Here is a 72089-nt window from a genome sequence, read left to right on the forward strand (position 1 = left end):
ACTAATCTTTTGCCTGTAGCTTAGTGGATACTCGGATTTGCTCTTTGTTTCCTTGTTGTATGTCCGTGATTCAGACTGATCAATACAGTCAGAGAAAATCAATGAGAAATTAGCAGAATAACTTCTGGAGATTAATTTGGAATGACATAACACTTATCGGGCAGCGAGATAAACTGGATGCTGGCTGGAAAGATAATAATGAGAAGATCACTTGCGAAGTTTTTGGGGGAGGAAATAATCCAGCGACAGAGGCAGACATCGTCGTCCTCCTGCGGAAACCAAGCAGAAGAAATTTTCTCAGTCTTGGGCTGGATGACATCGGGTTAACCCAGCAACGAAAATTTTGCAGGATGGTAAGGTCGCTCGGTGGATTATACAGAACAGAACACCTCTTCCCCACAACGCTCGCTTCCGAACAGAACGGGAAAGTAGTATGGATCTTCAAAAAAAAAAAAAATACATCACCGAACAGAACGGCGACGATACTTTATCCGAGTAGAGTCAGAATAATTCTCGGAAAAGTGATGGCCAAGAGGCAGGAGGTTCCCAGGACGGAGGTGGCGACGGAAGTGCTGACGGTGGGTCTGCTGGAGAGACTTTTCCGGTGCCCCAGTCTTTGCACCGGTGACGAATACCGACGAAAGCAGAGACTTCGTCAGTGGAAGCAAAAACAAGAATATCATGGACTCACTGGTGGTTGCCTCGAGCATTCTTGCATGGTGGCAATTACTAATAGAAAAAAAACAAGGGCATGGTAAATAAAAAAAATAAAAAAAAAAGGTTTGGAATTTTAAAATACCATAGTTACTAGTCCTGAAAATCAATGTTGATACCGTATTGATTTCCATGATTCTATGGATGATAACTTCAACTAAAAGAGAGAAGGAAGAAAGAAGAAGGGAGAAGAAAAAGTGAGGATAGAAATATGGTACACGTCCAAAGAGATGATAGGAAATTAGGGTTTTGGACTTAGCCAAACCCTCCCCCATAAGTCATATTTATAGGTATCAAAAGTATCAATATTACAAGTATACCCCTAATAAGAGAGAATAAGACATAGAAAATGTAAACTAATTACATTAGTGTCATCCTAATAACATCATATATTCCAACACTACCTTTGTCCCAATTACACTCAAACTCTAATACTTAAAGATAAGTCCTAGCATAATTAAATAACTCAACATAAATAGAAGACTAACATAACTAAAACACCTTTAAACTGAAAATCTTCTATGAGACCTCTTTCCATAATAATTTTAGCTCTATCAGACTTCTTATTGTGAAAGTCATATAAGACCCTTCCATATTTGCTCTTCAACATTTTTGGAGATATTATATCAGAATTACTAAAGGTCAGTTTTGCTAAAAATCTATTTATTTTCCTATTTTCTCTCCTATTATCTCTCCAAGCATTGAGGTGAATTGAGTTTTCTTTGCTCCTAGAGTCCAAGATTTTAGCCAAATTGTCTTCTAATAAGAGATTTTTGGTTTGACTTCAAAACTATCTTATTTTTTTAAGCCTCTTTGATCCAAGAAATATGTTATCTTTGGAAAGTCTGATTTATGAAAGTGCTACAATATCAGGAAAGTCTATCATTGTAAATTTTTCGTTTTGATTATGTAGAATTTGGAAAGTATTCTAGATAGGAATTCATTAAGTATTTGATTAGAAACTTTTCTCATATGGATTGATCAATTTGGAAACAAAAACTTCTAAGTTATAAAATTATTAGAGTTTCCATAGTCAATGTTGTTTTCAAGTTTTGTGTTTGTTACTTGGTTGTATATTTTCTGCATCGTCAACTTCTAAAAAAATTTCTCACCCTCATGAAATTATCTTAAGGTCCTATGTGGTCAAATTTTTAAATTATTTTTTTATTTTTTTAGTTTCCTTCTTATTGTTGAGGTGGTTATTTTTCCTTTGTTACATTCCCCACATACCCCTTTTTTATCGGTTACCTTTCTCCTACCATCCTTTTTTGACTCTCGCATACCTCTTTGGCCCAACCTTTTGTGTTTTGCTTCAGTTGGTTTCTCTTTTTATATAAATATAGGTGTTTTAACTCCATTGAGACTTCTTTATGGCTACCCTTAAGTGGGTTTTTATATCCATCCTTTGAATGATAGGCATTATCCTTTTTAGTGATTATATCACTACTTTTGTTTGAAATCTTATGAGGTTGGTTTCAACATTTTTTATACATACATCACCCATCTTATTTTTTGAGAGTGTGTCCGATTAAGTTCTTATCCTTGGGACACCTTGATGGAGGAGACAATAAATATTGTTATGTTTTTGTTTCAAACTGGTATTACACCAAAACCTTCCATCTTGAGGGGGAGAACTAGAAGAAGTACAAGAAAGAGGTATTTTCTTCCACATGTTGTGGTAATTTTTATGTGACCAAAATAATCAAGAAAAGGGAGCACAAAAGATGAAATTTTTGAATCTTTGAAGAATTATTTCTGTGAACAATTTTTTCAACAAAAGAAAATTGAAGACCAAGAGTCTTTTTCATTGCAAGCTAAAGTTATAAACTCTAGTTTGAGGGGAGTATTGAAGAGTAGATATGGAAGAGTCTGATATGACTCTCATATTATGAAGTCTTACAAAGCCAGAATTATTATGGAATGAGGTCTCACAAAAGAGTTTCGGTTAAAGGTGTTTTAGTTATATTAATTTTGTATTTATTTTCAGTTTTTTAATTATGCTAGGACTTATCTTTAAGTGTTAGACTTTGGGTGTAATTGGGATAAGGGTAGTTTAATAGTAATTGGACTCCACTACTTTCCTCTATAATAAATAGGGGTTCATGTACTCAGATTACATCAAGTTAGTGAAGTTTTTGTCTTTTCCAGAAATTCAACATGCCTATAAACAAGCTTTGTAAATTGATGTAAACCATCTCATTTTTGTGCAAAAGAGTTCTCCTCACATTCCAAAGGTTATTTTTCTTCGATTTGCTTGATTTCTTCTTGTATTAGAAGGCAGACTAGCCTACTTTTTATCAAGAGTAAGGTAGGTCACATGCTAAGGCTCTCATAGTGATCTATCACTCAATCTCACAGCATGACAACTGGTATCATACCTAAAAAATTCAGTCCTAGCATCCTTGGAACCAACCTTGTAAATTAAACCTACCAAAGATAAGAAGAATGTCTTTATCCTAATCTTGTTTTGCTTCTTTGGAGTCAAGGCTCCAGAATGTAGAGAACCAATGCTAAAGTTGGAAGGAGAATATTAAAGAAAGTGGAGGCCTTCTGACAACATAGCCTTGAGGTGATTCATGGGCTAGAAGACAATGTTCATAGCATAGTTTTGTGCTAAAAAGGGACACATGCAACAATTTGGTTGAGATGTAGAAAGAATTTGGGGAAATGTGGATGAGAATGAAAAATTCTTGAGGCAGACATTCTGAATAGGGGAGGTCTTCCTTTAATAAAGAAGATTAAGGTTCCAAAACCTAAAGCATGCAATGATATGCGAGATTCAAAGGTGAAAAAAAAATTCTTATGGCAAGTAACACAATACTTCAAAGCTTCCAAACTCACAAATGATGAAGTAAAGGTTAGTATCACTTTGATGTTTCTTATCGAAGATGCTATTCTATGATGGAGAAGGAATTTGGTGATATCGGGAATGGAGAAAACTCGATGGATTCTTGGGAGGATTTCAAACGTGGCTTGAAGTGCCACTTCTTTCATGAAGATGTTGATTACCAAGAAAGGAAGGATTTATGACCATTGAGACAGAAATGGATGACCCGTGAGTAAATTCAGTCTTTTACTTCTTTAATCCACAATATTCCTAACATGACCAGTAAGGATTGGTTATTCTCCTCTTTGAGACTTTTTCCTTGGGTTGAGCAAGAGTTCAGGTGTTGGGAGGTAAGACATTTGCAACAACCTTAGCCACGACGAAGAAAGTTATGGAATTTAAAAGGAAACTCAATGAAACCACCACCAAGTCCATTGATAGAAATAGGCACAAGGAGAATCACAAGCAGAAGTCTTTTTGGAATCCAAATTCCAAGAATGACTACTAAAGCTCCAAAAATGGATAGAGAATAACCATACAAACAAAGGTAATTCCAACAACCGAAAATATACATGTTTTATTTGTGATGGAGGTCATATGGCACTAGATTGTCCAAAGAAGAATCTACTAAATGTTGTCAAAGGGGATAAAGACATTGAGTAGTCAAGTGGCAATCATCAAATTGGTTCGATGATGCTCCTCAATTCCATCTAAGTGCATGTCTGACACAATCTATAAGACTTAAAGGAGATTTGATTCATCTTGACATGTTGCTAAGTGACAATAAAGTGAAGGTTGTGATCGATACTAGAGCAACCCACTATTTCATCTTAGAGGAGGATGTGTGATGATTATGCATAACGTGGGAGTGAGATGATAGTAGCTATCAATTTTGTAGCCAAAGCTATGCTTGGAGTGGCCAAGAACACCCTGGTCGTTGTTGGAAAATGGGTAGACCTTGAATATTTAGTAGCTCTAACAGATGATTTTAATGTAATTCATGGAACGGATTTTCTTTTTAAGAACAAGGCTTATGCCCTACATGGGAATGGTAGGGATTACGGATGAAACATGAGTGAAGATGTGTTAGAAGATGAGCTCAAGCCAGACGTCCAAGAGGTGGCATATTGGTAAATAAGAAGACTTCTCATAAAGATGGCATGAAGATATAATTACTTGTCTATGTATGTCTCTTCTCTTTTAATGTTGTAGCCCTAAGGGCATTGTAAAAACTATAAATAGAGGCTCTTGGCTATGAGATAGAGCATTAAGTTCTCTCCTCACTTCTCAATCTTGTCCAAACTCTTTTCTCCCTTCTCTTGGAATATGATCTATAAACTCTATCTCCTTTCTATCTTCTTCTTTTTTTCCTCTCCTTCTTTTGCTTCTCTTCCTCTTTGGCTCGAGATCAATATGAAGGAGTCCTAAATTCTACATGGTATCTAAGATAAGGATTTAGAACTCCCACATTGAAGTGAGGCTTAAGTACCTTGGCAGGATTCATGCAAAGGTGCACTTGAAAGAAGATATTTAACCATGGAAAGATAAGTGATTTCTGGTTATTATTTTCCATACATTCATACTATGTAATGTGCCCTTAATCTCTATATTACATCAAGAAACAAATGGATTTCATATGAGAAGTTGTGAAAGCTAATACCTGGTGTTTAAAGAATATTATGACCTTCATCTTCTTGCACTCAAATATTGCACGTTTAATCAAGATCGATTGCCTACGCGGTTACGAAGACCTATTGATTATGAAATTGATGATTATATAATGGAAGGATGATATGAGACTTTCATGAGACTTAGCTTGATTTCTCATTAATCAAGACCAGCAGTTTACTTAATATTTTTGGAAATAATCAAGTTATTTTATGATTTATGGTACTCAGATCTTCTGGTGCTACTGGCTATAACTTCATCATTGGAGTGCTCTACAGAGAAGGTGGTGCAGCGGGTATCTTTGAATTGTTTCACTAGATTGAAAAATTAGATTCTGAGAAACTTGGTTTGTTGTATAATGTTGCTATTAGTTTTTTATGTAAGAAATGTTGTCATTATGCGGCTTCTGATGTTTACTTTGTAATGAGGAGAAGAGGCATACTTGTGCTTGGTGGTTTTTCTGTCATAGGTGCCATGGAAGCTGCACTTGCATTTTTTTTATCATGGAATTATTCTCGAGGCAATTAATGTGCTTGATGGTATGCTGAAATAAAGGTGGAGTACTAGAATCCTATGTTAAGGAGTTTGATGTTTTGGGGAAGAGTAGATTTAGCAAATCAGGTTTTTGACAACAAGCTTGTTAGAGATTTAGTGTCGTGTAATTCCATGATTATGGGTTATGCAAGGGGCGTGAATTGGACTGAAACATTTGATGTTGTTTTGGGTACAACCATGGTTGATGCCTATGGCAAGAGTTCGGCTATTGAAGCCTCCAATTTGATATTTTAGCTCCATGAAGAAAACAAATACAACTACCTGGAATGCACTAATTTCTGAATATAATCTAAATGGCTTCGCATGTAAGTGGATTGATCTTTTCCTTGAAATGCTTTAAAAAAATGTGGTGCCAAATTTTGTGCCCTCAATGAGTGTGGATGTTGGAGCTTTAGACTTAGATGGAAGAATTCGGGAGAAGAGACAGGAGGAAGCTGGTGGTTTTGCAGCACTTGGGTTCTTCCACAATTTTTTTTGTGCTGTTGTTGTGGCACTGCAACAACCAGAGCTGACACCAATGGCACTGTTGTAACCAGTGCTGCCAGCCAGCCAAGCAAACAATGCTGTTGTGGCAGTCTAGAATATGTTGCTGCTAGACAGCTAAGGACACAGTGTTGTTGTGGCAGTGCAAAAAAGTTTGCTACTACCCAGACATAAACCACTGCTGAAAACAATGATTTTTATGCTTAGCAGTTTAATTTTTTTTGGAAATGGTGGAGAATATACTGTGGAAAATAAATTTTTATATTGTGGATAGAAAACAAATTAAATTCTGGACAGTCTCATGGACAGCACTGCTGTTGGGCTCTACACAAAGATCATCCTAGTGAGGCCATATAGAGCTCTTGCCAGAAAAGAAGTGGGAAACTATGGATCCCAGTTTTGTAACTATATTTGGCCTTCTTTCTGTATGTTCACTATTAAGAAAGGTGCAAATGGGTCGATTAGTACAGCATGCTGGCCAATGTGAGGCACTTAGACTGGCTCCAACGAATGCAAATTGTGATTGTCGGGTGGCTGTTCTCAGTACAACAGGGTATGCACCTAACAAGCCACTTGAAGCAGCACATGAGTTCTTCACCAAATTTTTTTGTGTTGTTGTTGTGGCACTGCAGAAACCAATGCCGACAACAGTGGCACTGCTGAAAACAATGATGCCAAACAGCCAAGAAAACTGAGCTATTGTGACAGGGCACAAAACAGTACTGCACCACATTTTTCAACATTATATACCAGTTCTGCTGTTCGGTGGTGGTGGTGTTGTTGCAATGAAGAAAGGTGCCAAACATCAGAACATGCAACATGAGAGAGGTTTTTGAGGCAGCTGAGCAGAACTCCTCAACTTCAGCGGCTTATTCATTATCTTCAACAAAGGGAGTTGTTGGTCATCGCCTTGGGGCAGCTGGGACAGTTGAAGCAATCCTTGTTGTCCTTTTGACAACAATAGCGATGCCATACATGGAAAGGACTACCAACTTCCACGCTGCTGCTACAACAATTCCCCAGAGCGCATTACTTGCTCTTTGTGAGTCCTTTCAGCAGATTTTCAGCAATGTTGTTGCTGTCAACACAGGCATACACCATATTGGTCTGCGGCTGCAACAAAGACTTCAATAGCGGAAGTATGTTGTTGTTTGTGCGAACTTCATCAAGTATGGAAGCTTTGAGCATGATTTTATTAAGTTAAGCCTCTTGCATGTGAATGACTCCATCGTAATGGATAGTAAGGGATCCATAGGTGAAGTTGCTGGTATTGCAACACAGGGGTTATGCACAACTTCACTAGAACTATTTGATACAATGGAAACTCATGCCATTGGACTAGATGAGGTCACTTACCTACGTCTGTTCAGTGCTTACACTGAAGGTAATTTAGTCAAGAATGCTAAGCACTTTGCTGAACATGGACTGGGTCCAAAGACTGATGTTACTGGGGACATGTTGCATTTTGCCAATGAGGCAACCGTTAGTGCAGATCACACAAGGGTTGTTCATATCTAAGCAGAAGTTGCCAGTTTGGAGCAGGTGATATTTCAACTTGTTGTTCAGTTGTTTATCCGTATTGGGGTATGCTACAGCAAGTCATGCTGCCAAAGTTGGCAAAAAAAAAAAAATTTCTTCTCTGGTAAGATGATCCAGTTTTGTCGTCCAGAGAACTAACACAAATACCGTAGATGGTACTTGAGAATAGGTGGAGACGTCAGCATGGGCAAGCAGACCCTACCTTCGAGCTTGTGGACAATCTCTTTCTCCCAAGGGGTATAATGTTATGAATGTAATAACATTATTAAGAGTCTAATTTATTATTTTTCTTTAATTTAATTTATTTTATTTTATTTCAATTAAAGAATTAATAGGTCACAAGGGCATTTTTGTAATATTTTATCTACAAGGGTATTTTTATAATATTTTTTCTTAAACCTTGTAAGGGTGAACCCTATTTAAGGGGTAAGAGTAATGAGAAAAAGCAAGTATTGATTTAGAGTAAACAAGGGTTTTGAGCTCTCCTCAACGAGCTCAGGGGTGTACATTCTCCTCAAAGAACCTAGGGTTTTCAAGTGTCCCTTCGGCTTGATTTTTGTCTTTCTCTTATTCCTCCCTACGAAACACCGTGTTAGATCTAGGACCGTAACACGGACTGCCACTGTATATAAGAGAAATTCTATGCTGACATATTATCTCTCAAACATATCTCCTCACAAGAACAAGTTGCAGACATTCTCACAAAACCAGTCACTCAAAAATTTTGTCCACCATTTGCAAAAAGTTGGGCATCTACAATGTTTTCTCACCCCCAGCTTGAGGGGGAGTGTTAGAAGGTGGGACCAAAGGTGGAACCAAGCCATCATGCCCACACGACCAATAGAGGTGGCATGAGGTGTAACGTGGTGGAAGATATGTAATCTTCCTTGATTGATGAGGTGGAAGATTTTTAATATTCCTTTATTGATGTAATTTTGTCTTCACTTGATTGATATAAGTTATCTTCATTGATTGATGTAATTAGGGATCCTAATTGATTGAGGAGTTTCCCTAAATATGTAATGGAAAAATTATAAATAGGGGTCTTGTTTGAAGGGCTTCAATTAAGCTCTACTCTTCTCAATTCGTGAAAGAATCACTCTCCTAGCTTAATGTCTCTCTCTCTCTCTTTTCTCTTTTCTTCTCCTCCCTCTTCCCTCTCTTCTCTCTCTCTCATCTTGCTCGAGATTCCAAGCATAGGGTCTTAAATTCAACAGATAACAAGGAACCTTGTTGAACACTGGGACCAGCCACGTACCCATGTTGACGATGCTTCCTATCATAAGTAGCTGAAGGAAGATACATTGATTATAAGTTAGTTGATAAATAGCTTGAAAATATTTGAATACAACTAAGGATATCTTGGATACAAGTTTTCAATTATATTCTACACTTGATAGTCTTCAAAGAGGTTAAGATATATTTCAAGAGATGTGTAGGGCAAAGCATGAAGGAAATATTTATGAATATTTTGCCTGGTTCCAAGGTCTACTTCAAGAATGGATAGTTGCTTAGCCATACTCACCTGATTTTAAGAGCAGGTATGGAAGAGTCTTACATGACTTTCACAACAAGGAGTCTGACATAACCAAAATAAATATAGTGGGGTTTAAGAAGAGTGACATGGAAGGAGATCTCATAGAAGATTCTTAGTTAAACATGCATTAGTTATGTTAATCTTCTAATTATGTTCAATTATTTTAGGACTTATCTTTTAGTGTTTCTGGGACAAGGGTAGTTTAATTGTAATTGGATTCTACTTCCTCTATTATAAATAGTGGCTCATTGTGTTAAAATTACAACAAGTTAGTAAAGTATTTCTCCTTTCCAAAAATTCTACAAGGTATTAGAGTGGGTTTTGTGAGTTGACTCGGTCAACCCACAAAGATAATATGATTCTTTTCTGACTTATCATCTCTTAAAGTTTAGGTTCGTATTCTACCTTTTCCTTTCTTTCATGTCCTTGTACCTATTGTTTCCTTAGAATTATCACCTCCATAATAGAAATTTTATATTGCAAATTATATAGTGATGGAACGATCTTTGAGTCTACAATCCAACTGATAATGAAATTTTCAAATCAGAGTTTTCTACAAAGAGAAATCGATATTTGAAATAGCAAAGGCCAAACATTAAGAGAGTTTCTAGTAGCAGAAAGCTTCAAATTTTGAGGTATTATATGCTCTAAAAATGAGACTTTACATGGATAAATAATATTTAAAAATAAATATCTTTATGTCTATTTTCTAACTCACCAAACCAATTCTCAATCCGAGTTTTCTAGCTAGAAATATCAATATCGGAAGAGTCAATTGTCCGAAAAAAAAAGAAAGAGTACTCATTCGGCCAAAGTCTAGTCCAAAATCTATCAAACTCTTTCTCTCAAAAGAAGTATATTTTATGAAAAAATATTATACAAATAAATTATACCAAATTCTAGTTTCAAAAGGATCAACTTTCATATCAATATGATATGTGGAAGGAGATTTCTCATTGAAGTCAACAAGGGTTATGCTATAAAACAAAGTAAATCAAGTAGTCATAAAAGAATTATAGAACATAGCTTTTTATATCAAAATAGATATCAAATTAAATCTCTTTGAGTCTAATTTCTTTATGAACAATTTTTTTGTGATTCTAAGCTATATTTTGAAATATATGGATATCAGAAGCACCAAAGGTTAGCTCACCCTAAAATATCTCCTTTTTCCATTTTTTTTCTCCTATTATCTCTCCATGCATTGAAGTGAATTGGGTTTTCTTTTCTCCTAGAATCCTAGATTTTTAGCCGAATTTCTCTTCTAATCAAAGAGTTTTGGTCAAACTTAATCACTCCATGATGTGCTCATTTAAGGTAGGTAATATCCTTGTTTGATATTTTTTTCAACTTTTGCATTTTTATTACCTGGACGTGTATCTTTTGCATCATCAACTCCAAAAAATTGTGGTCACCCCCAAAAGTCATACTTGTCAAAAATTTTAAGTTATTATAGTTCTACCTTTATAGTCTCACCTAGTTTTTCAAAAAAAAAAAAAAGGCAATTCTAAATTCATTTAAAAGTATGATTGTTGCATAGTTGCCTCCTTCTGATTAATGTTGTCTTCCTCTAGGTAGTATTTATTTAGTTTATCATCTTGTGTTTTCATCACTTCAGCAATACCTAGACCCAAACCTAAAAAGTATAGGAGTGTGCCCAACATCCAACTCGAGTCAAGTCCTTTGCTCTTCACCCAAAATTTGATTTGTATTTGAGTTGTCCTTCAAAAGTGAGTAGTCTATTTGTTGTGCCTAAAGTTGGGTTATTTTTCTGCCTTTGAAATTGAGCAAGGTGTGTTTCAAACTATGACCATTTTGACGGGTGTATGGATCTTTATTGTAGGCTATGACTGATTTTCTTGTCCCATATTGTGTTTTGTCCAAGCTATCTATGTGTTTTTTATCCCTAGCTTGAGGGGCAAAAGTACAAGAAAGAGATATGTTATTCTACATGTTGTGGTCATTTTTATGTGACCAAAACGTTCAAGAAAGGGGGATAACAAAAAATAAAAATTTCATCTATGAAGAATTTTTTTTTCAAAAAAAAATTTGAAGACCAAGACTCTTTTTTCAATTCAAACCGAAGTTATAAACTACAACTTTATGGGCAATGTTGAAGAGTAGGTATGGAAGAATCTTACATGACTCTTACAGTAAAAAGTCTCATAGAGCCAGAAATAATATGGCAGAGTCTGAGAAGAGTCACACAGAAGGAGTTCTCATAGAAGAGTCTCAATTAAAGTTGTTTTAGTTATGTTAGTCTTCTATTTATGTTCAGTTGTTTAATTATTCTTGGACTTATCTTTTAGTGCTTAACTTTGGGTGTAGAGACAAGGGTAGTTTAATTGTAATTTGATTTAAATTTTTTCCTCTATTATAAATAAAGGCTCATTTTACTCAATTTATGTTGGAAGATGTAATTCAAGCATAGTGGCAATGATGTAAAATCTCTTCCATTCTTGTCCATTTCCTTCCTTCTTAGGATAAAGGGCATTGATGTAATTTTGACACTTTTATTATTATAAATAGATATTAAGGGGGAGGATTAGGCACATCACTTACAACCCTAATCCTCTTTCCCTCTTTCTCAAACCCTATCAAATAGTCGTCCACTTTCTCTCCTTCTCTTTCTCTTCTTCTTTTCTTTTTTCTCTTCTTTTTCCTCTTCAGTTTCTTCCTTACCTAGCCTGGTTATTTCACGTTAATCATCATGGGATCCTAAATCCAACATGGTATCAGAGTTGTGGGTTTAGGATCCCGAGGTTAAGTTGCTAATAAATCAAGTTTTTCATCAACCTTCTCGGTGGAGCTTTGTTGTTGAATAAGGATTAAAATTGAGCATCTCATGCTCATGTAAAAGATAAATTTCTTCTTTATTTTTTCCCTTTGAGGTGATTACTGATCTTTGTCTCCGAAAGAAGAATTGTGACTAAGCATGATTTGTCCTAGATTGAATGAAAAGTAAGTATTATTCTATCTTATGTATTAGCATAAGACTGCTAGTTTCAGTTTCTTCAATTCCATGCAAGCTTTGATAAATGAGCAAATTTATGTTTGATATTGTTGTGTGGCCTTATAAAATCATTTTTGTAGATCAAGCCTTTCTATCTTCTTGTTGTAACTGTGGTGTTTTATGATCAAAGGCATGAACTTTCTAAAAAACTGATTGTTCATTGCTACTTTCTTATTCTTTCTTCATTGAACTCATTGATGGATTCTTGAATTGCCGCAAGGAAAAAAAATTGGAAAGGAATTTGTTGTGTTTTGTCACATTGAAGGTTTTCTATATTGGATTATACTCTAGGATTTTTTAGCTAAATTATTCAAGAGAAAATAAGGAAGTCAAAGGTTGTGATCTTTAATACAAGTTGGCACATATGATCTAGAAGGAAAGTTTCCTTATTTTGAAAAAATTCTGATTTTATCCAAAATCTCTTGAGATTTGATTTGATTTTAAGATTCTTTATTGATTAATGAAGATATGAAATCTATTTTTGATGATATGGGTAAGCACGTGGAGTAATTAGCCTATTGATTAAGTGCACGATTGATGTTGTTTACAAGTTAAGCTCGATTTGATTTATCTTGCCTCAGTTTGACGTCCTTTTATCCCCCTTAGGTTGATATCATGCATATAAGTGTTGGTTATTTATTAGTTGATGGTCAAGGATTATATGGCGGGTAAAAGTGACTAGCTTAAGATCACTATTATACCCTTAAGAGGGTTATAAAACTATTTGAGTTGGTCTCAATCAGTTAAGAAGTTCCTTATCACTCAAGACCTCTTAGGATACTTAACCAAACCAGTTCCACCCATCAATGAGGAAGATAGCTCTTACACTAAATGGCTCAAGGATGACACTCGTTATCATTTGGCTAATAAATAGTATGGAAGAGCATGTGGCAAATAACATTGTGTACTTTTGAACGGTGCCAAATTATACTCTAGTACCAAAAACTTGTAAAAGTAATGATGACTTTCAAACTATGTTCAATACAAAACAAAGGGGAGTATTTGCATGAGCATTTGGCCAGTTTAGAGGACTTATATTCAGGAGTGAAAAATTGTTAAACCTCATTTGACTGATATCTCAGTTCAAGAAAAAACAAAAGGTGTCATTGCAACTTGCCTCATTTGAGTGAATTGCTCTCCTTTCTTCTTCACGCTCTGCAAGTGCCACATATAGTTGTTTTTTTGAAAAGTACTTTTCCATTCATATCTGAGAGTGCTCGAAATGCTTCTTCAAGATTTGTTGTTAACATAAGCTTAGCACAAGGAGCGGCGAGTGCTGAGATTAAATGCATACTACTGCCTAAATATATGGCAAGTGGGTTGCTTTGGTTTTAACTTTAGAGACTATAGTGAATTATTTCGAATTTTTACAACGAGAAACTACTCCGTGATAGACAAGACGTTCATTGCGAAGATTTTCGGAAGCCATGAAAATTAACCAACAGCAGAAACATCGCATGAGAAGGCAGCAACTTCTCATGCAAACTTCAATTCACCCGTCAAAATGCCATGATCATTTTCTTCCTCCACCCGTCAATGGCAAGCTTCGCTTCACTGGTTGTTCTTCTGTTTGTCTCGTGGGGGTCTTACTGCCAACTTTGGTTTCCGCAGTCATCATCAACTACGGCTAGGTAAGCGAGCAATCTACCCTCGTCGGAAAATGTAGTGACGCTTCTCCGATGGATCAAAGTGAAGAAGGTGAAGCTTTACGACTGCGACCCTCGTATTCATCGTGGGCCTGGCAAACCAGTCTCTAGATAAAGCCGTTGCTTGGGTCACTTTGGTGTTTGAAGGCTCAGATGATCTTCCCTCACATGTCAAGAGTCGGTTTACTGGCACATGATTTTGGGTATGTCGCCATCGAACTCATAGAACTTTATACCATGTTGAATTTCTACAAAATGATGGTTTACAAAAGATTCTTTTTCCCCAGTAAATTCCAAAATTAGCTGGGAAAGATGTACTTCTTCAAGTGAATTTTGGAAATTTGTTGGAAAAAGTATTTCACACGAGCAAAAAAATTTCTTCTCACTTTCTTCATCTTGATTCTTTTCCAGCTTCCACTCATCCATAAACTTTCAACGGGAATAAAGAAAGGCAAAAATTTCATCCCAGTATCCCTTAATAATGTGTGGGTGACGAAAATTGACAATTCTCAACCAAATTAGAACAATTTATTTGAGCTTAGAATAACCCTGTGTGATAGCCAGGTAGCCAAGAAAGGAGATCCTAAAATAACGAAGCCTAACCAAAGCCTCAGCACATCAACAAGCGATAGAGTCTTGCCATATCTTATTCTATATTTCCGTTGTTATTGGCACGTTGAATCTTACACTTTGCCTATATGACTTCAAGCGCACATTAATCCTAGAACACTACAACGTTTTCTCTTCTTTTTCAATTTTTCTAATTTCACAAGTGAGAGATAAAATAAGATATAAATATCATGTGACCAAACAGATTTAAAAAACACTCAAAAACAGACACTACAACAGAAACATATTAGTACATCTTAAGACAGACATTTCGAGCAACTACGGAATTTGAATCTAACAAATAATACAGGCAGACAGCACAATTATCTAAGTTGTTGAATTAATATATCAGAAATATCTTAAGACAAACATTTCAAACACCTTCGGAATTGAATCTACAAATACAACGGGTAGACAGCACAATTAATCTAACTATAGCTCTCTACAGCAGCATTAGTACGTGTTTTTTTTTTTTTCTTCTCCTCCCTATGATACAATTTACTCTAAACACAAACAGAAGCTGAAACAGGGGCTACAATCAAATTTTGCCCTAATTTTTGTGATCAAAATTCCCTATAGAGTTAGACGTTAAGGCAACATACTGAACGGACATACACTTTAAAGAGTTTCTTGACACTTTCTGATAAGGAGGCAGGTCTAGGGTCATTTGTCTGCATGAGTTTTCTTTGTTTTTTTTTTTTTTTTTTTCCCTTGATGGATGTGTTTTGTGGTTTTATTGCTCTTTTTTCTTTTCCCAAATGTTCACAGTGACATGTCTGATGTGGCTGAGAAGTTCCCTCATCACCGTAACTTACATCACAGCATCCACGAGCAATGGGAGATTCTGTCCACTCCAAAACAAGTAAAATGTAGCAAATAAGATAATTCTCTTAACTTCACCTGCCACATGTGCCATGTGAAACAAAGAACTGGAAATCAGGATGGTTCACATGAAGCAGTCTCATCCAATTGTCAGCCGCCTGCAAGAGGGAGCTAGCCAATTGTCTCTCAGATCCTCCGTGTGGGGTCCACATGGAGCCCTTGAACTTGTAGGAAGCTAGACCAAAACTGGGCAGTGATACCTTCGGAACACCATCAATCCCCTCAGGATAAGTCATAACAGAACCTTGTCCACTGCCACCACCTAAAAGAATCAAGAAACTCATCAATAACCAGAGCACCCTCAGGTCATAGAAACAGGATAAATATAACAGTAATTTCAGCAAACATAACCAATAAACCAGAAGAATAGACACATGGGAAGACTAATACGAAGCAATCTTATTGAAAAAGCAGTCGCAGTTTATATGCAAGAGAAATTTGAGACTCCCTAAAACCATTTCATGTAAAAGTTTGGTGCATATAATAAAAACATATGGCTCTCTTAATTTATCAAAGAATTATGTAATATAAAGAAGTTGTTTGAAGATGAAGAGTGAAACATAAAGAACAGTGATCTCTGTAAAAGGGCAGTTGATATTCAAGTGAAAGAAGGAAATACTTCAGACCTTGCAGTGCTTGTGACTTCATGAAAATTGAGTTGTAAGGTTGTGGTGGACAATCAAAACTCTTATAAAAAAATCAGCATATTGAGTAAGACTACGGTCAGACAGAAAATGAAAACACAGAGAGAGAGAGAGAAACACGACTCACTTCTCATTGGAGTAGAAAGAGAATGGAAAGTCAAAAAACATGCATCCAAATCTCTGAGGGTTGGTCCAGTTGGTATCCGATATATTGGATACCTGCAACCAAAAAACATGAGATTTAGGGATCACATGCACCTGTTTAACCAAAAAAAAAAAAAAACAAATTTAGACTGAATCAACAATTAGATCTTACCATGCAACAGATATCCAACTGGCCGACAATAAATCGCAACTTCTCAATGCCTTTAGTTCAGGACAGCGAGAAGAGAGATCTGAAATCTGCAGTGCAAAAAAGTCTCAGAAAAACAGTTAAACTGTTAACAAGGACTATGGAACAAAGATCATAACGAAAACTCGCCTTATCAGCCAAGGGTTCACGACTGTATGGCTGGTCCCTTTCGAAATATTCAAACAACAGTTGTCCTTGAGAATTGCCCAATTCCCCATCATCACTGGAGAAATCTTCTTGGGGACTAACTAGACACTTTTTTCTTAAATCGAGTCTGTCCATTCTTTGTGTAGCCTCACTTATCATGTACTGCCTGTTCCATTGCAAGTTCCTTTCAAGTTCAGAATCACTGCTACCATCAGAACTTGTATCTCTGTAGTAATCACCATCACTATCCTCACCAGCCCTCCTATTGTGCAAGGCAAAGATCCAATCATAAGAAGACCCAACAACCATAGAACTAATCTGATATAATTGATAAAACAAGGAACTCTTTTACAAGCACGACTAATAGTCAGAAATGTGATAAGCCCAAAAGAAAAGGGGGATAAGTAGGTTCTGTCAGCTATAGTTTCCAGCCAAATGGGGTGCTACAACAGTGAGAAATGACTTCCAATACAGGAAAAAGAACAAATACTAACAACCACCCCCTCAAACTGAAAAACTAACATAGATGATAGAAGAGTACTAGGTGTAATGAGCCTGTGAGCATTCAACATTTTAAAGAAGAAAAAAATAAGAAAAAACGAACCAACACCACAGATATGTGCATCTTATTTGAAATTGCTTTAACATAATAACTACACCATATTTCAAAAAAATTAATAATAACTATATTTTCTGAAAATTAGGAAAAATCATATATTTATCTTATTTTTTGTAGTTGCTAATATTATTGAACACCAATCTAGTCATACAAAAATTATAATGTTCCCTAAATGCAGATAAAGACAAATTGTGGTTAATTCTCCCTAGATAGCTAATTGTGTTAAACGTTATCTTACTATGATCTTACTTCTTTTGCCTTGTGATTATAAGTGATAGCAAATTATATGGCATGCATCAAAATATTTACACCCTTGGAGAAGTGAAAATCATGAATCCCCCTGTCTTTCTCCCTATAGCCTACACTTTTCCCACTTTTAGACTGATTCAACCCCAATAAGGTCGAAATACTCTTCAGAATTTCTTCTTCAAAATGTCAACTAAAAAGGCCAAGTAGCAAATTTAAGATGGGAGGTGGAAAACAGGTAAAGAAATGACCTCAGCTATCTTATAGCATAGAGCAAAGACACAAAGAAAGAAACAATTATCTATTACAACACTCAAACTCTCCAAAAACATAGTGGCAAGAAAAAGCTAAGCAGTAACATACTCAGTTAAAGAAATTGTTCCGCTTCTCCTTGTAATCAAAATAATCCACAAACATTTAAGCCAATCCAGATGTGTAACACACAATATGTGACATAGTTACTGTAATTTTTTTGTCTTTTTTATTTTATTGAAAGCTTTGCAATGTATATCAAAGTCAATAGTCAATAGTACATAGCCTCAAATAAAACAAAATTTGACCAACTCAACTAGCAAGTGTATTTTGTTTACCTGGAATACTTCCTAAATTCTTGGTTCCTAAATAATTACTTCATTAGGATGGTCCAGTCTTTCAAATAATTATGTCTGTTAAGAAAAAGACAAAGTCACATTTAACATTTTATTCATAACCTGTTCCGCAAAGGCACAAAGATTGGAAGTTGAATGACGGTAGATAAGTTAATATGAGAACATAAAAAATAATATGATATAATATCTTAGAGGAGATTTTTAGATCCTCCGTCACACAAGTATTTCTATTAAAGATACTTGGACAGTTAAATGTTTCCCTAGATATTAATGCAAAGTAAGTTGAAGCCAAAAAATAAACATATAATCTATACATATTATGGAAGGGCAAATTAAAGGAACTCATCAACTAACAAATCATTTTATTTTTCTTGAAAAAGAACTAAGAAACCAATTCAATGACAACACAATTTTACTGAAGCCAAAAGATTAGTATATTAACACTTTAAAATAAAATAAGCAGATTAAATGAATTAAATGCAAAAATCAACTTAATGATGTCACCTTTCTACGATATCTGCAAAACCCTTAACCAAAGATAATAAAAGATGAAAAAACAAACATATTGAAATCACAATGAGAACTATCTAGCAAATAATTAACAAGTTTAGAAACTTCTCACTAAATGACAAGTTGAATTGACATTCTTCAACCAACCACAGCTAATGTTTAGGCCATGTATTAAAGATAAGACAAAGACATCTTTCTTCAGTGGCAAAATAATGAACATTATTAAAAGTTAAAAAAAACTAAAAACACCAATTGACATAAATAGTTAAAAAAAAAACCCTCTTACAAACACAAATAATCCACAACCAAAGAAGCACCTCCACTTCAACTGCTCCAAATAATAATAACAATAAGAATAATAATAATAATAATAATAATAGTAATTATTATTATTATTATTTTATAACAATAAACTACAAAAACAACATACTTAAAGTACTCAGATCCCAGTCACATTATAAACAAGAAATAGTTTCCAGTCAATGATCTTTCAGTAAGCTCTTCCCATGAAACTTCAAACACAGTGATGCATGCACATTGCATGTACCAGTATTTGTCTATTTCTATAATGTCAAATAATGATGATCAAACAGAAAGGAATACAGGCTAATGTATGAAGTCCAACCAACCAAACAAGAATGGTATAAAGATGCAATGGATCAATGAGTGGTAGTTGCAACAATAAATCTTCTGAAGGTATTTAAGATGAAATAGTGCTAGGTTTAAAACCAGAGAACCAAATGCCTTATTCAGGTTAAAGCTACACAATACACAACAAAAATATTTGATACAGGACAAGTAATTCAGTTGTATTTTAACATAGGACACACTTCAGAGAGCACAAAGTTTCACAACTAGAAACATTTAGCCTGCTCAACATATTTCCCCAGCCAACCAACCTGATAACTAAGAGTCAGGGAATTCTTTCTTAAAAAAAAAAAAAAAAAAAAAAAAAGACACCCTTGTTAAGCAATCACACTTGGCACAACTAATTCATAACACCATCTACCTCCCCATAGCATTCGCTATGTATCTTACAAATTCCCAGCCAGAAAGTGTATTAGTAAAATGTGTAAATTCCAATTTAGTCAATGATAAGATGTTACATCCGGATGGACAGCTCTTCAAGCAACTATAACTGCTAAACTTAAGCAGCTGCCTTAAGTTCTAAGTAGTTTCAGTGTCCTCGTTGCTTAAGGAACAAATGTATTCCAAACTTGAAGATTGGTCAACGTGGAAACTCAATTTCAAGATCTTGGTAAAAATGTACTGGACAAGAATATTCTTTGTTCTTGTCGAAAGGTTTGCAACTCAAGTTGGATACTGTGACATGGCAAGTCAATAAATTATACCTACACTACAAAGCGACAAATAGAGGCAGAATTGTGGATGTCATAATTCTACAATATTTTGAAAACATGACTGAACCAAAAATCACACCAAAAGAGCAATCCCTATGGAAGTCAACACAAAAGGTGCTTGATAACCACATGGGCAAGTAGACTGGGCCACATCATGATATCAACTTATAAAGATCAAACCATAAAAAATAAGACAAGATAGAACGGCAGGTATCTAAATGGATGAGGCAGTACACTAAGGAATTCCAGATCAAGAACAAAAAACACTGCTTTATGGACTGCCGATGAAGCATATTTATGTGGAAGAAAATAAAAATTATAAAAATTCGCAAACATTAATACCTTGATTTGTTAGAAGCTCTGAAAGACTCGCCATACAATTGAATAGCCGATAGGTATGGGACATAGTATTGAACAACTGAATCACTTCCATTCAGAATCAAAGGCACTCCGGCTCCATATGCGCTCCACTCTTTGAAAGAATCCCAAAGGTCGCCAAGTGTAAAATATGGTTGGAACTCAATGTCACACGTTCTTAACCCCTTCATTCTAGTCTATCAAAGCGAAATTTTGGAGAAATTAAAATTAATAGTAGAACTTCCCGAGAACGAGAACCACTGAGACATCAGGAGAGAGAGAGAGAGAGAGAGAGAGAGAGAGAGAGAGAGGGAAAACCTTAGAGAGATACTGGGCTGGCACGAAAGGAGTCGTAGACTCCAAAAACCGATCGAGATTACTGCAAGGCGACCTCGTAGGGCTGGAAGACGGAACCGCTGGCTCTTCAGAAGCTATCCGACTCTCCGGTTCCGAAGTATCCAAATCCACCGGTTTCCCTTTGGCCGACAAAGCCGGAACGAAGCGTCCATTGCTTCGATTCCTCTGCAACTGATGCTGCTGATTTTTGCGGGCTTTAACCGGATTGTAAAATCGATCATCTCCGTGCGCAGCACGACCCAACTGCAAACGCGTCCCGAACATCTCCGCAGCCGAAAACCTAATTTCGACGCGAATCGGGAATTTTGAAACAAAAAGAATCTCGATCACACCGAAACTACTCAACGGTACGCCACAAGTATATCGAAAAGCCCTAATCAAGAAACTGAAACTAAAAAGGATCAGAAATCAAGGATCGGAACAAACTCTAGCCCCGAGGTGCAGAAAACCACAGATCGGCACCGGAGTTCAAATCGCCTGAGCAGAGCGACACGTGGCGGATGATGGATGGCAGGCAAAGGAGGATGGTGTCAAATTGAAATTTCTTGTGCCAGAACAAGGGGAACGAGAGAGAGAGAGAGAGAGAGAGAGAGAGAGAAGCAGACAAGTGGTAGAGTCGAATAAATGCGAGAGAGAGAGAGAGAGACAGAGAGGCAGGCTTTGGGCTCCCTGATTATTTAAACAAAGAATGAAAGAAGTAATCCTTGTGGAAAGTGTAGGTAATAGGCAAACGTGTGCTTCTGCAGCGAGGCCTGGTCATATTCCGTGGATTTATAAAGATAATATTGTGTTTAATTAACATCATCTTTACGCTTCACGTGTAGCGACTAGATCAACCACCTTGGTGCGTAAGTGAACACGAAAGTCGGAAAATTCCGGATGGCCCAACCTCATCTCTTCGTGCAGACACTTGAGGAATCCGGAAAAGACGAGAGCACCCTTCTTCGTGAAAGGACGGATTCCTGGCCGGCGTTGGAAAAGCAAAACCAAGTTAACCAATCTGACGGAACCGCTCCAAAAGCCATGGCAGAATTATCTATCATGATTCATGATTAAAAAAGTGGTTCGGATATTGGAATGGAACAGCTAATAAGTGCTCCATTTAAGAACATCTTCTTCACCTTTAAGCTTTACCAGGGAAAGAAGAAAACACGGTGGGTCACCTTTTAGATAGTTTCGACCAGTTGCACTGCACAAGGTAGGTGAGAGTTGAGACGCGGAGAACATTAATTAGTGAGACCCTTATGCAGTCTACTTGTTTCATTCGTGTATCAGCATAACGTTGACGGCTAACAAGCTTACCATCAAAGTCTGAAGGATATTCCAAAGACTAAGAGAAAATCACTCCATTCATAATAATGGGTCTTGAAAATTAACACAAAATTAGTAAAAAAGTCGATATACTCACACACACATTATATATATCAATACTTTCAAATTTTAATATATACCAAGTGAGAGGCTTGATCGGGTATAAAATTGTTATGACACAAAAAATGTGAAAATCAAATCTGGACCGAACGTTGACGGCTAACAAGCTTACCATCAAAGTCTGAAGGATATTCCAAAGACTAAGAGAAAATCACTCCATTCGTAATAATGGGTCTTGAAAATTAACACAAAATTAGTAAAAAAGTCTATATACTCACACACACATTATATATATCAATACTTTCAAATTTTAATATATACCAAGTGAGAGGCTTGATCGGGTATGAAATTGTTATGACACAAAAAATGTGAAAATCAAATCTGGACCGACTGATCTTCATCAACAGCAGATGCTAAAGGTTACGCTCCACACTCCATGCTCTTTCCCTCTCTTCTCATTTATCGCCTAATGTGTCACCTGCCTAATCCATTTCTTACCCCATTCGTTGTCGCCTCACCTCACTGTCATCGTTGGCTTTTGGTTGTCATTCCATTGCAAGGTACGAAAGCTTAATCAAACTTGCACTTTGTTATTACTTTTTTTTGCAAAGCTCTTAGAATAATTGTTGCCAGAGAATAGAAAGATTAGTCAGCTATTTATGTTGGTTGCTAACATTTTGCTTTGTCTGCTTACATTTTGATTAATTTTGTCGATGAGTGCATTTTTTTGTTTTGTTTTTTTACACTTTGAATATTTTGTTGATTTTGGTTGAAAGCTAGTAGGAAATTTATGTTATTTCCTATGAAAATTTTGGGGCTTCAATAATCTCCATTGTTCATGGTTTTTGCAGTGGCTTGTGAATGATCAGATCTTCAACCTCCTTGATTTGTTTAATTTTTATATTGTTGGTTCTTAACATTAATTCAGTGACAAATCCTTTTTTTCTTTCTTTGTTGTTTTGTTCCTTGAAATGAAGTTACGCTATATGAGAAATTGATATGGTTGAGAAGACTAAATATAGACCAAGTAGACAAATATGTGATGTTTTGAAGCTTTGCAATTGGGAATGGTGAGAAAACTATTAAGTTACCCAAAAGAAATATAGGCCACCTAGCTAGAGGAATGAATTATCATAACTTGAAATAACGAATTCTAATAATCAATAAGCCGGTGTAATGTTGAAAGGCAAGGCCTTCAAATGAGTATAGACCTCTGAGAATAGTCTATTGTTTATATATTTTTGTGCAGGCCATTTGCATTTTTTTATTCTTTTAAAGAAGAGGCCATTTGCGGCATGTATCTTTTTACCATGGCATTTGGCATGTGGTTCTTGTATATATAATTTGATTTACAACTCCAAGAAAACATGTCGTGTAGGTAAGATACCAACAACTATATTTGAACCAGAACTGGCTAACATTGTGGAGCTTCTTCTCTTGATTTCCTTCTTAAATCTAACGTTTCTTTTTTGTTAGCAATGATATATAGGTTTCTATCTTTAGCTTTGTTCATAGTGAAATACGGATTGCACGTTGTGTTAAAGTTGGTTGTGAAGTTTCTAAAGAATCCCTTCTTTGTCCTAATGATTACTGTAAAGCACCAATGGTAAAAATTGAATGTCAACTTTCATCTTACTCATGCAAATTTTGATGAATTGAAGTGCAAAATTAGTCGAGCTTTTATTAATTGATTTGCAATCTAGATGTCGAATTTAGATTTAGTATGTCTTAAAATAGTGCTAGTAGTTTGTATTTGTAACTGTCAAAGAAAGTCTAGTTTTTTAATTAAGTTCTACTATTACTTTGCACTAATGATTGAATGACATCATGTACTATGGATTTGTTGTCCACTGGGTGTGTATGTCTATGTCTTTCTATGCTTTACAGCTTTTTGAATGCCTTCTCTATTCAAGATTGCTAACAATTGACTTCATTTGTTTTATCTATATTTTTCTAAGGTTATGAAATCTACATAACTGGAGATTAATCCTTCCTATTTCTAGAGTATTTCTTTATTTTTTTGCTTGACGGGACTTTGTTGACAAAGGAAGTGACCATTGTGGGAATATCTCGATTCCAAAAAATTTAGCTTAGGAGTTATGAATTTTTATTTATTTATAATTAACTGTTTTCAAACTATTATAGATATAAGGCTGTCTTATGTGTTTTTAACTATAATGTTTTAGAAGTCATTAGACTAGTGGCATCTTTTGTCATTTACTAATGAATGTTTTGTGTGTGTTGTTCTTTAATGAATTGTTTTAATATGTTCATGTACTTTCTTTGTAAAGATGGAGTGCGATGAAGAAACAAACACATGTGAAGAATTAATAGATGATTGAGGCATCGTGGATTGTAGAGGGGACAATGTGTGGAATACAACAGTAAACGAAGATAAAAAGCCTAAAGTAGGTATGTTTTTTACTCAATTTAGGAAATAGAAATATTTTATTATAATTATGATAGGGATGGAAGATTCAATGTACATAAAGGCTTGGTGAATTACCGTCAGAATACCAAAGAAATAAATGGTAGAATGTTCACATGTTCATAAAACAGATATGCAAGGAGAAATCATAATTTTTATGAAACAATAAAAAAACGAGGAATCACAACAGATGGGTGTGGGGCATTAATTTGATTCACTAAAGATTCTGATGAGAAGTGAAAAGTTGTAAAATTTGTGGAAGGCCACAATCATGTCCTAGATTCCTTTAAAAGGCAATATTTGCCTTTGAATAGGCAAATTACACAAGTTCATAAAAACTTGTTTGGTACACTAAAAAAATGCTAATGTTTCTCATCAAAAGGTATTTATTTCTTTGAAATATTATCTGGAGGATATGACAAGGTTGGGTGTATTGAAAAAGATGTTAGAAATTATGAGATGGACAGGAGACAAGAATTAAGGGACTATGATGATCAAATATTATTGGATCATTTCAAGGATCTACACAAAGTAAAATCTTCTTTTTTCTATTAATATGAAATGGATAATGAGAAGAGGTTAACTCACTATTTTTGGAAAGATGGAGAGCCTAGGAATGCATACCACAATTTTGGTGGAGCAGTTACTTTCGATACTACTTATGATTCTAACCAATATTAACTGATACTTGTGCCTTTTATTGGAGTTAATCATCATGGACAGTCTACAACGTTTGGCTATTTCAACAATTTCTCATTGCTATGTCAAACCAACACCCTCGTACCATTGTAACAAATCAGGATTCTAGTATAGCACATGCAATCAAAATTGTATTTCCAAATACTTTTCATAAGTATTGTTTTTGGCATATACTAAATAAGGTTGGTGAGAGAGTTGGTCTTGTTGCTCATGATGAAAAATTTCAGTAAGCTTTTGCAAAGTGTGTATGGAACTTTGACACACTAGAAGAGTTTGAAGCAAAATGGTTATGTATTGATGAAACATTTCAATTAGATTATAATGATTGGTTGCACACAATCTTTAGATAACAAAATCAGTGGGTTCCTACATCTTGTAAAAACATATTCATGGCTAGAATGCAGACAACCCAAAGAAGTGAATGTATGAATTCTTTGTTTCACTTTTACTTCAATAAAAAACAAAACATTAGTTGAATTCATTTACAACTATGACCCAAATAAAATGAAACTAAGGTAGCAAGTGAAGAAGGCTGATCATGACACATCATATACCAAGCCTCGAATAATTACCCAATTCAATGTTGATAAAAAAATAGAAAAGGTATACATAAGGTCCATATTTTTTAAGTTTCAAAAAAAACTAAAAGAGAGTCTAAAATTCGATTCACAAAGGGAGGAAAATTCAACAATACATTAGGTAAATTTGCTTGGGGTGGGTACATCCTTAAAAGAACGACCTTGAAGAGTTTCATATGATCTACATCAACAACTTACTTGCTGGCCTGGTCTGACGTTTGAATCGGAAGATATCCCTTATCGGCACATTCTTATCATTTTAACAAAATAAGTATATTGATCAACTTCCTGAGCAATACATCATGAAAAGATTGACAAAAGGTATAACTATTAATTTAGATCATAGTGGTTGTGAATTTCGAGGTGATGTTGTGCCCTTAACACCTAATAGAAGCAATGTGTTGGGACTTATTTGGCTGATTGCTTAGATATAATAAATTGTTCTAATGAAGCATATGATTTTGGAAAAGAGAAAATAGCTGCCCTTCCCCAGTAGTTACTTGAGTTCCAATTACCTAAACTAATGGAAAATGAATTTGGGAATGAGAAAATTAAAGTTAATCTTTAAATCTATCCTCTTGAGATTTCAAAAACAAAAGGTAAGTGGTAAGAGATTGAAGGAAGGTAAAGAGAAGATAATGGAAGAGGCTTCTCGAATCAAAAGGTTGTGTTGTGTTTGTAATGAGCTAGCACACCATGATATGAGAAATTGTTTTAAGTTGAAGAAAAGATAATTAATTACTTATTTAGTTATATTTACAATAATTAATTTGGTATTCTTATGTACTTGTTCATTAAGTTTGTTTCCTCTCTGTGTTTTGTTTTAAGTGAAACATCTATATTAATAGAGGAGCATCTCTTGCATGAGTTTCAAGTTTCAACAACAAATGGAAACAATTATGAATTTTTTAAAGTTATTGTTATCTGAATGGTTAATGGAAATTTTGAGTTTATATAAAACTTGATATTACTATAATTATTTTTTACAAGTTTATGAGCTGCAAAAGATTGTGAGATGCTATAAGGAAATGTAGGTTACCCAATCTTTGGTTTTGTGAGCCCAAAATCAAAGTTTTGCAAGCATACGTTGATCTTTCAGATAGATGATGTTTTGCACAAGTTGAGTTATAGATGTTGAAAACCATAGGATCAATTATCAAAAATTTCAAGGATGAAAACCATTCTTTATCATGAAAATGTGTTTTTTCAGTTTCAGATGTAATACCCTTATGTGCTTTAACTAGATGTAATTTAAGTACTGCAATTTCAAATATAATTTGAGAACTATAATTTGAGCATTGAAATTTCAAATCTTGTCATTTCAAATGTACTTTTGGACTTGATTCAAATAGTTTCAAACAAATGCACAAATTGGATTGAATCAAACAGATTTAACTTGTATATATACAAAAAAAAAAAAAGAATAAAAATTGCATCAGAAAGAAGAATATGGTTACACAACTTCCCATTGATCTGGCATGCTAATATTTTACTTTGCTGGTAGATGAGGTAGCCATCAAAAGGAAGATGTCATCATCTGTAGAATCTTGCATCTTGGATTGCCTTGAACTGGTAAAATATATTTTTGTACCATAGTAAGCAAAGTACTACAACATATATTTGTTTTCAATGAACACACTTAGAACAATAACACTTTGAACAACAACTAGTTCATTCTCAAGTATTTCTCTTAATCTCCAATTTCTATGTCTGTATCAGGCCTTCAAAGATCTCATTTTGAAATGATATGGGAGTGATACTCTCAAAATAATTCATCCTGTTTTCATCCTTCACCCAATCTCCCTTGTTGCATTGAACCAATTCATTTACATGTGCCCACTAGTCCAAATTCTAGCGAAAATGCAAAAAGTAGAAATCAACGAGATAGATAAATTCTCACTAGTCTTAGAAGTCATCTATCTCAAAACCCTTGTAAATAGCTACTCTTTGGAGGTTGAACAATGGAAACACAACAAACATTATGGAAAGAAAAAAAATCTATGGTTAAAAGCTCAAAGCAATATCAACAAATGGCTAACCAAAAAAATTAAAGAATTTAGTACACAATAATAGTAATATGAATTTGATGGGATTTGAACCCAGATCTCCAATTGCTTGGTGCCATACCGTTAGGCCACAATTTTTTCAACATAATGGAAATACAACTAGAATACAACTCAAGATAACTAATTATATATACACCTAACACCTCAAGGCCTACATAGTCATCCCTAGGCCCTGTAATATCATTAGACACATCTATTACCACCTGACTCACCTCTCGTGTTGTTGTCTAAAAGTAACTGTTTTGATTTTTGGTGACCTATTTGTGAATTTTCTGTCAATATTTTTATTCCACAACACAAATATCAAAGTTCAATACTCTTCTGATAAAAGTGTTGGAGTTGAGAATATCAACTTATAAAGCAAAAGAATAGATAATTGAATGTTTCTTTCAAAAATTCAAAATTTTCATCGTATGAAGTGGCACCTCAAGTTCTTAACAAATGTGATGGCAAAAAGACCTTCAAGATTGGGGCTCTCAACGATAGCTCTATAGCATCTACGTGCTAAATTGACTGAAATACATTAGGCCCATTAATGTATATGACATCCTCTTTACTATACCATGTCACGTACATGGTCTGATTAGATTTTATAACCCCATGCATTAAGTTAGAAGTTTTTGCATCAATTACAATTAACTCCCTAACCATATATTGGAGATCATCAGACAAAATTGACATTGGAAATCCTCCAGTTGAAGGCATGGTAGCTATTGACCCTACAATAGTAGAGACCCTGAGACCACTTGATCAACAATTTACTAATGGTCTGTTTGGAACCCCATGGAAAAAAAAGAAAAAAAAAAGAAAATGAGAATTTGACCACTATTCCAAAAAACAGTTAGTGAAAAGGAGAATTTGATTATTATCTCATTTTCACTAACTATTTTTTTGGAATAATACTGGTAAAATTCTCTTTTTCTTTTCTTTTCTTTTCTAGGGGTCCCCAACAGAACCTAAAAAAGAGGTTACTTGGCCATCAATTTTCACTCTGGAAGAAAGTACCAAAAAACATATGTTGAACTCAATTAATTAAGAACCAAGCAAACCAAAGTGAGAATTGTACAAGTCAGTAAATAGTTCCATACAAAAATGAGAATCAAGAGATTGTTGTTGGACATGGATGAGCAATTAGAACATCATTAAGAGCATAGGTTGACAAAACTTGACCATTTAAACTTATCGAAATTCTTGAAACTTTTGAAGAAGCCATTTGCCCCTTAGAAATTTCATCCAATATCTGCAAAGGATCAGGACAATAGCTCTACAACATGAATAGAAGAAGTAGAAATTGGATCAATCAAAATGAACAGAATATCCATTGTGCTCAAACCTATTCAAAGTTTCCAACAATTGCCGCACAAAGATAGCTAGTGCTCCTTGTAGCATCAAATTCACCATTGAGCTCTTTCACCTATTAATAAAAGATAAAGATAGATAATATTTCCAAAATAACATTTTGCATGAACAAATCAATGAAACTAACACAATGGAAATAATTTCAAGTACATTGCTTAAATACTCATGAAGTGCATAAAATTTGAGAATCTTAGCAAGGGTGGGAAGGTAACCTCTTTAGGTTTCGTGGGATCCAAGTTAACTCCAAGACTAGGAATTGATTCATCCGTGAAATGATTGGCCTACTGAAGGTTGCCATTGCCTCCAATGGAAATAACATGATCCACATTACGAATTGGTTGATAGAGGTTATTCCTGAAAAGAGTCTGTCAATCAAGTGACTTTTGACTAGAACATTCTGACAATAGTTTATCGTATCATTATGAACTCTATACCTGTCAACCAAGTGACATTTAAGCTGCAATTTCAAAAAATAAAATCAAGTTAAAGAGTTTAGGGGAAAAACTTCAAAATGTATTCTATTACTAGTCATTGGTTGTGAAAATCTGCGTATAGGTGAAACTAATTCAGCAAGATAATCCCAAAGATATAGTTTCACAACATTTGTACACATCCATTTATTGTCAATAATTACCTCACACAACTACTCAAATATTCTATAACAATAGCAGAAGTATGGCAAAATCGTAATTTGAAAATACTAATGATCTTCTAAAATGACCAAGTCAAGCCAATAATATGATGCATACTTTACATTTGATTAAGTAGAGGATCGAGACCATAAAAAACCATCAATTCTTAAATTCTCAATATTTCCCACATCTCATAATTTTCAATGGAGGTGCGAACAACAAGAAAACAATTGGTACTGGGAAAAGCCAGAAAGAAAAAAGATAGAATATGAACCTAAACTACATGAGATGATAGATCAGAAAAAAATCACATTATCTTTTTGGGTTGACCGAGTAAACTCACAAAACATGCTCTAATACCATGTTGAATTTCTAGAAAAGAAAAACTTCATTAACTTGATGCAATTTGAGTACATGAGCCTTTATATATAATAGATGAAACAAGTAAAATCCAATTACAATTAAACTACCATTGTCCCAATTACAACCAAAGCTAAACACTAAAAGATAAGTCCTAGAACAATTAAACAACTGTGCATAAATAGAAGACTAACATAACTATAACACTTTTAACTGAGACTCTTCTATGAGACCTCCTCTTGTGGGACTCCTCTAAGACTCCACTATAAGAATTTTGGCTCTTTGAGATTTTTTGTCGTGAGAGTCATGTGAGATTCTTTCATACCTGCTCTTTAACAATTTGCTTGATCTATGACCTTCAGAGTAGAAGGGATTAGGGTTAGCTGAGTACCTTGTATGCTTAACTAGCTTCGCATAATAAACTTTTACAAGAAAAGGTGTACAATTTGGCTTCTTTATTTTCAGAAAAAAGAAGCATAAATTTCACTAGTCAAAAGAAATACAATATAATATAGCTGATTGCGTTGACTATTCTATATCCCTTCATATAGCAAAGACATCAAAGAGGGAGGTCAATGAAGTGGAGTGCAAGTCAGAATGAATGAATCAAGGATTTTATGGATGGAATTCTCATGTATCAAGGATTTTATGGATGGAATTCTCATGTTTCTATAGAATAAAAGTAAAAAATGTGAAAACTATAATAATTATACCCTTATAGAGTATTACAAGTATTGGTTAGGAGGTAAGTCGAAATGAAAAAAAGTGTTGATGGCTGCCTTGGGGAGAACATAAGTGGGTTTACCTGCCACTTATATCTTTTCCACTCTTTTAATTTGATCACATAGCACCTTGGTTTCACCAATCAGATGTCTATGATCTGAAGACATCATTTGATTAAAAACTGGAAGAAAACAAAAAGATTCACATGTAAAAAATTCTAGTAGTTTCCAATTCAGAATACCTCTTCAAAGAGATGAACTATACCTAAACTCTATATATATTCATGTGGAAACTACAAAAAATGCATAAAAATACATAGATTTATATACATTTAAGTATAAATAACAAATTCAGTGCAAAAGAAAATTAATGGCTCCTTGCAAGCTAAAGAAATGCTAACGAAAACAACGGGTACAAAAGACTTTCCCAACCGTTGTTGACGTCAAAGGATAAGAGCAGTTGAAATGGAAAGTGTGGGCCATGATCTGATGGCTGCCTATCTGTTAAGAAATAAATTATAATTGAAAAGTACCCTTATCCGATCCATGATATAATTGGGGTAACCTCACCCGTGATTCATGTGTGAACAAAGAGTGCTGCAACAACCATTTCACACTCTTTTCCCCATCCAAATCCAGAATAAGCATGACCACAAGGAAGTAATGGACCACAACTGCCCAGTGGAGAAAACATGAATCAGCGTTAATTTGGACACCGTGAGACACGAAGGAGAAATCAGAATCAAATGAGGTCTCTGGGAGATGTTGCAATCAAGTGCAATTGTGTGGAGGTGCCATTCCCCATTCTGGTTGCCCATAGTAGCTTGAGTGTCTCCATTTGATCGTGAAGCTGAGTAATTAAAAAATTAGAGAATGGAAGGTAACTTCGTCCAATACGTTTAGTACACTTGCTATAGGTAAAGATATATATATATATATATATATATATATATATATATATTGTCTTGTAATAGGTGGTTGCAGACAATTTCCTGGATAGAGGAAATTAAGGCGTAATTTTGAGCCGGGTCTTTTCTTTGTGTTGTTATCATTAGGGGTGGCATCGAGCCTAAAAATTGTAATCGAGTTCGAGTCTAATAATTTTAACCGAGTTCGAGCTTCAACTTACATTTAATTTTTTGCATAAAATATATGTCAAATAAATTATATATAAAATTATGTATATATTTAAAAAAAAAAGAATGATAGGAGAAGTTCGGGATTGAATCTCGATAATGGATTAGAACACACCAATATTAATCTTTTTTACCCCAAATGTTGTCTAGCTTATTTTTTTAATTTCTGAATCTAGCCATAAATTAACTATGGCCTCCTTAGTGCCCCTGGTTGAAAATTTATATTCTAGGAAAAACTAGAAATATTTTTCCTAGGATACATATTTCCAAAAAAAACCTTTAAATAAAATCCTATTACTATTAGTGACTTACTAGAAAATTATAAAAAATATTTTAAAATTTTCTTAGGAAAGTTAAATGGTCCTCTTATTGCCTATTCCAGGGAAATAAATAAAAAATTATAATCAATCTAATATATTACTATATTTATCAATAAATTTTTAATCAAATAAAATGTCAAACACAAAATTACTGTGAAAATTGTCTCATGCTAAAAGTATTACAACATCAACTATCAAATACTTATTCAAAAATTTTATATATGGTTTTTTAGCTCATCTTGGCAGGAAAATATTATTTAGAAAATTATATGATTTTTTAATAAGAATTTCCAATTAGAAAAATATTTCCAAAAAACATGAGTCACTAATAGTCCCTAGAAACGTATTTCTACTAAAAATGTCTTTTCAACATTTCTTGAAAATACCACTAATATGACTTCGTTTTTAACAAATTTTTATTACCAATACTACAAATTATTTTGTATGTCATGAAATTTATCTTTGTGATGGGTCAATTAAATTGAAAGGGTATTTTAGATAAGTATTATTTACTTAACAATCCATATCAATAACCGAGTCTCAATCAATAGGATCAAGTTCATCTCATTTACCTACTACTCCCTACTTTCATCTGGTTTCGACCTTTCAGCCTTCACAAGTCACAAAGACTTGGAAATATACTAAGTTATGAACAAGATAAGCTTTCAAACTGAGAACAATATTTAAGTATAATGATTTAAGAACATGGCTCAATTTTACAAGAAAATATTAACAAAATATTTCTCATGTATAAAAATATCTTTTTTATAAAATATTTTATATTTACTTTCCTCTTTTTTCACATTTATTATATTATTAATTCATTTTAAAATTTTAAATATATATTTTAATTTTTTCCTTCACTTTTCTCCTCTTCTTGTTATTTGTCTCCTTTTCCTTTTGTCCTTCAACTCTTATTTATTTTTCATTTCCTTTTTCCCTCTCCTCCATTTTTATAATTTTCCTTTTTTTCCTTATTCTCCCATTTTCCTTTTTTTTTATATTTTTATAAAATAATTTATATTTATTTTCCTCATTTTCACTTTCATTATAATTTTAATTTATTTTAAATTTTAAAATAATTTTTAATTTTTAATTTTTAATTTTTTCCTTCACTCTCGTCCTCTTCCTGCTATTTGTTTCCTTTTTCCTTTTGTATTTCAACTCTGATTTATTTTTATTATCCTTTTTCTCTCTCCTCATTTTTTTTTCATTTTCTTTTTTTCATTTCTTCTTCCCTTATTTTTTTCTTTATATTTTTATAAAAAGAGTTTATGTTTATTTCCTCATTTTTCACATTAATTATAATTTTAATTCATTTAAATTGTTTAAATATATTTATTTTTATTTTTTTCCTTCTCTCTTCTCGTCCATTTTTTTCATTTTCCTTTTCTTCTTCCCTTATTTTTTATTTATATTTTATAAAATAGTTTACATTTATTTCCTCATTTTTCACATTAATTATAATTTTAATTCATTTTAAAATTTTAAATGTAGTCTTAAAACTACATAGATATAACAAATTCCATATTCATGCTCTCATTGATAGTGGAAGTACCTACTATCTAGACCGACATACACTACTCCCAAAAAATCTATGGAAATATCTCCTTGAACCACCTTGAGTCACTATAGGCTTAGGAGAAATTATGTAGCATCAACATCAAGTAGGAAAAATGCACCTCGAAATCCGTGGAGAAAAAAATTATGATTCCCTCATTACTAAGCCTTGGCAAAACTGTTACATCAGGACCTGACTTAGTGTTAGGAAACACTTGGTTAATGTTCCACGCACCAGTAGAACAAACCCCTAAATGCTTTCACCTAAAATGTCATACTCGACAAGAAATCAATGGAGACCATCTTTGCCTATGCATATACACCTTCCCAAGCTTATGCCATTTCAAGAAATGCACAAACTCTCCATCACCACTTCCAAAAACGCAAAAAAACGTGGTGAGATTCCTCCCTTAGAACCACTACTAGTTGCACAAAACTCCGCAACAAAAGTCCATACACTTCTTGAATCCACTTGATCATATAAACATTTAGAATGGTGGGAAAAACAAAAACCTTTCGCTGTTCTCGAACTTATTGATCCCAATAAAATAATTCAAGTAAATCCCATGGTTTATACCCATTCAGATGTTGAGGAATTCTCTAAACAAATAGAAGAATTGCTTGCACAAGGACTAATAAGAGCAAGTCACTCTCCTCATACATCTCCTACTTTTTTGTTCATAAACTATGCAGAGATAAAATGGGGGAAAACTCGAATGGTCATTAACTTTAAAAAAGTTAATGAAACCACAAAAATGGATGGATATTATCTCCCTAACAAGAAAAGATTAATTGCATCCATTAGAGGAAAATAATGGTTTTCCAAATTTGATTGAAAATCAGGATTTTGGCAAACAGTCTCACCGAATGCACCATTCCTCTTATATCATTTAGTTCTCCTTCAGGCCTTTATGAATGACTTGTTATGCCTTTTGGTTTAAAACATGCCCATATTTTCCAACGAAGAATGGAAGATATTTTAAAAACATCCTTCAAATTCAATACAGTGCATGTTGATGACATTTTATTTTTCTCAGAAACAAGAGAACAACATACAAAACATTAAATACAAGTCTTAAAAGCTTTAAAGACAACAAGGATTGCTCTGAATAAAAAGAAAACTGAAATGCTTTGTGCTAAGATAGATTTATTAGGATTAAACATTTCCTTAGGAGAAATAGTTCTCCAAAATCATATTCTTGAAAAAAATTCTTCATTTCCAAATGAAATTGAAAACATAAAACAATTACAAAGATTTTCAGGTTGTCTCACATATGCCCAGCAATTTATTGAAATCTTGCAGAAATTTGAAAACCTTTTTTAAAAGATTAAAGAAGACAGTTAAATGGGAATGGACTCCTGAAGACAGCAAAAGAATAAATTGTATCAAACAAACATTAACAAAACTTCCTACATTAACATTACCTGGTCCAAATGTTTTTCTCATTTTAGAAATAGACGCCTCAAACCACACTAGAGCAGCTGTATTAAAGTGCAAAGACAACGATTTAGAAACAAATATGCAAATATACTTCTGGAACATTTAAACAGCTGAATTAAATTATCATTCATATGAGAAATAAATTTTAGTAGTTAAAAATGGTATTAAAAATTTCTTATATATCTTGCACCTAAGGAGTTTTTAGCATGCACCGATTGCAGAAATTTTGTAGGATTCATGAAAAGAAACCTTGCGGATTCACTTTGCCAAGGAAGGTTACTCCGATGGCAACAATAGTTTTTTCAATTCTCATTTACAGTTGAGCGTGTTAAAGGAGAAAATAATTATTTACCTGATAGTTTGACTTGAGAGTTTTCTTGTATTTTAGATAGGAAAGATGGTGACCGACCCACTCAATGATTGTTCAAATGATTTAGTTGCAGCTATTTCCACATTAACAATATTGCTTTCAACTTTACAATTATTCGACAACCTCCTTGTTCTTTAATAAAGAGGAAACATATAAGACAGAGGATCTAGAGGCTTTTACCTACTAGTCTCGAACTGGGTAGGAAGTAGTTAAAACAAGTCCTCAATTCAAGGAAATGGAGACTTCTGAAAAAGAGAAATCTTTTAAGATGCAAGTAGTTACCCCATTTGAGTTTATTTGGTTGAAAAGCCTCGGTAAACCAGCTTAAGTGAGTCAAGTGAGTTTAATTTTATTAGGAAAATAAAACCATTAACACTCTCTAATGTAATTTTAGAGGAAATTTCACTAAGGCTTGAGGTCCCTGCCAGCGCTAGTCCTCCAAAAATAATTGACCACCAAGTTCAGTTCCAAGTTTGGAATCAAAAGATTGGTGATGGAATTCATATTCAATGTATGACTATTGACTCCAATGGATTCTGGAATAGGATAGTTATATATACAGAAACAAATTCCAAATATATTTGAATCTTATTCGAATATGGCCTCATCAGTTAGATCCTTCTGAGGGTTAACGATTGGAATCCTTTGGAATTACTTCCTAAGGACATTATAGATGCTTGCAAAGCATTTGTTTCAGTGGTTAAATGCAACTCGTTACAATTAAAGTTTGTTTCGACGATTGCAGAAATCAATGGCCCATATAAGTTTTTATAGAGTCTTTCGGTAATTACTCTTGAAGTTGTGTCATAAAACGATGGTGAACTTCCACAGTTCAATCAAAAGATCTAAAGGGTAGAGAGTGTCAAAGAGCAAAGTGAAACTAGTGCAAAACTATTGGGATAAGGACCATGGTGTAGTATTTACAACGTCTGATTCTCAAAAAGAAAGTTTTCATCTACAAGACTTTGGTCCCATTGACAATAATATCAAAAAGCTACAAGGAGACCCCAACTCCCATACTGAGGGCTCTTGAAGATGTGGAGACAAAGATGCGCCTTGGAAAGTTTCCCAACACGAAAGTAGCAAAAGAAAAATTTTGTGCCCTCGCCCAAGAACCATTCGAAGCTCGTCACACATGCAACTTGTATACAACAAAGCTTTTTGAGGATACCCTGCTATAGAACATCAACAAACAACGTTTGCCACAGTTAATATGCCCCCGTCAACATGACAAAGGTAGAAAACATGCTTCTATGTCAGCAAAAGGACGTCAAATCAAGAATAGTTCCAAATACCCTTACTTTCGGCTCCACCCATTAATAATGTGTTGATTTTCAGGACTCCATAGATTTAGCTCAAGGAGAAAAAGGGAGATGACATGTTGGGAGAAAACAAGAGGAAGAAAAAGGTTATGGACTTGTGTCCTAACCCTTCCCCTGAAGCTCAATTTATATATTAATAATCCTACAATATTATAATTATGCCCCAAAAACTTAAACTAATTACATCAATGTTATCTTTATGAGATGACTCAGTATTTACCATAATGCCATCGCTATGGGCATGTGGGCCTTCTCCTTGGTCCATGGACCTTTAATACATCTTCCACATCTCTTGGATGTGTGGGCCTTTGTTGATCTTGTTAAGTTGTGGAGTCTAATTAATGCCCTACGTTGAGTTGGTCGCGTTATTAGGGTTTTATCATCTTAATCCGAGGAGCATCTCGAGTTGCAGCCTAAGAGGTTAGAGAAAAACACCTATAAGTATGCGCTTTCTCTTGTAAAGTATTTCATCTTCATAGTGGATTATTGCAGTGGTTGAAGACAGGACATAGTCTCACCTTGAAGCGAACCTATATAAATCTTGTTGTGCTTTTTCATGCTTGTTTTTCCCTTCTTCCGTGTTGATTATTATTGCTATTGCTCTCGTTAGTTTGGAATTAGGGCGTCTAATTCCTAACAGATCTTATGGGCTAGAATCGATCTTCAAACACACTTGGATTTGTGGGCTTCTAACCGATCTTCCTTGGTTGTGTGGGTTTGGGCCCATCTTCCAACACTCCCCCTCAAGTTGGGGGTGAGAGAATATTATGAACACCTAGCTTGCTACAAATGGTGTATATGATCTTCCCGTATAAAATGACAATCTATCTCTTCCAACACTCCCTCTCAAGCAAGTGGTCTCTTGAGACCCAACTAGCATAATATAAGAGAGTAAAATCACTCCTGGTCGTAAGACATCGTTCCATACTCCAGTCATATGGTTATAGTAAAAAATACTTTCCGTTCAATTTCATAGGCGAAAAAATAATTGTGGGGCACAGAGTCCACCCACTTTCAGGGTAGCTAAAAGAAATATCTCTTGGGTGCATAATAGACTTGACTCACCCTGGATGTTGGACACACTCTTATCCTCTATAGGTAGTGGTCTATTAGAATTGCTCAGATGTGTACTCACGGTGTACCAACATAGGGCATCGACTCTCAAATAGTAAAAATAAAAATACCAAATAAGGGGTGTAATAGGTAATATATTTGGGGCCACCAATTTTTTTTCATTAGAATAACCAATGCTAACAACAATCAGCAACTGAGAAGTCCTTGAATAATAATGCCTCATCCAAGAGGCACAACAACAACAGTTGAAATAGGCCTGTGCCCAAATAACATGAACTAAATAATCCTTAAAAATGACCCATAAAAATAATCTGCATATAATCCATCACTAATTAAAAAAGTTACACCAAATAATATATTGGAGCCAAATAATATGTTATCAATACTTCAAAATTAATAATCAAGCCAGAGGTAAAGGACCGAGTCGAACTGAGTTAGGTATTAGACCAATATAGTCGAGTCACGGAAGGAATTAGTTGATAACTCAGGACTCGGACCCGTATAATAGAGGTAATAATCAAGTGGGCCAGGTAAGATTGACCAGACTGAGTTGATCTGGCCGAGTTGACTAGAAAGAGTCTGGTGCGGCTCAACAGTAGTGAGACAGACAACATGGTTCACTGGGTTGACTGGGGTAGGTCTGGTCTGAGTTGGGCTGAATCGGCGCTGGATTCAAAACAAGCTTCCTGAGTTGGCAAAACTTTAATTCGACAATATTCCTTCGTCTTCCCCGAACAATGCGGCACAGTAGATGGCGATCAGAGGAGTTTCAGGAAAAGGAACAACAAGAGCAAGATAAAAAATTCTATAAACAAGCAGCAATAAATCTATAAAGTCGAAGCCTGTTAAAGTTGTTAGAATGGTTAGAAGGACTATTCTTTCTGGACTATTTTTAAAGTTATTAGATCTATTTTTAGTCCTCAAGACAATGTCGTAAAATGGATGAATTTTTGTTTCTCGGTTATTTAAGTCATTTTGATTTTAAACGGATTTTTCCGCTCCCGAATTCTTGCTTCGTATACGAATTATTCAACATCTGGTATTAGAGCTGGATTAGCAACTTCGGGAAGAAAATTCCTGTCGGCGACCCCTCGTCTTCCTGCGCCGCAGCTGTAGAAGCAGAGAGGTTTAAGGATCAAAAGAAAAAAAAGAAAATTGATAGAGAGATTGGGAAGAAAATCCCGAAATCAGAGACGGCTATCGAGAAAAAAAATTCCGAAATCAGATACGGCGAGAGAGAAAAAAAATTGAGAAAGGGATCGGGATGAAAATCCAGAAATCAGAGAAACCGATCGTCCAGAAATCAAAGAAATCGATCTTGGACGAAGAAAGCCACGCTCCCGAAATCGTGAGAGACCCCTGAGCGAGACACCTCCGGAAAGAACATTCCGGAGCCTCCTGAAATCAGAGCCGGCGAGAGAGCAGAGACCGTGAGAGAAATCGCGAGACCCCTCACGAGATCCCTCCTGAGAGAGACCCCTCCAGGAAGAAAATTCCGGAGCTTCCCGACGGCGAGAGAGAGTTGGAGAGAGATTTCAGAGAAGAGAGATTCAGTGTCGCTTCGAGGAGAGGAACAGCGCCTGCGTGGGAGGAGAGAAGAGAAAAAAAAATCCCTGTGGCCTCCCCCACGCCGACCACCACGACGGTCTCCATAGCCTCGATCACCATGGGCACCACGGCCAAAATCGCCGCGGTCACCCCCTCGCTCCTCCATGGCAGCTGTTAAGCTTCTAGAGTGAGAGAGAGTAGTAAAACAGCGGGGGCGTAGGGTTTAGGAATAAAAAAAACGGGAGGAGCGTTTAGAGGAGAGAGAGAGAGGAAAAAAAGCGAAAAAAAGCTTCGTGTTGCTTCGAGGTGAGAAAAGCAACGGTTTCTTCGAGGAGATAGAACATTGCAAGTTTCGAAGAAAAACAACAGAAGAAAAAACAAAAATAAAAAAAAAACAGAAGAAAAAAGGGTAAAAATAAAAAAATTCTATGAAATATTGAGATTTGATAGAGGAAGGGATCCCAACAGTAAAAACAAAGGCAGAACTCATAGAAGGACAAAAGAAGGTGATTGGAGATGTAAAGCTGAAGGATTTGAAGGCTAAGAGTTATCTCTTCCAAGTTATTGATCGATCAGTCTTAGAGACTATTTTGAAGAAGGATACATCGAAGAATATTTGGGACTCTTTGAATCAAAAGTACAAGGGGTCGACACGGGTGCAACGTGTACAACGACAAATACTTCGAAAGGAATTTGAGGTACTCAATATGAAGGTAAGAGAATCTATGAATGAATATTTTGCTCGAACTCTTACTATAGCTAACAAGATGAGAGTTTATGGTGAGAAAAATGGAGGATATTGTGGTCATTGAAAAAATTCTAAGATCTATGACTACAAAATTCGACTATGTTGTGTGCTCTATTGAAGAGTTTCATGATCTAGATACCTTGTCTGTTGATGAGCTACAAAGCAGTCTTCTAGTGCATAAACAATGCATGAATAGTTATGTTGTGGAAGAACAAGCATTAAAAGTTACTTATGAAGGACAATCAGGAGGAAGAGGACGAGGTCGCGGCGGATATAGAGGGAGAGGAAGAGGTAGGCAAAATTTTGACAAGTCTACTATTGATTGTTACAAGTATCATAAACTTGGACATTTTCAATATGAATGTCCAACAAATGGGACATAGACAAAGGCACATTATGCAGAAGTTAATGAAGAAATATTGCTAATGGCATATGTGAACTCCAAGGAAGCTAGTAAAGAGGAATTATGGTTTCTTGATTCAGGTTGTCGCAACCATATGTGTGACAAGAAGGAGTTTTTCTCTGTGCTTGATGAAAGTTTTAACAATTTTGTAAAGTTGGGAGATAATTCAAGCATGACTGTGATAGGAAAAGGAAACATATGAATGCTGGTGAATGGACTTGTGCAATTCATCACTGAAGTATTTTATGTTTCAGAACTGAAACTAATTTGCTAAGTGTTGGACAACTACAAAGGGCATGCAATTCTCATACAACATGGGAAATATAAAATTTAGCATCCTGAGAGAGGATTGGTCATGGAGACTGCAATGACCTCAAACAAAAAGTTCATCTTACCTGCCCGAAAACAACAAAAAGAAAAAATATGTTTTTCTTCCCTTACAAAGGATCCAACTCGGCTTTGGCGCTCTAGATATGGACATTTAAGTTTCAGTGGCTTAAAAACTCATCACCAGAAAAAAATGGTAAATGGACTGCCGCAATTCACAACTCCTTCAATGGTATGTGAAGACTGTTTGGTAGGAAAACAACACAGAGATCTATTTCCAAAAGAGAGCACATGGAGGGCTTATCAGAATCGTCAACTGGTGCATGTCGACATCTGTGGACCACTCAACCCTACTTCAAATGGCAAGAAAAGGTACTTAATCACTTTCATTGATGATTTTAGCTGTAAAACTTGGGTTTATTTCTTGGTAGATAAATCAGAAGCTTTTATTACTTTCAAGAATTATAAGAGTCGTGTTGAGAAAGAAACTAGTTCATATATAAGATGTTTTCGTACTGATCGTGGAGGGGAATTTACATCACACGAGTTCACAAAATTTTGTAAGGAAAATGGCATACATAGACAACTGACTACAACATATACTCCACAACAGAATGGAGTTGCAGAGAGAAAATTTTACCAAACCATTATGAATATGGTTTGAAGCATGCTTTCAAGAAGAAAGATTCCAAAAACTTTTTGGCCTGAAGCAGTCAATTGGACTGTCTATGTTCTGAATAGAAGTCCAACTTTGGTGGTTAAAAACAAAACTTCGGAAGAAGCTTGGAGTGGAATTAAACCAACAGTTAATCATTTCTGGGTGTTTGACTACATATCACATGTTCATATTCCTGATAATAAGAGGACTAAGCTTGATGACAAAAGTGTGAGATGAATTCTACTTGGAGTTAGAAAGGAATCGAAGGCATACAGATTGTATGATCCAATTTCTCAGAAGATAATAGTAAGCAGAGATGTGAAGTTTGAAGAAAAAAACAGTTGGGATTAGAGCACGAGTCATGAAGAATCTATTATAGCTGATCTGGATTGAGGAGAAAGTGACAAAGAATCTCTCCCAACAAATAACACTGGAGGAAACATTGACGCTGATCACCGTGACAATTCAACAGAAGATATAGAGGGTGATCATTCGGATGAGTCTGAAGAAAATAGGATTTATAGCAATGTAGAAAGAGTCAGAAAAAAGGCCACCAGCTTGGATGAAAGTTTACGAAAGTGCTGAAGAAGAAAATACTGCATACCAAGCTTTGTTTGTAGGCAATGATCTAGTCTCATTTGGTGATGTTGTGAAAAGTATGAAGTGGAGAAAAGCAATGGATGCAGAAATAGAAGCCATAGAGAGAAATGATACATGTGAGTTGATAGACTTACCTGCTGAAGCAAAGAAGGTTGGGGTAAAATGGGTTTATAAAACAAAGCTCAATGAAAATGGAGAAGTGGATAAGTACAAATCCCGGTTGGTCGCAAAGGGATACACTCAAAAGCATGGAGTAGATTATATTAAGGTTTTTGCACCTGTAGCTTGGTTAGATATACTTCGACTACTGATTTCTCTTGCAACTCTAAAGAAGTGGACAATCTACCAATTAGATGTAAAGTCAGCCTTCTTGCATGGTGAACTAAGTGAAAAAATATTTGTCGAACAACCACTTGGTTATGAATAGCAGGGCAGTGAACAGAGGTTTTAAGACTGAAAAAAACATTGTATGCACTTAAACAAGCTCCACGAGCTTGGTATAGTCGTATAGAGTCATATTTTATGAAAGAAAGATTTGAAAAATGCCACCATGAACATACTTTATTCATCAAGGCTGGAAATGAAGGTAAGATCTTAATTATGTGTTTCTGTGTGGATGATCTTATATTTGCTGGGAATGATGAGTTTATGTTTGCTGAGTTTAAAAAACCATGATGCTTGAATTTGATATGACTGGTTTTGGAAAAATGAGATACTTTATCGGCATTGAGGTGATGCAAAGATCAGATGACATCTTTATTAGTAAAAAAAAATATGTACAGGAAGTGTTGGACAGGTTCAACATGGACAAGTGTAACCCCGTTTTCTATCCTATGGTTCCTGGATTCAAGCTCATAAAAAATAGAGATGGAGTGAAGATAGACAGTACTTTCTATAAGCAAATTGTGGGAAGTCTTATGTATTTGATTTCCACTTGTCCAAATATTATGTTTGTGGTGAGTCTCATCAATAGGTTCATGGATTGCCCTACTGAACTTCATTTTCAAGTAGCAAAGAGGATATTAAGGTATTTGAAAGGTACTATTGATTTTGGTGTGTTCTACAAGAAGGAAGAAAGTGAGGAATTGATTGCCTTCACAGATAGTGATTATGATGAGGAGTTAGACGAGAGGAAAAACACTTCAGGTTATGTGTTAATGTTGTTGGGCTCAGGAGTAGTGTCTTGGTCCTCGAAGAAACAACCTATAGTCGCTTTGTCCACTACTAAAGCTGAGTTCATTGTTGCAATCTCATGTGCCTATTAAACAATATGGATAAGAAGGATATTGGAAACTCTCAGTCATGCTCAACATGATTCCACAACCGTTTATTGTGATAACAGTTCAGCAATCAAACTTTCTGAAAATCCAGTGATGCATGGTCGATGCAAACATATCGATGCTCGTTTTCATTTCCTTCGTGAGCTAATAAAAGATGAAATTGTAAAGATGGTTTATTGTCATACGCAGGAACAAGTTGCAGATATAGGGGGGGGGGGGGGGGGGGGTTAGTCAACTTAAAGGGTAAGATGAAGATCAGCCGCATTACACCATTCATTAGTGGAGCACCAAACTTCATGTCATCTGGATGCTGGAGATTAAGCAGAACATCATCTCCACGTTATAAAAAATAGAATCTGGTTTCCGCCCCTTTTTGCCAATCATCCGGATGAAGGAAATGCGGGGATTCGAACCCTCGACGTTTATTTTTTCCCCTCTCTCTCCCTGCACCCCCTCTCTCGCTCTCTTCTCAATTTCATTTTTTTCTCCCTCTCTCCCGCACCCCCTCTCTCGTCTCTCTGTGACCCTGATGTCTCTGCTCCCTCTCTTCTCTCGAACTCTCCTCTCCGGCCTTCGTCTCTGCTCCCTCTCTTCTCCAGCCTTCATCTCTCGGTTTTCTCTCGGACTCACCCTCTCTCCCGCACCCCATCTCTCGTCTCCGTGCCTCCCTCTCTTCTCTCAGACTCGCTCTCCGTTTTTCTCTCTCGCTTCTCCCTCTCTCTTATCCCTCTCGACCTCCTTTTCCTCTCTCTCTTCTCCCACTCTTCTCCCTTTCAGCCTCCCACTCCCTTCTCTCTCTCACTATTCTCTTTTCCCCCAAAATACCTTTCGATTTCGTTCGATTTCCTTGATTTCCCCCATTTCCGATTTCGTTCGATTTCCCCCATTTCCCCCATTCCGATTTTGTTAAATTTTATTACTATATTAAACTTCATATTTAAGTCTCTGGTAAATACAATATAATTAAAGTGTGCATTTGATTAATTAATTATGTTTAATTTTTTCAAAATATATTATTAATTAATACCATGTAAAAAATCCATCTTATGTTATTAATATAATACTTATTTATTTATTAATCATATTTATTTTTTATTTACTCTATTGTATTAGTGATTTAATAGTGGTCATTAAAATATTATTAACTCAAGCACTTGGTTTAATTAACTCATTTGTATAATTAATAAAATCAATGGTTTTAAATTTAATGAAAAAATATTTTTAATTAATAATATGTAAAAATATATAGTGTGATAGATTTTTCCTATTTAATCATGACTTTTTATGTTAAAGAACACCATATATTATCAATAAATTAATAACTAAATGAATTATATTCGTTTAAGTTATTTTTAACGTTATTTTTTTTATTAATCATGTGAACAGTTAATTGACTCACGTAATGACTGTATTAATGTATAATAAACAGTAATCTTTAACTAATATAATATATAATTAAATTAATTAGTACATTAATATATTTTAGTTATACATTAAATTAGTTATTCGTGTAGTAATAATGTTTAATTTACCTAATTTAATGTTTAAGTATTATATTTTAATTAAGTATACTTTACAAGTTACTAATTCTCTTATTTTCTGCGTTTTCCTCATTTGGGGGCACTAACACTGGAAATTGTTTTCCAGTGGATATGAATTTGTCCACACTAACACCTATTTCGAAGATAAAATTCATATAGATGCATGAAATGAAGATTAAGTTGAAGATGAAGATGAAGATCAAATCTTATGTTTGTTGACTAACCCCCCATAATGACTAAGCCTTTAAAGTTTGACTCGTTCTTGAAGAAACCTGATCTGTTGGGTGTTTATTCGGATCCGGGATTATTTTTAGTCCTTATACTATACCTTCCGGAATGTAAAACGGAAGAATTTTTATTTGTCTAGAAGGCTATTTGTAAGTTATTTTAATTTTTGAATAAACGGATTTTTCAGCTCCCGAATTTTCGCTTCGTATTCAACTGGATAGTGTCTTAGTCGTCCCAAAGTGGCGCCAAGCTGCCGCTCGAAAAAAAAAACTGAGGAGAAAAGTTTTCGGAGATTGAATCTTTCTAAAATTGATATAAATTGCAAAATCAGAGAATGCCATGTAGAGTGCAACCGCGTAAATATTGCAGACCATCTCGGCCTTCGAGTTGATTTGGATCTCATTGGATGGTTCTGGAATGGGAGAATCAAGACCAGCTGGAGCTTATTTCGAGCAAGTCTCTGGTTTTGCCAAGCGGGCACGTCTCTGGGAGATGAGAAAAATGTTGGTTGCAGATTATTTCGTCCAAGTTCAATGTGTTATGGGAAGCACAAATAAGCACACTCAATCAAACTATCAAATGCTCTTTATGGAAGCTCTAACAACCAAGCTCAATCATACAACCACAACACAAGATTTACGTGGAAAACCCTTCAATGTGAAGGGAAAAAACCATGGGGCAAATCCGAATAATCTTCCACTATTAAATATGGGCTTACAATATCAATTTCTTTCAAGTTTGCCCAAAACTTGAGGTTTACAAAATCATGAGAGAAAACAAGTTTCTAATTCAAACTCATTCACACTAATTGAGAGATAACCAAATAAATAGAGATTAGAGATCACCGGATATGGAGATTTCACCAAAATAAGGATGTAAGAAAAAAAAAGGACTTTGGAGAAGCTTTGAAAACCTTCTTTCTTTCCTTCCTTTCTTTTCTCCTCTTTTCTTCTTTCTCTTCTCTTTCTCCTCTCGGTCGAACCCCTTTTCTTCTCGCTGACGGCACTGCTTCTCGCGCACGGCACTGTTTTTCGTTCACGGCGAAAAACCCTTTCTGTTTCTCTCTCGTGCACTGTTTCTCTCTCGCACTGGTTCCTCTCTCGCTCTGTTTCTATCGCACGGCCAAAACCCTCTTTTTTTTTCTTTGACTTTATCTCTTTCACATGAAAGAGATTAGTGGTGGGGCCCATTCATGGGCTGGACCCCACCTACTAAAAATAACAATCTCCCCCTCCAGGAGGGCTCACCACAATCTTCCATACCGGCTAGAATAGTGCACAACTCATGTTTTTCCTTGGTCACCACTTTTGTCATCATATCTGATGGGTTTTTATCGGTATGGATCTTCACAAGTGATAACATATCATTTTCCAACACATCTCTAATCCAGTGATACCTCAAATCAATGTGTTTTGTCCTACTATGAAAAGTAGCATTCTTACTCAATTCCAAAGCACTTTGACTATCACAATGAATTGCATACCTCTTTTGTTTGAAGCCTATCTCACCCATCAACCTCTTCAACCACAACATTTCTTTACTAGCTTCAGTTGCTGCAATGTATTCAGCCTTTGTTGTAGAGAGAGCAATGCATTTTTGAAGTTTAGATTGCCAAGAGATGGCTCCCCCTGCAAAAGTAAACAAGTAACCTGACATAGACTTTCTCCCATCTATGTCACCTGCTCAATCTGCATCTGTAAAACCTTTTAATATAGGTTTTGAACCACCAAAGCACAAACACAATTTGCTAGGCCTTTTGAGGTACCTGAGAATCCACTTAACAACAGCCCAATGTTCTTTCCCTGGATTTGCAAGAAATCTACTCACAACACCAACTGCAAAAGCAATGTTTGGTCTAGTACATACCATAGCATACATTAAACTTCCTACTGCTGAGGAGTAGGGAATCTTCTCCATGACTTCCTTTTCCTTCTCAATTGAAGTACACTGTTGGGAGTTTAATTTGAAATGATTTGCAAGTGGTGTACTTACCGGTTTTGCATCTTTCATGTTGAACCTTTCAAGAATCTTCTCAATGTACTTATATTGTGACAACCAAATTTTCTTCTCCTTTCTATCACGAGAAATCCTCATGCCCAAAATTTGTTTGGCTGCACCTAAGCCCTTCATATCAAAGGACTTGCTGAGATCCTTTTTCAACCTGTCAATCGAATTCATATCTTGCCCAACAATTAGCATATCATCAACATACAACAAAAGAATTATAAAACAACCATTTGGGAACCTTTTACAGTAAACACAATGATCTGTAGATGTCCTCTTATTGCTTTGACCCATCATAAAGGAGTCAAACTTTTTATACCACAGTCTTGGGGCTTGTTTCAACCCATAGAGACTCTTTTTCAACTTACAAACCATATGTTCTTTCCCTTTTTCTTTGAATCCTTCTGGTTGTTCCATATATATCTCCTCTTCTAAGTCAACATGGAGAAATGCTGTTTTGACATTCATTTGTTGAATCTCTAAGTCTAGGCTAGCAGCTAGACTAAGAATCAGTCTAATTGATGGCATCTTCACTACAGGTGAAAAAATTTCTTCAAAGTCAACTCTTTTATTTTGGCTAAAAACTTTTTCAACCAATCTTGCTTTGTACTTGACTTGATTATTCCCTTCTTGTTTCAGTTTGTAAACCCATTTGTTTTTCAAGGTCTTCTTACCCTTCGGCAATGTCACCGACTCAAAAGTGTGGTTCTTATGCAAAGAGTTTATCTCCTCTTTCATAGCTTTCAACCACATATTCTTGTTCTTATCTTTCAGAGCTTCTTGAAAATTTTCAGGTTCACCTGCATCAGTAAGAGTAATAAACTCATTAGAAGGATATTTCTGAGAAGGAATTCTACCTCTTTGAGATCTTCTCAATTCAAGTTCAGCCACCGGTTGTTCAATAGGAGTTTCTTCTTCTTCAACTTCTTGAGAGGGTTCATTTAGTTGCTCCCCCAATTCAGTATCATTAAGAGTCACATCTTCATGGATAACATCATCCTCTTCATGAGATTCTACACTTTCTTCAATAACTGGTGTAGGAAGGGACACAGGAGGCAAGAATGAGGTAATATCTGGAGTACTTTGACTTTTCTCAACTTTTTCAAGGTCTTCAATAGTTTTATCTTCATGAAAGACCACATCTCTACTTCTATGCAACTTCCTATTCTTAGGATCCCATAATCTGTATCCGAATTCATCATCTCCATATCCAACAAATACACATGGAATAGATTTCACATCAAGCTTTGACCTGATTTCTTTGGGTACATGCATAAAAGCTTTACAACCAAATACAAGCAAATGGGAATAAGTTGTCTTTTCCTTTCCATACTCTCTGAGGAATATCCTCTCCCAAAGGGTAAGAGGGTGACGAATTTATCAAATAAATTGCAGTCCTCACAACTTCCCCCCAATAGGATTTAGGTAATTTAGCTGTAGAAAGCATACACCTTACTCTTTCCACAATGGTGCGATTCATCCTTTCAGCTACACCATTGTGTTGAGGGGTCATTGGAATTGTCAACTCATGCCTAATTCCAAGTTTTGAACAATAATCTTTAAATGCTCTAGAAGTATATTCACCTCCATTATCACTACGTAAGCATTTAAGTTGTTTACATGTCTCCCTTTCAACCATGGTATGAAACTTTTGAAATATATCAAAAACTTCCCATTTGAATTTCATAGTGTAGACCCAAACCTTCCTCGAAGCATCATCTATAAAAGTAACAAAATACTCTGCACCACCAAGAGACTTAACATCCATGGAGCATACATCAGAATAAACAAGATCAATAATCTTTGTATCTTTCTTGTGAGCATTTCTAGCAAAGGTAAGTCTATGTTGTTTACCAAACAAACAATCATCACAAGGAGAAATTTTCATACCTTTAGGTAAAAGGTCCTTCTTTGCTAGAATCTCTAACCCTTTCTCACTCATATGTCCAAGTCTCTTATGCCATAAATTTGATGAGTTTGCTTCTAGGGTTGCAGTCAAGCCTTCATTAATGACTTCTACTTCAGTTTTGTAAAGAGTACATGACTTGATTCCTTTTGCTAGTATAAGTGATCCCTTGCAAAGCTTCCACTTGCCATTAACAAAACGACTCTCAAATCCCTCTTCATCTAATATGCCTGTAGAGATTATGTTAAAGCGAAGATCTGGGACATACCTTACATCTCGAAGAATCATCTTGCACCCGAGGTTACTTTTGATGACTATGTTCCCCTTTCCTTTAACTTTCGAAAAACCTGTGTTTCCCATTTTCACTGTTCCATAATCACCTGACTGAAACATAGAAAAATACTCTGCATGAGGAGTAGCATGGAAGGAAGCACCACTATCAACAATCCAACTTGTTTCAAAATCACTTGCTAAAAGAGAATCTACATCACAAGTCATAATTGCAACTTCAATATCCAACACTATTGTGTTTTCATCTTTTTCATTCTCTTTTTCTTTGGCACTATATTTTCCTTCCTTTTGTGCTTTCTTGAGAAACCGACACTCACTCTTGATATGTCCCTTCTTATGGCAATAGTAGCACTCAAGATCCCTTCTTGACTTTGACTTTCCTCTAAATTTTTCTCTCTTGAGGTTTTTTGCTTTTGCTTTTACCTCTCTTTTCAAACACCAATGCTTGAGAGTGGGAAAAACCTAGTGATTTTCGTCTTGTCTCTTCATTCAACAAACTGCTAGTGACAAGACTCATACTCACAATTCCATCCGGAGCGGAATTGCTCAAAAACACCACTAAGGTTTCCAAACTATCTGGTAGAGAACTCAATAATAGAAGGGTTTGGAGCTAATTTTCAAAAACCATCTTCATGGTTGTCAATTGATTTACAATACTCTTTATCTTATTGAGATGTTGTGCAATGGAACTATTGTCATTGTACTTCAAATTCACAAACTTCCTTATGAGGAAAACTTTATTTTCAGCTGTCTTTCTCTCATATAAATCCTCTAATTTTTTCCATAATGATTTGGCTGAAGTTTCACTTGAGACATGGTGAAAAATACTATCATCCACCCACTGTCGGACATGTCCAACTGCTTTTCTATCAAGTTTCTTTCATTCTTCATCTAAAATATTTTCAGGTTTTTCCCCTTCAATGGGTGCATACAAGTCTTTGCAATACAAATAGTCTTCCATCTTTGCTTTCCATATTATTCAATTTTCTCCATTCAAACCAACCATTCTATTAGCTGCATTTGAACTCTCCATTGGATAAAAAAAAATACCCCAAATAACCAAATGCTCTGATACCACTTGTTATGGGAAGCGCAAATAAACACACTCAATCAAACTATCAAATGCTCTTTATGGAAGCTCTAACAACCAAGCTCAATCATACAACAACAATACAAGATTTACGTGGAAAAACCCTTCAATGTGAAGGGAAAAAACCACGGGGCAAATCCGAATAATCTTCCGCTATTAAATATGGGCTTACAATATCAATTTCTCTCAAGTTTGCCCAAAACTTGAGGTTTACAAAATCATGAGAGAAAACAAGTTTCTAATTCAAACTCATTCACACTAATTGAAAGATAACCAAATAAATAGAGATTAGAGATCACCCGATATGGAGATTTCACCAAAATAAGGATGTAAGAAAAAAAAAGGACTTTGGAGAAGCTTCGAAAACCTTCTTTCTTTCCTTCCTTTATTTTCTCCTCTTTTTTTCTTTCTCTTCTCTTTCTCCTTTCGGTCGAACCCCTTTTCTTCTCACTGACGGCACTGTTTCTCGTGCACGGCATTGTTTTTTGCTCACGGCGAAAAACCCTTTCTGTTTCTCTCTCGCGCACTGTTTCTCTCTCGCTCTGTTTCTATCGCACGGCCAAAACCCTTTTTTTTTTTTTCTTTGACTTTATCTCTTTCACATGAAAGAGATTAGTGGTGGGGCCCACTCATGGGCTGGACCCCACCTACTAAAAATAACACAATGGCCGTCGTGATTCTGATGTATCCTTCTCTTCCTATGACCATCATGATTCTGACGTCAGATCCCGATTGGATGGCGACGATGTCCTCCACTCGAACGTCCTATATGCCGACGGACATCTCACTGCCAAGAACGATGATAGCTGCAGCCTTGAGAGCCTTAAATGCCATGGACCTAGACACTCCCGATCGTGTCATTACCAATTTTATATCCTTAGGCTCTATGCCTGTTTCATCAACTTCTTCATCGTCCTGAGCCATGACTGACGACTCCGGCTTGGATATCACATGACTAGGATTTGGGGCCTTGAACTGCAGCCCGAGTTTGAAATTGCGACGAAGGTAGGAGCAGCAGTGACAAATGTAACGTCTGAGAGAGTTCGGAATCTTGCGTCAGAGAATGCTGTCCTGGTCATGCGGCGACGTGGATGCAGCAAGTGTCATGTCGTGAAGCGTGTCGGCGTCAACCCACTCGTCCATGAAGGTGGAGGATGAAGCGATTTTCGAGATCTCTGGCCACCAAAGTCTGCAATTTCCGACGGTGATCATCGGCAATAAGCTCGTGGGCGGACTGGAGTAGCTAATGGCCACGCATACCTCTGGAGAATTAATCCCAATTTTGAAGAAAGTGGGCGTCCTCCGGCTTTGAGAAGAGTAAAATACTGATAATATGGGTACTACGCCAACTCTGAACGATCAATCGAGACCATAAGATATAATTTCTAAAAAACTATACCACAAGTTTCGAAAATCAATGATATGACTTGGTGGATTTAGTTCATAGAACAAAAAGGGAGAACATGTTGGGGGAAACAGGAAACAAAAAAGTTATAGATTTGTGTCTTAACTCTTCCCCCGAACCTTAATTTATAGATTAATAATCCTATAATATTATAATTATATCCCTGAAACTTAAACTAATTACATCAATGTCATCTTTATGAGATGACTCATTATTTACCATAATGCCATCACCATGGGCTTTAGGTCTTCTCCTTGGTCTATGGGTCTTGAACCTATCTTCCACATCTCTTCGATGAGTAGTCCTTCCTTGGTCTTATGGGCTTGACCCATCTTCTAATATACTTGGATGAGTGGGCCTTCCTTAGTAATGTAGGTTTGGGCCCATCTTCCAACATAATGCAAGGATAACTTTGGAATATAAGAAAAAGTAAAAAATTCCCTTCTTTTTCTTAAAATTGTTCCTTTAAGGGATAAAAGAGTAACTTTGTAGGTAATAAAAACCTATAAATTCTGCCCTCTTCTACACTCGAGAAATATCAAAAGAGGAAGCCGAGAAAAAGAAAGGCGATTTCCGACAAAGCAATTTTTGACAAAGGCAATTTTCGACAAAGGCAATTTCCGACGAAGCGATTTCCAACGAAGGAAATTTTAGACGAGAAGCTCGGTATGGTCTCTTCAACCTTAACAGCTAAGTAAAAAAGGGAACCGGTCGGTAACCAGGGGTGCAATTTAGTATATATATGCAATGTTGTATTTCAGTATGTATTTTTTATTTTCTTTTGTGTATAATATGACTGAATCTACGTTAGGATATTATATATGATTTGTATGCTATAAGTGTTTGCGTATAAAAGTTGTATTTGCTGTAAGTGTTTGCATATAAAATTTGTATTTGCTGTAAGTGTTTGTGTATAAAATAAGTGTTTGTTGTACCTTAAAATATTCAATGTGTGTTTTTGTTGTACCTTAAAATATTCAGTTACACTCCGAGGTAGAAAAAAGAAAACGGTGTTGCGCTATACTTTACTAAAGCAGCTAAGGAACCGTGTCGGTTAACATGTCTAGTTTGAGGACCTCTGAAATCAATGAGGTTGCTTTAGGAAATTAATCCTACTTAGTGTTAAACCGATAGGACTAGGTTCAAAGCCTGACAAATGTTAAGGAGTAGCAGAAGACATGTTGGGCATAGACCACACCACACCGTAGATGCATAGACCACAATGTAGATGTTGAATTCTCAAAGACCTCAAGCCTCATGGAAAGTCAAGAATTTTTGAAGAAACACCCTAAGAAGATGAAGAAAACTTGAAGACTAGAGTTTTAAGAAACATTTAGAAATGTCAAAAACTCAGTCTATGAAAGAGAGCAGTCCACTTCTTCCAAAACTTGTGGTTGAATGCAAAATTGGAGCTTTAGGATATATTTTACATTCAAACATGTTTTCACAAATACATACATATATTTCATACATATTAAAATCACTTAGGATCATTAATTCACATGTTTTAAAAGTTGATGAACTGACACATGAATGATCAATCAACATCTACTAATGATCGATCAACTAGAAGTGCATAAGCCAAAAATATAAAACATGATCTATTAACCAAGGTGGATTGATCGATCATCTAGAACGTGGTCAATTTGTGTTATAATACATGATCAATCAACCATATCAACTGTTTGACCAATATTGTCTAGGCAAAGCAAATTCTTGATAACAGATCAATCAACCTCTGAGATTGATTGCTCATACAAAACTTTTCTATTCAGGGACATAAACCATGATCAATCATAGCAAAGTCATTGATCAATCATACTTGCAATGCATTTGAAGAAAGAATTCTAATTGCTCAATCATACCATGTACAATGATCAATCAACTTAAAATGTCAGACCCAATGAGAAGACAGTGAACGAGAATAAGTCATATCCGGACAGAACAATAGCCATTACACATGATTGATTGATCATCCACTTTACATTGATCGATCAATATAAACTCAACTTTTTGCAAATGGACAAAAAATAACTAGTTTGGCTTGGGGAACTTATAAATACCCCGCCAAACCTCCCATTGAGAAATAATTAAACCTTTGTTGGTATTTCCACAAGCATTTACTCTCAATATATTGAAAATCTTCTTGAAGTGTATTTTTTACAAAGAGTGAGCCAAAACTTTGGAAAAATCTTTTCTCTTTTCTCATACTATTTCCATTCCATACATATTAGTCAAGCTCCAACATCTTTCATTGTGCTACAAAGGCTGGAGGATTGGATATCTCAAAGGAGAAGGTTTCTCTCCAATTAATAAGGCTGTAATTTGTACCTCTCTCTGTATTTTTTTTTTTTTTAGATAAGTTCACCTAGAACCTGATTGAATCTAGATAGAAAGAGCCTTAGAAGAGGTAGAATCTAGCCAATCTCTTGGGGATATTGAGTTGTAATTCATGTATTTGATCATACACGTGAGTTAAAGAGTGTCAAAATTTCTTTTATGTAAATTCAAGCTAATAGAGCTTGATTAGTGAAATTTCCCAAGAATGGGTTCATAGGCGGTGAAGACCAATAGGGAAATATTGATAAGAAAATATCTGGTGTCAAATATTATGATGTGTGAATTTTCTATGTTTTAACTTCTATGTTTGCATGATTTTTTATTCCATGCCTTATGATATTTAAAATTATAATTCTCAATTCACCCCCTTTTGAGAAGCCACTTGGGCCAACATCTTTAACTACATTTAAAATTTTTGGAAACAAATGGTATGAATCAGTCCACTTACCAAAAATTGATTTCAAAGCATTACATTTTGTTCTTCACGCTTCCTCATATGTAATATAAATATAATACTTATCTTTCATGATTTTCCTAATATCATCAAGATTTGAGGTAATTGTTTTCCTTGCATTTAACATAATGACCATACAAATAAAAGAGGATGTGCATATTGATGATCATGATGAATGGTAGAATTAACACACGTGTGGTCCTGAGCAAAGACTATAGGATGCAAAGACTTCAATGTTCTTATCTTGAATTGATGAATTTTTTACTATAGGATGCAAAGACTGTTACGGTCCCTAGTCATGGATCGTGTAACACGGCGTGGGATTTGTGAATCCAGCACTGGTACTGACTGAGTTGCTGGACTCAGTATGAGTGTAAACAAAAACCTTCTTTGCTGGTTTTCTTTCACATGGACAAAACTTGATGGATACAATGTCTTGATTGCTAAATATATGAAATTAAGCCATCAATGTTGACCAAAATAAAGTAAGGAGAATACCTTTTTCTTCTCACGGAAATCAGGGTTTCAAACCTGATTTGGTTGTAGCAAGTCAACCTAATTTGGTTGTGGCAAGCCTTGGCCCACGTGCATGAATGATTACCTCTCTTTCCTTGCTGGCTCCAAGCTTAGGAACAACAATTAATCTCCTTACGTGAATGACCAGAAAATTTCCCCAATTGCTGCTCGTCAGGAGGGTTAGACCCCTTGATGGTGGCTGACGTTGATAAAGAGGGAGAACTCTCTCTTTGGGCTTGGAAAAGGGGCAGGAAACTCCTCTTCTTAGTATGGATGGTGAAGGATGAATTTGGGTGAATATGGATGGCAATGGGGGGTGAAGAATAGGTTGGATTTTTGGAGTAAACCCTAAACTCGAGATCAAGAGGTGATCTCAACATGTTTAGACTAGGTTATTCTAAAATCTCAAAGCTTACCTATTTCATTCATACCTTTCCTTTAAATAGGTCACGTCAAGGAGTTTTAGGGTTAGGGTTACAATAATTCCCCATAATGCCCTTACATATAAAGTAATTAGAAATAACCCCTACTTAAAACAATATAAGAAATAACTCCTACTTAAAACAATATAAGAAATAAATCCTACTCAAAGAAATATAAGAATTAAATCCTATTGAGTGAGTTGTTGTTGTCTTCTTCATTGTGTGACTCGGTGTGCTATTGAGTCCACAACATCTGCCACCCCATGGAGAAAGAGCTTGTCCTCAAGCTCAAAAGCTGGGTAGACTTGTTTGAAAATGTCCACACGTTCCCATGTTGCAGCGTCGGGGTCAGTGTCCGTCCACTGGACGAGAATCTCCCAATGGTCATTGGTCAGCCGTGGGCGTAACACTGCAATTGGGTTAAGAATAACCTCACCATGATCAACCGGTGGTAGGAACGGAGTTGATGTAGGCTGTGCTTCGGAATGCGGCTTCAAAAGAGAGACATGAAACACATCGTGAATTCTGGCTGTGTCCGGTAATTTGAGTTGATAGGCGACTGGTCCCACGCGTCGAAGAATGGGAAACGGCCCAAAAAATCTGGGTGAGAGCTTATGATGTGGAGGTCCCGCAAGAGACTGCTGATGGTAGGGTTGGAGCCGTAGCCACACATACTTCCCAACCTCAAAAGAGACCTCATGGTGGCCTCTACCGTATACATCCTTCATCCGAGCTTGGGCGCGTCGTAGCCTTTCTGTGGTATTCTGTAGCAGTATACCCTTGTCTATGAGTGCCTGATCAATCGTGTCCATGCGGGTGGACCCTGGGTTGTACGAGAGGAGGGGAGGTGGATCCTGGCCATATATAACCCGAAAAGGAGTGGATTGCATTGCAGAGTGGAACGAGGTGTTGTAACAGTATTCGGCCCACGGAAGCCATTGAACCCATTGCCGCGATGATCCCCCACCAAGCACCGTAGATACATCTCAATGGTGCAGTTCACCACCTCAGTCTGCCCGTCTGTCTGTGGATGATAGGCGGAGGAGAACTTCAATTTCGTCCCACTCAAGCGAAACAGTTCCCGCCAAAAGGTGCTCGTGAAAATTGCATCTCTGTCACTCACAATGGATTCTGGAATGCCATGTAAGCAGACTATCTGCTCCAGGAAAGTCTGAGCGACCCGTGTTGCTGTATATGGATGAGCCATCGGTATAAAATGCCGTACTTGGAGAATCTATCAACCACTACGAAAAGTACAGATTTGCCGACTGACAGGGGTAGGCCTTCCACAAAATCCATTGAAATGTCGGCCCAAACCTGCATAGGAAGGGCCAGAGGCTGGAGAAGTCCGGCTGGACTCAAGTGCTCAGCTTTGTTGCGCTGACATACCTGACAGTCGCCCACATAAGTTGCAATAGAGGGTTTCACGGCTTGCCAGTAAAAATCAGCTCGAATTCTGTGCAAGGTCTTCTGGATCCCCTCGTGTGTACTATCATGGTAGGCCGAGAGAATAGCTGGAATCAACTCGGACTCAGGTGGAAGGAAAATCCGCTGCTTGTAATAAATAAGTGAATCCTGGATTATCCACTTCACATTCATTGTCCCTTCTGAGATCTGCTGATGCAGTTCCTACAGTGCAGGGTTAGTGGCATGTGCTTCTCGCACCAAGTCCATAATGAGAAATCTCGGTTGGCTGATAGAATAGACTGATTGTTGATCTTCAAAACATTGTGATAAGGTATCTGCCGCCTTATTTAATCTCCCCGCACGATACTCCACCAAGAAGTCAAACCCCAACAACTTACTGATCTAGTGCTGCAGTGGTAACGTCGTCAAATGCTGTTCTAGTAAGAATTTAAGGCTGTAGTGATCCGTGCGTATGAGAAAAGCCCGGCCCCAGAGATAAGGCCTCCAATGCTGGATGATGTAGAATTTTAGTTACATCGACTTTTATACCTCGCAAGCGTACGAATCGTTCATGTAATCTAGCAGTAAGCGAGGGTCATATCCACAGGGAGGATTGAATTTCGTGTATTCTTCAGTCAACTAGCCTAACCAAATATGATGAATTAATATGAACTAAATACTAATTATATCCTAAATTATCAAGCAATAATTTAATTAACTACTTGCACAACAGGAAACGTCAACTCTGGATTTTACCGTGATTCGTGCCTCTCTCGAGCGCCACGTAACTACGAATCCAGATTTCTCAATCCTTGCGTCTAGCCTCTCTCGGGCGCCTAGAGTTAAAGACAGAAATCGGATTAAAATACCAAAATCTAACCTCAATTATAATCTTACCCTAATCAACTAATTTAATCAAATATCAAGAAAACAAATCTCAAATAAACCTTAATTATCAAATCAGATTCAATTAACATTCAAAACCTAAGTTCAAACCATATAAAAAATCAAATTCAATAATGACGAATTACTCCCCTTCTTCCTCCTCTCGCTCGGGCAGCAACTCGTTCTCACGGGTGCTGCGATTTCCGGAAATTGGTGGCGTCGGGTAGCAATAGTGAGTGGCCGGAGGTAGAGACGACGCCGGCGACGACGGTTAGAAGCCGACGGCCGGAGGTAATGTCCGGCGAAGAGCTAAACAGAGCTGACGTTCTCTAACCGGCTCTCTCGAGTCTCGGTTAGAGTCGGAATGGCTCCGGGACTGGTCGGAATATGTAAACGACGCCGGAGGATGGTCTGAAAACGGAAGTGGCGCCGGAGAAGCCCTCTCAGATCCCCTCCCGGCCAGACGAGCAAAGAATGGCAGTGTCGAACTCGCCGTGACGGAGACTCTCTCGAGCTCTCCTCGGGTCTGTTCTCGGTTGCCTGATGGTGGTGGACGGCGGTGGCGAAAGGTCTTGGCCGGCGAACAGCGGTGGGGAACTCCTCTCGGGTCCTCCCCTGTTTCCGGTCAAAGTCCTCCCTTTTGGTCTCTACTCCTCTTCTCTTTACGCTCCCCCCTCTTCACGCCCTTCTTCTTCTTTAAATATGATTTTCTTATTTTAAAACGATTTGCCCTAGAAATTACCTCCATTTCACTAAGGGCATTTTGGTAAATATCTTCTTCTCCACCCAAATTCTCCTAAAATTCCATAATTGAATCTATAAAAAGCATTTCAGGAAGAAATAAGACTAAAAAATAATGAAATATAATTCAGGAGAGAGAAATATGCAATATCGACAGTGATTAATGCCAAATTCAATAAATGCTCATTTCATTTGAAAACCGATAAGTAACTACCTATAATACAATTATAAAGGTTATTCTATTATAATTAACCTAGTTCTCATGTCAAAATATGGCATCTATCACACCCCCAAACCTAAATCTTTGCTAGTCCCTAGCAAAACAACAATCGAACCAAAATTAAGCCTAGGAAAACAAAATGCCACTTTCGTAGGGAGCACGATTGCATTTAGCGTATGCAACAAGCCGTTAAACCCCTACTCTGCAGTAGTGGACGAGTTATGTCTCGTGAGGGTTTGCATGGAATTTACCCACAAAATTCATCTAAATCAATAATATAAAAAGAAAAAAAACTGAAGAAAATTTACTCCTCATTAGCATATGACTAACACTTAGTATCGTAAAATATCTGAAATTCATATGAGATCTTGCGAAATATTAAAACCTGTGTAAAAGATAGCCTATTATCAATCCAAATACACTCATTGTTACTCCACCTGAACCAATGTGACCCATAAGCTATTACTTCAACAGAACAAAGAGGCAGCAAATAACAATAAAATCCTGGTCACATCACAATTAAGAGAAAATAGTAAAGTAAGCCTGTTGTCTTACAATCTCACCAAAGAAATATACCAATTTCAATCTTGACTTGTAACTTCTTTCAAATTACAATTCATCATCAAAGTTAAGGAAACTCATTGCTTCCAGATTTAAAACCATTTTTCGCTATTACCAGCGCACTTTTGCTATTACCAGCGTAATTTTTGTTTTTTTTTTGTTTTCTTCACTGAATACTTTTGGTATTACCACCATTTTGTATTCGTCTTCACTGCATATGCACTTATTTTTAAGTAACCCACTGTTCCGGTGCATGTCCCTGGGTTTGCCCAAGCTGTTTCTGAAGTTATCTGTCTTTTGCAAGCAAGAGCATTTCCATTTGCATTTATACATTACAACAAGGAATTTTACTGAGGTATGAGTTCAAACAGGCATACAAGACTATTCAGACTAACATAGATCAACACTAGATTTACATGTTCTCTTTTGCAACTAAGTTCCAAGTCTAATGCAATAGGAAGCTATCCCACTGAATTCTCATGAATCACAACAAATGATATCGGATTTCTAATAGGCATATTCTACACAAATTTACGAAAATTTTTGAAAAACATTTGAGCAACTTATTTTAACTCTACTAATGTTAACCACATACTAAGAGGAGTAATTTGAAAACCACGAACAAAAATCGAACGAAAATTATTGCTAAGACATAAAAGCGTCGTTCCCCCCCCCCCCCCCCCCCCCCCCCCCCCAAACCTAAACCTGACATTGTCCTCAATGGGGAAAAGTTAAAACACTATAACGACTACAAAAAAAAAAAAAAAAAGACCCCCAGGAATGATACATAGTCTCCCTCAAAGAAGGTTTACTCGTATCAGCCGTACCCGTAGGTAATCATCCGTAGATGAAACCGCTATCCCACATCACACTTTGAAGAAATCTCCGTGTGACTGGCCACTGAAGGCAGCAGGAATCACGCGCTAAACACAAGTCCTTAAGTTACTCACCATAAGGTTTTCATTCAATACTTCAAGATCGAACTGGTCAATCCCAGAACGGTTGTTTGAGTACAGACCTCTCAAACTAGGGACCAAAAGTCTGGTCATCGACTATCGGAACCATTTATGCTCTCAGCCGGTAAGAGAGTATGAATAAACCAAAAAAATAAAATAAAAATAAAAATAAAAATAAAACTGTAATGTACAAAGGGATAGAAACGTGGGGATTGCCCACAGTGTGCTAAGTTTATAGTCGTAAGCAAGACTCTGACGCATTCAAGATGAAATGACAGGTTCCTCCAAGAAAATCACCATCACCTCCTCTGGTGTGGGGACATTCTCAAGATACGGTTTGAGCCTCTGACCGTTAACTTTGAAGATCGACCTGTCTCCGTGATTGCGGGTCTCAATAGCGCCATGAGGAAACAGCTGTGTAACTTCAAATGGACCGGACCACCTGGATCTTAGCTTCCCTGGAAAAAAATGCAATCGTGAGTTATAAAGTAAAACATTCTGCCCAACAGTAAAAGACTTGCGAAAAATAGATTTATCATGTAAAAGCTTTGTTCGCTCCTTATACAGTTTGGCATTCTCATAAGCATCATGACGTATCTCTTCCAACTCATTCAATTGCAACTTTCTCTCCTCACCCGCTTGAGTTAAATCAAAATTTAAAGCCTTAATGGCCCAATAAGCTCTATGCTCAAGCTCAACAGGTAGATGACATGCTTTGCCGAATACTAGGCGAAATGGAGACATCCCAATAGGAGTCTTATAAGCGGTTCGATAGGCCCATAAGGCATCGTCCAATCGAGTGGACCAATCTTTCCTATCAAAGCGAACCGTCTTCTCCAAAATCCGTTTGATCTCTCTATTAGAGATTTCCACTTGACCACAAGTTTGCGGGTGGTATGGAGTGGACACCCGATGAGTGATGGAATATTTCTTCAATAAGGCCTCAAATGCTCTGTTACAAAAATGAGATCCCCCATCACTGATGATCGCTCTCGGGGTACCAAATCGATTAAAGATATTTTCTTTTAAAAACTTTACCACCACTTTGTGATCGTTTGTCTTACATGATATAGCTTCAATCCATTTAGAGACATATTCAACAGCAACAAGGATGTATTGATAGCCGAACGAGACAGGAAAAGGACCCATGAAGTCAATACCCCACACATCAAACAATTCAACAATAAGAATGGGGTTAAGAGGCATCATGTTCTTCCTAGACAAACAACCAGTTCGTTGGCATTTATCACACACCTGACAAAACTCATGGGCATCTCTAAATAATGAAGGCCAATAGAAACCACATTGCAAGACTTTAGCCGCGGTCTTTCTAGCACCAAAATGTCCACCACATGCGTGGGAATGACAGAATTCAAGAATGTTGGCAAAGTCTTGCTCATGTACACAACGCCTAATGACTTGGTCAGAACACACCTTGAACAAATAAGGGTCATCCCAAAAAAAATGTTTGACTTGGGAAAAGAATTTCAATCTATCTTGTTTACTCCAATAATCAGGAATCTTATGAGTTACAAGATAGTTGACTATATCAGCAAACCAAGGCAACTGGGATACTTGGAGAAGTTGTTCATCAGGGAAGGAATCATTTAAAGGAAGGAATCCTTCCTGAGGTACTACACATATCCTAGATAGATGATCAGCAACAACATTCTCACAACCCTTCTTATCTCGAATCTCAAGGTCAAATTCTTGCAATTGCAAGATCCATCTAATCAAGCGAGGTTTAGTGTCCTTGATGGATAATAAATACTTCAAAGCAGAATGATCAGTGAACACTATAACCTTTGACCCTAACAGATATGATCTGAATTTGTTCAAGGCAAACACAACAGCTAGCAACTCCTCAGTGGTAGTATAATTCAATTGAGCATCATGAAGAGTTCGGCTAGCATATTGAATGACACAGGGCATTTTATCTGTCTTTTGCCCCAAAACAGCCGCCAATGCATAGTCAGAGGCATCACACATCAACTCAAAAGGCAAAGACCAAATAGGGGGTTGGACAATGGGTGCAATGGACAAACATTTCTTCAGTGTCTCAAAAGCATGAATACAGGCATCATCAAAGGCAAAAGCAACATCTTGAGCAAGTAAATTCGTCAAAGGACGAGAAATTTTGCTAAAGTCTTTAATGAAACGCCTATAGAACCCAGCATGGCCAAGGAAAGAACGCACTCCCTTCACAGAAGTAGGTGGTGACAGATTGGTAATTAGGTCAACCTTGGCTTTGTCCAGTTCTACACCCCTCTCAGACACTACATGTCCTAACACAATTCCTTCTTTCACCATGAAGTGGCATTTCTCCCAATTCAAGACTAAATTGGACTTAATGCAATGGGACAATACGAGTGAAAGATTGTACAGACATGTATCAAAACTAGAGCCAAACACAGAAAAGTCATCCATAAAGACCTCTAAAAATTCACCAATCATGTCAGAAAAAATACTCATCATGCACCGTTGGAAAGTGGCGGGTGCATTGCATAAACCAAAAGGCGTGCGTCTGTAAGCATAGGTGCCAAACGGACACGTGAATGTGGTCTTTTCCTGGTCTTCTGGAGCAATGGGAATTTGATTGTAGCCGGAGTATCCATCTAAGAAGCAATAAAAATTGTGGCCGGCCAATCGCTCTAGTACCTGATCAATGAAAGGTAGTGGGAAGTGATCCTTCCTAGTGACGGAATTAAGTTTTCTATAGTCAATGCAGACACGCCACTTGGTGGTAGTTCTTGTGGGAATCAATTCACCACTCTCATTTTTCATTATTGTTATCCCCCCTTTCTTAGGGACAACTTGAATTGGACTCACCCAGGTGCTATCGGAAATAGGGTAAATGATTCCTGTCACAAGCAACCTAATGACTTCTTCTCTCACAACCTCCAGCATATGGGGATTTAACCTACGTTGCATCTCACGTGAGGCTTTAGTCCCCTCCTCCAAATGAATACGATGCATGCATATGGAGGGGCTAATCCCTTTTAAGGCATCAAGAGTCCACCCCAATGCCTCTCTGTGTGCTTGTAAAACTTCAGTCAATTGTTCCTCCTGCTCAATACTCAAATCAGAGGAAATAATGACTGGTAATGAGTTCATGGGTCCCAAGAACGCATACTTCAACGTGGGAGGAAGTGGCTTAAGATCTAGCTTGGAAGTTTCGAGAGGTTTGTCTAAGTCAAGAGGAAGATCCTGTGGATGATCAGTTGTGATAACCTCATAAGCTTCCTCCAACAGAGGTACAGAATTGAGTAAAGAATTAAGCTCTCGGAAATATGTTTCCTCATCAAAATAGTCCATGTCTAAAGATGTTATGCAAGACTCAAAAGATTCAAGAGTGGATTCGTTATCAAGCATAACAGTTTCTATATTAAATGCAGGACTCAGATCATCAGACTCAAGTGGGTGGTGCCCGGCATTAAATACATTCAATGAGACCTTAAAATTTCCAAAAGACAACTCCAACTCACCACTTTTACAATGAATGATAGCATTAGATGTGGCTAAGAAGGGACGTCCTAGGATGACAGGAATTTGGTTGGTCACATTGAATATTGGTTCTGTATCAAGAACAATGAAATCAACCGGGAACAAAAATTTGTCCACTTTTATCAAAACATCTTCAACTATTCCTCGTGGTATCTTGACAGAACGGTCAGCTAGTTGAAGTGTGATGGGGGTAGGCTTCAATTCCCCCAAACCTAATTGCTGGTACACAAAGAAAGGAAGCAAATTCACACTTGCTCCTAAGTCAAGAAGAGCTCTCTGGATGGTATGTTCACCAATGACACATGAAATTGTGGGACATCCAGGATCTTTAACTTTAGGAGGAGTGTTGTGCTTCAGAATTGAGCTTACATTCTCAGTAAGAAAGACCTTTTTGTTAACATGTTGTTTTCTCTTCTGTGTACAAAGGTCTTTCAAAAATCAGGCATAGGCAGGGACTTGCCTAATAGCATCAAGAAGTGGAATGTTAATGTGAACCTTACTAAACAGTTCCAACGTTTCATGCATGCTATCTCCTTTCCTAGGTGGGCCCGATAACCTCTGCGGATAAGGAGCTAGTGGGACTTGGTTAGGGATCTGCTTGGTTGTTGGTGGAGAACTTGGAGGTTCGTCACTCAATGATGTGTCCCCATTGTCATCCTTTGACTCCTTAGACTTAGTGGTCCCTACCCCATTGTTCAACTCACGACCACTCCTAAGGGTGGTTATGGCTTTTGCTTGCTCATGGTGGGGTTTGGAACTCAACTCACTCTCATGTGTGATTTTGGGGGTTAGGAATGGTTTGACTCGGGAGTCTATTTTGTGCTTGTTCACTCATGTGGCTGGCCAACTGACTCACTTGCATTTCAAGTTTGGCAATGGAGGACTGTGTATTCTGCATGAATAATTGAAGTGTATCCTCAAGTGAAGGTTTTTGTGGAATCAATGGTTGTTGGGTGAAGTGTGGGCGCGGAGCTTGGGGTTGAGTAAACCCTGGAGGACCCCCAACCTGTGGGCCCTTGGACCATGAGAAATTTGGGTGCCTAGCCCAACCCGGATTATATGTTTCTGAAAAAGGATCGTTCCGGTTTGGTCTATGAAAATTCTGGACTGCATTCAAGTCCTCAATGAGCTCTGGGTAGGATGAACTAGATGGACACATTTGTGTGGGATGAGATGAACCAGAGCATTTGGCACAGACAGTAGATGGGTTAGGAGCAGGTGAACTCTTGGACACCATAAGGGCATCAATTTTTCTAGTCAACCCCTCAATCTTGGCCATGAGCATAGGTGTTTCACTAACCTCGTAGAGACCCCCTCTTTTGGTTTCGTGGGATCTCCTATCAACATTAAATGACGAACCCCATTGCTGAGATTGATCACTCAACGTTTCAAAGAAGTGCCACGCCTCACTAGCACTCTTACCCATCAAACTCCCACCACTCGTTGCATCTACCATGGATCTAACCTGGGGTGTAAGACCTTGATAAAAGTATTGCACTAAATGCCATTTATCAAACCCATGATGCGGACACCTACGGATCAAATCCTTCCATTTCTCCCAAGCCTCATAAAAGTGTTCACCCTCCTGCTGCATAAAGTTGGAGATTTCTCTCCTGAGGGCTGTAGTTCTCTGAATGGGAAAGTACTTGGACAAAAATTTTGTGACTAACGTGTCCCATGAAGTAATGCTGCCCACCTCCAAGGAATTAAGCCAAGACTTGGCCTTATCCTTAAGTGAAAATGGAAAAAGTCTTAACCGGATAGAGTCATCTGAGAAATTATGGAATTTAAAAGTTGCACAAATATCTAAGAATTCCTTGATGTGGTAATATGGGTCCTCCTTATCCAACCCATAGAATGTAGGGAGGAGTTGGATCACACCCGGTTTCAACTCATAACTGGCGGCAGTAGTGGGTGGCAATATAATGCAAGAAGGTGATGTGAAGTGGGATGGGATAGAATAATCCCTCAGGGCTCTACGGTCACCTGCTGCAGGTAACTGTAATTGTTCGCCCTGATTGGCCATGGTAGCTCCTAACTTGACTTCGGGTGTTTTCCTACAAATATGTTCTACCTCTTCAACAAAGGGAGCTAATGGTCCACCTAGGGAGCGGCGCCCGTGCATAAAAACACAAAAAGAAACAAAATGAACTATCAAATTAAGCTAACAAACTCGCTACTAAAAATATGAACTAACTAGAAGAAATAAAAATAATTTCATAAAAAATACCAAACTAAAATTATGAAAGCAAAAAAAATAAAAAAATAAAAATAAAAACAAAAATAAAATAAAATAAAATCTAACCTAAGACTATGGAGAACAAAGATATACGCTTAATACGTGCCTCCCCGGCAACGGCGCCAAAAACTTGATGTAAAATTTTAGTTACATCGACTTTTATACCTCGCAAGCGTACGAATCGTTCATGTAATCTAGCAGTAAGCGAGGGTCATATCCACAGGGAGGATTGAATTTCGTGTATTCTTCAGTCAACTAGCCTAACCAAATATGATGAATTAATATGAACTAAATACTAATTATATCCTAAATTATCAAGCAATAATTTAATTAACTACTTGCACAACAGGAAACGTCAACTCTGGATTTTACCGTGATTCGTGCCTCTCTCGAGCGCCACGTAACTACGAATCCAGATTTCTCAATCCTTGCGTCTAGCCCCTCTCGGGCGCCTAGAGTTAAAGACAGAAATCGGATTAAAATACCAAAATCTAACCTCAATTATAATCTTACCCTAATTAACTAATTTAATCAAATATCAAGAAAACAAATCTCAAATAAACCTTAATTATCAAATCAGATTCAATTAACATTCAAAACCTAAGTTCAAACCATATAAAAAATCAAATTCAATAATGATGAATTACTCCCCTTCTTCCTCCTCTCGCTCGGGCAGCAACTCGTTCTCACGGGTGCTGCGATTTTCGGAAATTGGTGGCGTCGGGTAGCAATAGTGAGTGGCCGGAGGTAGAGATGACGCCGGCAACGACGGTTAGAAGCCGACGGCCGGAGGTAATGTCCGGCGACGAGCGAAACAGAGCTGACGTTCTCTAACCGGCTCTCTCGAGTCTCGGTTAGAGTCGGAATGGCTCCGGGACTGGTCGGAATATGTAAACGACGCCGGAGGATGGTCTGAAAACGGAAGTGGCGCCGGAGAAGCCCTCTCGGATCCCCTCCCGGCCTGGCGAGCAAAGAATGGCAGCGTCGAACTCGCCGCGACGGAGACTCTCTCGAGCTCTCCTCGGGTCTGTTCTCGGTTGCCTGATGGTGGTGGACGACGGTGGACGACGGTGGCGAAAGGTCTTGGCCGGCGAACAGCGGTGGGGAACTCCTCTCGGGTCCTCCCCTGTTTCCGGTCAAAGTCCTCCCTTTTGGTCTCTACTCCTCTTCTCTTTACGCTCCCCCCTCTTCACGCCCTTCTTCTTCTTTAAATATGATTTTCTTATTTTAAAACGATTTGCCCTAGAAATTACCTCCATTTCACTAAGGGCATTTTGGTAAATATCTTCTTCTCCACCCAAATTCTCCTGAAATTCCATAATTGAATCTATAAAAAGCATTTCAGGAAGAAATAAGACTAAAAAATAATGAAATATAATTCAGGAGAGAGAAATATGCAATATCGACAGTGATTAATGCCAAATTCAATAAATGCTCATTTCATTTGAAAACCGATAAGTAACTACCTATAATACAATTATAAAGGTTATTCTATTATAATTAACCTAGTTCTCATGTCAAAATATGGCATCTATCACTGGACCGCTTTGGCCAACCCAATCAATTCGTGCTCATAGGCTGCCGGCTTGTGATGGCGGACTGCTAACTGTCTGCTAAAATATGCAATAGAATGCCCCAACTACTGTAAAACGGCCCCTATGCCCACGCCCGAAGCGTCGCACTCTACCATGAACAATTCGTCGAAGTTGGGAAGTTGTAATACTAGCGCGGATGCAAGGGCAGCTTTGAGTGCTACAAATGATGTGGTGGCCCCCTCATTCCAAATAAAGGAATTTTTCTTGAGTAAAGTCGTCAATGGTGCTGCCACTGGCCCATAGTTTTGAATAAATTTGTGGTAGTAGCCCGCAAGACCCATAAAACCCCGTAATGCAGAACACGACTGTGGTTGCGGTCACTCGTGAATAGCTCGGATCTTCTCGGGATCCACCGTAACCCCCTCATGTGATATAATGTGTCCCAAATACCCCACATGTGAAGCCGCAAAAGAACACTTGGAATGTTTCAAATAGAGCTGATGTGCTCTTAACAAGTCGAAAACAATCCTCAAGTACGCCAAGTGCTCCTCAACCGACTTGCTATATATCAAAATATCATCGAAAAATACAAGAACAATTTTTCGAAGATAGGGGCTAAATACCTCGTTCATCAAAGTTTGAAAAGTGGAGGGTGCATTGGATAACCCGAACGGCATGACGACGAACTCAAAGTGGCCATGGTGCGTGCGGAATGTCGTCTTCTCGATATCAGAGGGGTGCATCCGGACCTAATGGTATCCTGAACGGAGGTCGAGTTTAGTGAATAACCACGACCCATGTAACTCATCCAGAAGCTCATCCACTACCGGAGTCAGAAACTTATCTTTTACGGTCTGCACGTTCAACTCCCGATAATCCACGTAGAACTTCCATGTCCCATCATGTTTCTTCACAAGTAAGACGGGTGAAGAGAATGGGGAGCGGCTGGGACGAATAAGACCCTGTTTCAACATCTCATGGCACTGACACTCTATCTCGTCCTTCTGAAGGTGTGGATAACGGTATGGTCGCACGACCACTACCTCAGAACCCGGTTTCAGACAGATCCTGTGGTCACAGTGCCTCATGGGAGGCAACCCCGAAGGCTCCTGGAAGAGGTCAGAGAACTCCTCAACCAGACCATCACTAGTACTGTCAGGCTGATCCTATGTTTGCAAAGTGTGTATGCGGTGGGCCCTGTCCGCCTGACAGCCCTGTAAGAGCACCCGACTTTCGGCCACATCAAAGCTCATGGTTAAAGCTGAAAAGTCCCACAGAATGGGCCCCAACGTTTGTAACCATTTAATGCCTAAAACCATATCAAATCCCGCTAGGGGAATAACAAAAAATTCCGCATTAAATGAAGTAAATCCAATGGAAAAAGTTACCACCTTACTAATCCCATAGCTAGGGACCTTCTCGCCATTGGCCACTAAGACGGTGGTTGTAGGATGAGTGTGTATCTGGAGCTGGAGATGCTGTGTGGTTGTCAAACTCAAAAAATTGTGTGTACTCCCCGAATCGACTAGTCCCACCAGTTCGCGGTCGATGACATGAGCTCGGACTTGCATTGTAGTAGACGATTTCTGCCCAATAATAGCATGCAAGGATATCTCTGGTGGTTCCTCCTCGATAATATCCTCTGGTTCCTCTGACTCCTCCACCTCGAGCCAAAATAATCGTTTACATTGGTGTCCAACCCGATACTGCTCATCGCAGTTATAACAGAGATTTTTTGACCGCCTTTCTGCCATCTCCGCACTTGTCAATTTTTTTATAAAGCTAGGTAGGGAATTACCAGGGCGGGGATCGGCTACCCGAGTCGTAGTCAGAGTGTGTCTGGATGGTGCTGCTATAGATGCTCCCTGAGATGAGTTATAGCGGCGCCCTTGCCACATGGAGGAAGTGTTCCTCTCACTCGACCAACCTGGCTTACGTTGCTGCAGCTGTTGTCGTTGTTCCATTGCTCGGGCCATATTCATGGCATGAGCTAGATCCGTGGGCATAAGGAGTTCTATCTTTAGCCGTAAATACTCATTGAGACCTGCTGTGAATAAGGAGACCTGCTGGTCAACCAATACCCTCTCCCAGCACGAGCCAACTTTTCTTGGAATAGTTTTTGATATTGTTCCACCGAACCCGTTTGTGTCAATAGGACTAACTCTCCCAGGGGGTTGCTGTTGGCGGGAGGCCCAAATCTAACTGTGCATTGATTTTTAAATTCTCCCCAAGTCATTCCCGGTCTCTCTTTCCCTACTTGAGTCACCCATAACATGGCTTCATCTGTCATATGGAAAGAGGCTAGTTGCACCTTATCCCATTCAGTAGTCCCTTGGTTCAAATTTTTTTTTTTCACATCTATGCAACCAAATTATGGGATCCATAGAACCATTGAAAGAGGGAAACTCTAACTTGGTGTACCTTGGGATTGTGCCTCCATGCTGAGGTGCTTGGACAACAGTGTGCCCAGGCCACTGCTCCCCTCTTCTATGATATGGTTGAGCAACCTCTCTCACCTCTGGACTCTGATGTCTCTCTGTCCTCAACTCCTGTAGCATGCTAATGATTGGACTCATCTCTTCTTCCAAACCACAAACCTTTCCCATCACTGGTTGTGCTGTTTCAAGGCTATCTTCTTTCTTTTGTATCCTGATTTGGATTTCTTCATTGCTGATATTATCCCCCATATTACCCTGCTCTGATACCAAGTTGTTACGGTCCCGAGTCATGGATCGTGTAACACGGTGTGGGATTTGTGAATCCAGCACTGGTACTGAGTTGCTGGACTCAGTATGAGTGTAAACAAAAACCTTCCTTGCTGGTTTTCTCTCACGTGGACAAAACTTGATGGATACAATGTCTTGATTGCTAAATATATGAAATTAAGCCATCAATGTTGACCAAAATAAAGTAAGGAGAATACCTTTTTCTTCTCACGGAAATCAAGGTTTCAAACCTGATTTGGTTGTAGCAAGTCAACCTGATTTGGTTGTGGCAAGCCTTGGCCCACGTGCATGAATGATTACCTCTCTTTCCTTGCTGGCTCCAAGCTTAGGAACAACAATTAATCTCCTTACGTGAATGACCAGAAAATTTCCCCAATTGCTGAGGGTTAGACCCCTTGATGGTGGCTGACATTGATAAAGAGGGAGAACCCTCTCTTTGGGCTTGGAAAAGGGGCAGGAAACTCCTCTTCTTAGTATGGATGATGAAGGATGAATTTGGGTGAATATGGATGGCAATGGGGATGAAGGATAGGTTGGATTTTTGGAGTAAACCCTAAACTCGAGATCAAGAGGTGATCTCAACCTGTTTAGACTAGGTTTTTCTAAAATCTCAAAGCTTACCTATTTCATTCATACCTTTCCTTTAAATAGGTCACGTCAAGGAGTTTTAGGGATAGGGTTACAATAATTCCCCATAATGCCCTTACATATAAAGTAATTAGAAATAACTCCTACTTAAAACAATATAAGAAATAACTCCTACTTAAAACAATATAAGAAATAAATCCTACTCAAAGAAATATAAGAATTAAATCCTATTGAGTGAGTTGTTGTTGTCTTCTTCGTTGTGTGACTCGGTGTGCTATTGAGTCCACAACAAAGACTCTCCAAGGATATTCATAATAAACACATTTAACTTTATAATCATTAGCACTAGACTTCAATGTCTTGTATTCCACATACTTTTCAATTGAAGATTTTTGAAGAAGAAACAACAATTGAGATTATCCTCAAATACTTGACCCACACTAATATAATCTAAACTTGGATCCAAATTTTCTCTTATTCCAAAAATATTATTCGCACCCCTAGCATTACCCTCCCTAACATCTACATACATATCTGGGAACCCAAATGCATTTGTTACTTCAAATCCATAATTAGAATCCTTGACGGCCAATATCTCATCTCCCTCTTGGTCAATGACAATGTTATGCTTCTATTAGCATCACTATTATTATTCTTTAAGGAAATATCATCATCACTTGAGGAACAAACCATTTGTGATTCTAAGCTATATTTGTGGATATATCAATATTAGAAGTACCAAAGGTCAATTCTATTGAAAATCTCTCATTTTTCTTATTTTTTCTCCTCTTACCTGTCCATGTATTGACGTGAATTGAGTTTTCTTTTCTACTAGAGTCCTAGTTCTTAGGAAA

At 37.0% G+C, this 72089-nt stretch overlaps 2 protein-coding genes, 1 non-coding gene and 2 pseudogenes across 3 annotated transcripts; 3 read left to right on the forward strand and 2 right to left on the reverse strand.

Annotated features, from left to right (window-relative positions):
• Positions 1–14900: 14900 nt before the first annotated feature.
• LOC137941836 (uncharacterized) lies at positions 14901–21343 on the reverse strand. Its single transcript, XM_068787431.1, has 7 exons — positions 21101–21343; positions 20636–20954; positions 20303–20514; positions 16599–16878; positions 16434–16519; positions 16245–16336; positions 14901–15735 (listed from the first exon to the last, which is right to left on the reverse strand). The coding sequence occupies exons 2-7, from the start codon at positions 20936–20938 to the stop codon at positions 15488–15490; spliced, it is 1221 nt and encodes a 406-aa protein (XP_068643532.1). The 5' UTR covers positions 20939–20954; positions 21101–21343; the 3' UTR covers positions 14901–15487.
• Positions 21344–25034: 3691 nt separating this feature from the next.
• LOC137940662 (protein FAR1-RELATED SEQUENCE 5-like) lies at positions 25035–27496 on the forward strand (annotated as a pseudogene).
• A 1389-nt stretch (positions 27497–28885) lies between these two features.
• On the reverse strand, positions 28886–39826 carry LOC137940663 (probable NADH kinase; annotated as a pseudogene).
• A 3241-nt stretch (positions 39827–43067) lies between these two features.
• LOC137940664 (secreted RxLR effector protein 161-like) lies at positions 43068–43661 on the forward strand. The gene has a single exon (XM_068785810.1). The coding sequence runs from the start codon at positions 43068–43070 to the stop codon at positions 43659–43661; it is 594 nt and encodes a 197-aa protein (XP_068641911.1).
• Positions 43662–65661: 22000 nt separating this feature from the next.
• On the forward strand, positions 65662–65768 carry LOC137942254 (small nucleolar RNA R71). Its single transcript, XR_011110500.1, has one exon. It is a non-coding gene; the product is annotated as a small nucleolar RNA R71 (small nucleolar RNA).
• The last annotated feature ends 6321 nt before the right edge of the window (positions 65769–72089 follow it).

This window comes from Aristolochia californica, unplaced genomic scaffold, assembly GCF_029961685.1.
Source record: "Aristolochia californica isolate CCGP_79_NKW_82.1479 unplaced genomic scaffold, dmAriCali1.0.hap1 SCAF_9, whole genome shotgun sequence".
Taxonomy (NCBI): domain Eukaryota; kingdom Viridiplantae; phylum Streptophyta; class Magnoliopsida; order Piperales; family Aristolochiaceae; genus Aristolochia; species Aristolochia californica.

Coding starts and splice junctions, on each gene's coding strand:
- LOC137941836 (XM_068787431.1), bottom strand. CDS start 20,938: ATGTTCGGGACGCGTTTGCAGTTGGGTCGTGCTGCGCACGGAGATGAT. Junction 16,520..16,598: donor GTGAACCCTTGGCTGATAAG/GCGAGTTTTCGT, acceptor TTTGCACTGCAG/ATTTCAGATCTCTCTTCTCG. Junction 16,337..16,433: donor AGTTGGATATCTGTTGCATG/GTAAGATCTAAT, acceptor TTTTGGTTGCAG/GTATCCAATATATCGGATAC.
- LOC137940664 (XM_068785810.1), top strand. CDS start 43,068: ATGATGCTTGAATTTGATATGACTGGTTTTGGAAAAATGAGATACTTT.